Source organism: Zingiber officinale, chromosome 8A, assembly GCF_018446385.1.
Source record: "Zingiber officinale cultivar Zhangliang chromosome 8A, Zo_v1.1, whole genome shotgun sequence".
Classification (NCBI taxonomy): domain Eukaryota; kingdom Viridiplantae; phylum Streptophyta; class Magnoliopsida; order Zingiberales; family Zingiberaceae; genus Zingiber; species Zingiber officinale.
The window spans coordinates 38,633,161-38,702,163 of NC_056000.1; the positions used below are offsets into that span (position 1 = coordinate 38,633,161).

A 69,003-nucleotide genomic window follows, 5' to 3' on the forward strand; every position below is an offset into this window, starting at 1 on the left:
CAGCCTGCGGTCAGCCGGTAATATACTGAGAGTCATATATAATGTTAAATGCCTTTATGCTCGGGCGGGCTTTGTCCGGCCGAGCATATATGAGCATGTGGGTACTCGCTCGGCCTTCGGTCGACCGGTGATATGCTGCGAATCATACATAAGGCTAAATGTCTTTATGCTCAGGCGAACTTTGTCCAGCCGAGCATATATGAGTATGTGGGTGCTCGCTCGGCCTGCGATCGACCGATAATATGCTAGAAGTCATACATAAAGCTAAATACATTTATGCTCGGACGAGCTTTACCTAATCGAGCATACATGAGCACGTGGGTGCTCACTCGCCCTTTATTCGAACGACTATATATCTTTCCTATCTTTCTCAATCTAAACATTTCCTTCACTCGACATATCGATCCATCATAATCCATATCAGGAATCATTGAAGAGATACTTTTTATTATTATTATTATTATTATTATTATTATTATTATTATTATTTTATTCTATCTTACTACCCCGATATAACTATTCTTAAATATACTTTTTGATCAATTTTGATATTTTGATAGATAAGTTTAAATCTTGAATCAATAACGAGATTTTGATAGTTATTTTTAGAAACTCGCCCCTTTGGTTTATCTTTGCTACTTCGTAATTTGTCCAAAATCCCTACCCCACGCGTCCTATCTCATCATCGTTAATTCCACCGCACAGCTTGTCTACCATCCCCTCAGTTTTCTTTCCGTCCATTTATTTGGTTTTCTTCATGCACCGCCTAAGAGGTTTAAGATCTGTTTAAAATTATAAGACATATAAGAATAAAAACTTTTTATTGGTTTCTTCTTTGAGACCTTTTGATTTCTTGGTTTTTAATTTTCATTATTTTCATGATATATTTACTTTGTTGAAGTTACAATTCCGTAACTATGTGAATGTATGAGAATAATTAAGTTTGAGTTTAACAGTTTAAGAGAACTCGTTAGAACTATGAAACCGTTGAAAAAGTTATGATTTTATAACTACGATAATGTAAATATTAGGTCAATATATTAAATTTATATTATAATAATTATGAAACTATAACTATTATAAATTATAACATAAATATTAAATAAATAATTAAATCTGTATTATAGGAACTATATGGATGAATCTTGGAAGCTAGGTTGAGATGAGCTTTGAGCGTGAAAAAAATGAATTAAGAATCCAAATAAAATAAAAAATTAATTCTTTTTATGTTAAATTAATTTAGATTATAAAATGATAGTTCTTATAAAATCTAAGTCGCAAGTATTCTAAGAATCGCATAAGAATTCATATATAGGAAATACAAGAACATATGAGTATAGATCTTCGTTTCATCAATTAAACATACATAAGAAAAATAAATATATAAACATAATAGACAAGGAACTTGATTGAAGAGTCATATCCTTGTCTTTAGCGGCGTCGACATGATTTCTGTGGAAGAAGATGCAGCGGAAAGGAAGGTCTTCCAAGGGGCTTAAAAGATGACAGCACCGTAAAGCTTCTTGTCAATGGAGAACAAAAAAATTATGTCAAGATCATTCCCTAAGCTCTTGGGGACCAACCCTATATATAGTGGACATCTATTATCAGCCCATAAATAATAATAGATGCGGGACTATAAATCTATATATATACTGAACATCTATTATCAGCATATAGATGATAATATATGTGGGACTAAAGGTTCTACACATACAAGGTTTATATCCAACAACTGAACCCAATAAGGCTAAGTTAGATCACTTTAAAGGGTTCAGATCGTATTTACAAATAAACCCACCTAATAGAGATAATTATATCCAACAATCTCCCACTTGGGCTATATATGAGTTGTATATGGAATACAAGTAAAATTTTAGTTAATATCAAACTTTATGGGTACAAGATATATACCCCTGCAAACAATCTGATCCATTTACTTCATTAGTATAGAACTAAAGAGGTCATAGCTATTGTATATGATCGTAACAAGCCCCAAAAGTAATCACAATACCAATGTCATTAATGACATAGATCAAGATATAGATGTGTAGAGTGAAAATTACATGAAATATAATCAGTACATGTCAATTTTCAACTGGTCCTAAGATGACCTCAAAAGAAGTCAGATCATATTTGTAAAATACTTTATGCTAAATTGCAATAACAAATCATGATCCAAACTGTATGATTCCAAAAGGAATCTATATCTTATTTACAAACACCAAATACTAAATAGCAACAGTAAATGATATCATAGTCAGAATGTCAAACAAACATATAAATTCCCATTAATGTTTTGAATTTTAAGTGCTTACAATAATCAAAACAAATATTTGTCTTTATTAATCAGCATAGTGCAATAAATACAGACTCCTACTAGATGAGTTCTTCTTCTATAAGGACTCCCATATCCACAATATGTGCATGAAACACCTTAGGCACTAAGCCTTTGGTAAGTGAATCGGCCAACATAGAATCTGTGCTGATGTGCTCTACCATAATTTGACAACTCTGAACTCTTTCTTTAACTGCTAGAAACTTGATGTCGATGTGTTTAGACTTTGATGAACTGCGGTTGTTCTTGGCATAAAGTTCTGCGACTTTATTATCATAGTAATCCTCAATGCCCTGTCAATGCTATCAACGATCTGCAATGCTATAATGAAGTTCCACAACCAAATCTCATGATTGGATGCTTCATAGCATACTATCAACTCTGCTTCTATAGTAGAAGTGGTTATTAGCGTCTGCTTGATACTCTTCAAAGATATAACCCCTCCAGCAAGCATGAAGATATAGCTTGAAGTGGACCTCCTGCTATCCAACCATCCAGTAAAATCAGAGTCTGAATATCCAGTCACCTCCAAGTGATCTGATCTCTGATACGTGAGCATATATCCTTTAGTTCTTTACAAATACCGCATCACTCTCTTTATCGCTTTCCAGTGTAACGGTCCTAGGTTACTAACATATATGCCTAATATTCCCACTACAAATGTTATATCTGGTCGAATACAAACTTGTACATACATGAGACTTCTCACTGCTGACGCATATGGGAATTGCTCCATCTCCTTTATTTCAAGTTTAAGCCATGGACACTGCTGTAAGCTGAACTTGTCACCTCTTGACACAGGTGTGTCACTAGGTGTACAGTTCTGCATACCATACCTTATAAGTACATTTTCAATATAAGCATGTTATGAAAGTCCAAGAATGCCTCTTGAATGATCATGATAGATTTGTATGCCTAAAACAAAGGATGCTTCACTAAGATCTTTCATTTCAAAATTATCATATAGAAATGACTTGGTTTTGTTGGAATGTATACTAAAAGCCTAGTTTTTTATATAAACATTTATTTAGAAATAAGAATCACATTGGTCAAGTGTCTACATTCATGCTAAGTGTAGTTGTCCATTTAATTTATATTGTAGATAACATGGTGTGAGGAGACACACAGAAGATCATGTTATCATATCCTTATAAATTATAAATAGTAGCTCACAACCAAGATGGAATGGACAAACCATTAGAGTGGTTGTAGTGTAATTTGGTATTAGTTTATCTAGACTATAAAATTACACTAGTACACTATGAGTGTATTGAGCAGGACCATTTGAGGTAGTTTCTTTTTATACTGACTATATAAAAAAATAAAATCTCTGTTATTATAGAAGTGCGTACTCTTAATCATGATATAATAACAAACACATATATTTAATATTTATTTCTTTAATTTATCAAAGGGTGTGATTTAGCTCATTAAATCAATAGGCTCGATAAGTTGAGAAATGATATTATTTATATGGTGTGTTGTTGATTATAAAATGAAACTGTGTCCTAGTAATCTAGGTTGATGATGTCCCCTTGAGGAGCTCATAAGGATTGTCATGTAAACTCTGCAGGTGGACCTAGTCTGACATGACAATGAAGTTGAGTGGTACTACTCTTGGAGCTAGATATTAATTAAATGAGTTGTCAATAACTCATTTAATTAGTGGGCATTCTATATCTTAAACACAGGGAGATTAATGCACTCATACTAAGAAAGAGCCCATAATGTAATTTGGGATTGGTGCGGTAGTTTAATAATAACTCTTTAGTGGTATGAGTTATTATTGATGAACTTTAGTTGGGTGTTCGAGGTGAACACAGGAAGCTCAAGCTCATCGGGAGACCAAAACCAATTTCTCTTCTTGGTCCCTGTTGTAGCCTCTATAAAACCTTGTATCCACAAAGTTCACTTCTTACCCAAGTAATGGGCTGGCCACATCCTTGTTTGGTGCAAGGGGTCGGCCAAGCATGAGCTTGGAAGCCAAGAGGTGGTCGGCCATAGCTTGGTGCCCAAGCTAAGGGCCGGCCACATGGAGAATAAAAGGAAAATGAAGTTTTGTTTTGAAACAAAATTTTATCAAAATCTTTCCTTATTTGTAGTTATCTACAATGGCTAAAAGAGATATTTTATTTTATTAAAATCTTTCCTTATTTATAGTTATCTACAATGGATAAAAGAAAGATTTAAATTTCCTTTTATAGCCATCCTCATGGTTTTAAAAGAGAGTTTTAAAATTTTAAAATCTTTCCTTTTATAGTTATCTAGAAAAGATTAAAGAGAGATTTTAATTTTGTTAAAATCTTTCCTTATTTGTAGTTATCTATAATGTTTAAAAAAGATATTTTAATTTTTGATAAAACTTTCCTTTTTTGTAACCATGATTTAAAAGGAGAAGTTTTAATTAATCTTTCCTTTTTATAGTTGTTTACATGTTTTAAAAGAGAGAGATTAATTTTAAAACTTTCCTTTATTGCTATGTACAATAGGAATTTTTAAAAGAGAGATTTTAATTTTGTTTAAAATCTTTCCTTACTTGGAGCACAAGCTTGTGGCCGGCCACACCATGATAGAAAAGGAAGTTTTATTTTTTGTTATAAAACTTTCCTTTTTCGCCTTGACCAAGGATTATAAAAGAGAAGGAGATAATGCCTCATGAAGTGAGATAACCCTAATTCTATTTCTCTCTTCTATTTTCCTTGGTGTGGTCGGCTTCTCCTCTCCCTTCTCTCTTCCTAAGGCCAGCGACACAACCTTGCTTCCTCTTTCCCTTTCTTCCCTCTAGGGACGGCACTCCATATTATCTTTGTGGCCGGAGGTTGGAGAAGAAGAAGAAGATAAGAAAGAGCATAGAGGTGGTCGGTTGCTTGGAGAGGAAAAAGAAAAGAAAGAGTTTTTCCTATTTTGGCATCCCTTGGTGGCTCGAGTGTCTTGGAGGAGAAGAAGTGGTTCGAGTGGATTCCATCTTGGTAGATCGTTGCCCACACAACGTCCAAGAGGAGGAGAGGAATACAATAGAAGATCAAGAGGTCTTTAGCTACAAAGAAAGGTATAACTAGTTATTTGTTTCCGCATCATAACTAGTTCATGTTTTTTGTATAGATCTTGAAAAAACAAACACAAGAGGCTATCGGTTTTAGTTTATCATTTTGTTATCGATTTTATTTTTCGATTCCATGTTTTGATATTATGTTTCTATTGAGGTCTCTATAGTTAAACCGATTTTACTGTAAGAAGTTAAATATCCAATTTCTTTGAAACACTTTGTCTAGGAAGTGATGGATGATCTCATACCTAAGAAGGCCTAGTTGTTGGATCGAAAGCGCTAGAGGGGGGGAGGGGGTGAATAGCGCTCGCGGCTATTTCACGTTTTTCGAAAATCGTTCGAGTAATTAAACGCGGCGGAAAGTAAATGAAAAACACACAGAAAGAACAAGAGGATTTACTTCGTTCGGAGCCTAGATCGACTCCTACTCGAAGTCCCGCGATCCTTGATCGCTTTACGTGGGCAACAACTATAGAATCGATGATTACAAGATTAAATATAGTTAAGTGCAGTAAGAAAAATTATACCAACGAACAGTAAATAAAGAACTTCAGAGCTTTAAGTCGTTGGAGCAGCAGGGTCTTGTTGGAGCGTATGGAGCAGCACACAAGAGCACAGGTTCTTCTTTCTGAGAGTTGTTGTTCGAAGCTGCATCCTAAGCCTCCTTTTATAGCCTCTGCAAGTTTGATCCAGATCCCCATGTCTCGGGATCAGCTTTGACCCGAAGCGGATCGGTCGACCGACCCTCATGTTCGGTCGACCGATCAGATGATCTCCACCGCATCTGATCCGTCAATTCGTCGCTCCGCTTCGATTTGGTCAAGCTCTATCCCCAGCTTCGGTCGACCGATCCCAAATTTTGGTCGACCGATCAGTCTCCTCTGACCCGCTCACCTCGGCCTGATCCAGTCGATACTTATCCCAGGTTCGGTCGACCGATCCCAAGGTCCAGTCGACCGATCCCTGGTCGAGCCCAGTCTAACTCCTGGAAACCTGATCTGCCAGCTTGGGGGTTCGGTCGACCGATCCCAAGGTTCGGTCGACCGATCCCGGTCAGTTCTAACCCTGCACAAAAGTATTAGTTTCCTACAAAACAGAGTTAGAACACAAAAGATAATATATATAAATAAATTTGACAGTCACCGGACTGTCCGAGTCTGACTTCGGGTTTCCGACCGGAAACCCTAGGTCGACCCGACGCCTACTGTTCCCTCTACGGGGAACGCATCCTCACCTACTTCACTCAGGAGATTTACCTGTTGCCAGTGCGATCCTCCAGATTGACTGGACTTTTGCTCGGTGCTCGATGCTTCCGGACTTTCTGCTGGACGTCCGCTTCCCGGCTGGTCCAGTCTTTCACCTGGTTCGCGACACTAGGACTTTCCACCTAGGGTTACCCCCCCCCCCCCCAGGACTTTTGCCTGAAGCTCTCGACCCACTAAGACTTTCCGCATAGGGTTACCACCCCCTATGACATAGGGTTACCACCCCTAGGGTTTTTACCTTGCCTAACTACAATTAGGACTTACCTGAAACACTCAATCAAGCACGTTAGATCACAACACACCTTAACTTTGAATCCTTTTCCATTATCAAAACTCAGGTTCGATCGTTGATGCTTCCCGCACCAACACTAGTGCCTCACCATGTTTAACCTGGAAGCCTATCTTTGAAATAGATATTTGATAACTTCTGTAATATTGTTTAACTTAGGAAGATCTCATCGGTTGAACTTGGAGTAAGAATATTAAATTTCATTCCCAATCCAAGTTTAACTTCTAAAAGGGAAATTTGGATTAATGATATTAAGCATCGTTTGCAACCCAAATTTAACTTTAGTAGAGTACATGGGTAGCTAGGATAGTTCTATGCTTGTACCAATTTTTGTACAAGGAAACTAGGATTATATTTCGAGTAGCAACCAACAGGTTTGATGTAGCATACCCTTATTATTGCTCACAAGCAATATATCGTCCACATACAAAACAAGTATAACAAACTTGCTCCCACTGAACTTGGCATACATGCACTGATCAATAGGGTTCTCTTTAAATCCAAATGAGGTAACCACTTGATCAAATTTTCGGTACCACTGACGGGATGCCTGTTTTAAACCATAAATGGACTTCTTTAATCTTCATACTAGGTGCTTTGAATCTTTAGACTCAAAGTTTTCTGGTTGCATCATATATATAGACTTCTCTTTGTCTCCATTGAGGAATGCAGTCTTTATGTCCATTTGATGTAGCTCCAAATCATAATGAGCTATAAGTGTCATGATTACTCTAAGAGAGTCTTTCGTCGACACAAGTGAGAAAGTTTCCTTGTAATCAATGTCTTCTTTCTGAGTGAATCCCTTAACAACAAGATGAGTCTTATACTTTTCGACATTGCCCCTTGAATTCTGCTTGGTTTTAAATATCAATTTACAGCCAACGGACTTCTTTCCTTCAGGCAATTCAACAAGTTCCCAAATGTCATTGTCTGTCATGGACTTCAACTCTTCTTGCATGGCATTAATCCACCTTTCAGGGTTAGAGCATTATTTGATTTCTTGAAAAGATGTAGGATCACTCTCCGATCCTATGTCAAAATCATGCTCTTGGAGATAAACATAATCACGAGAATTCGTGATTCTCCGTTCCCTTATGGATCACTTTAAAGGCATTTGTGTTTGAGGTGATTGAGGTACTTGCTCATCAATATGAGGCAATACTTCAATTTCAGTGGTAGGTTCCTCTAATTGCATTGGAGATGTCATGCGAATATCTTGGTTCACTACGTTCACTGGATGTGTGATACCCATAATGTGCGGTATGATAACCATACCGCTACTTATCGCACTAGTAGTAACCATAGGAGGATCGCCAATGTTTTCCTCAAAAGATACTTCCTTGATTTTATTACTCCCACTGTCCTTAATAACTTGGCATTTTCCGTTTCGAAGAAGGATCTATTAGAGGGATCATAAAATTTATACCCTCTTGACTTCTCAGAGTATCCTACAAAATTATAACTAACCGTTCTTGAGTCCAATTTCCTTTCATTAGGCTTGTAAGGCCTAGCTTCAGCTGAATAACCCCAGACGTGTAAGTACCTAATCTAGATTTCTTACCCGTCCATATCTCGAATGGGGTTTTAGTTACTGTCTTTCTAGATACTCTATTGACTAGGTAAACTGCAGTCTTGAGTGCTTCACCCCACAAGGACCCTGGTAGAGAAGTGAAAGTCATCATACTTCTTACCATGTCTTTTAGGGTTCGATTGCGACGCTCAGCTACACCATTCTGACTAGGTGTATCAAGCATGGTATATTGAGGCACAATTCGCAAAAGGTCCTGGACTTTGTTCACCTGATCCATCATATCGACCATAATATTCACCTCCACGATCGGATCGGAGAGCTTTAATTTTCTTACCTAGTTGAAGTTCAACTTCGGCTTTGAAAATTTTAAACATGTCCAAAGATTGCAATTTCTCATGAATAAGGTACAGATAGACAAATCTAGAATAGTCGTCTATGAAACTAATAAAATATGTGTGTCCATTCCAAGATACCTTAGGGAATAGTCCACAAATATCCGTATGGATTAGCTCCAAAACATCACTACAACGACTAGCCCTCTTATTCCTTTTGTTAGTGGTCTTCCCCTTGATACTCTATGTAGACATCAAAGTTTGACATGTCAAGGGAATCAAAAATTCCATGTGACATTAACCTTTCTAGGCATTGTTTGGATATATGTCCTAAACGCCTATGTCACAACATGGAAGAATTCTCATCGATCAATTTACGTTTTGTACCTATACTATGCATTATTACGTTGTCAACCATAGGAGTAAAAGTATTTAATTTATAAAGCTTATCAATCAAGGAATCATTGCCAACCAACACTAAATTAAAGAAAATACTGAAATTTTCATTTCTAAATGAACAAGAATAACCTGATTTGTCCAAACAATAAATTAAAATTAAATTCTATCGAAAAGACGGTATAATAAATGTATTTTCTAAATCCAAAAAAACATTGGTTCTTAAACAAAGTCTAAAAACACCAATCGACTCGACTTTAGCCTTCTTTCCATTTCCTGTATAGATGTATCTTTCACCATCAAGCGAAAGTCAGCTCCTGAGACAACCCTGAATAGTGACACTTATGTGAGTAATAGCACCAGTATCTATCCACCAAGTGTCAGTGGGTACAATAGCTAAATTGATTTCCGAATAACAAAGTTGAGAAAACTCCCAGAATCTGCAATTTGTTTTCCTTTTCCTTTGTTATTGATCCTCTTTTATTTCTTGCTCGCACTTTGAGAACTAGATGCTAAGTGAGCACTCAGATGTACAGACAGGAGACCCCCTTTTGAGAGGAGTCAACGCCACGTGGAGGTCAAAAGTCAAACGGCTGATCGGAGAAGAGTAGGGTCAACTGGCCGAACGGGTCCAAGCGGAATCAAAGACAACCCGACTAGGAGTCGGGTTTCCGACGCTCATGGTGAACAGGATCTCCGGACCGAGCGGCCGGCCCGCTCGGCCGAGGTGAATGCTGTGAAGGAACAGTCTCAGCCGAGCACCCGGTCGGACCGATACCTACGCTCGGTCGGACCGATGCCTGCCGAGCGGAGGGACACTCGGCTCGGGGAAAAAGGAGACAAGGACAAGGGGACATTGGGAGACATCTTCTGACAACATGCATGTTCAATGACCAAGCCATACACAGAATCTCACGACAGAAGGTTCTACCGTCCCATCAGAGAGGTGCTCGAACTGTAGCAGTATGGTGTCAGGCATGTTCCTCTGGCAAGCCCATACTAAGGTATGGTAAAGGACACGTGTACGCCTCGGTAGGTGTGCATACTCCTCCCCACAACTCTATATAAGAGCCCTCAGACTTCGGCGAAGGTACGCAATCACGCGATCTCACATCTTCGGAGCCACTATCATTTTTCTCTTGTCTGACTTGAGTGTCGGAGGGTCGTCGTCGGGAACCCCTTCCCGGCCCGACTTCTTTGCAGGTTCGCCGGAGATCCATACGACCGGTCAGAGATCCACGTCATCGGTTGGAAGAGCGCCACGTGCCCAGTGTCCATCGATTCAGCATTCGGACAGGATCACTTATCAACCAAGGAATCATTGCCAACCAACACTAAATTAAAGAAAATACTGAAATTTTCATTTCTAAATGAACAAGAATAACCTGATTTGTCCAAACAATAAATTAAAATTAAATTCTATCGAAAAGACGATACAATAAATGTATTTTCTAAATCCAGAAAAACATTGGTTCTTAAACAAAGCCTAAAAACACCAATCGACTCGACTTTAGCCTTCTTTCCATTTCCTGTATAGATGTATCTTTCACCATCAAGCGAAAGTCGGCTCCTGAGACAACCCTGAATAGTGACACTTATGTGAGTAATAGCACCAATATCTATCCACCAAGTGTCAGTGGGTACAATAGCTAAATTGATTTCCGAATAACAAAGTTGAGAAAACTCCCAGAATCTACAATTTGTTTTCCTTTTCCTTTGTTATTGATCCTCTTTTATTTCTTGCTCGCACTTTGAGAACTAGATGCTAAGTAAGCACTCTCAGATGTCTCAATCTTTAGTCTCCCTTCCTCTTGCATGCATTGAGCTATGAGCTCATTCAATGTCCAATTTTTCTTTTGAATATTATACAATATCTTAAAAGGAGTGAACTGTGCAGGCAGAAACATCAAGATGAAATGCACGAATATACCCTCAGGCATATCGAGTTTTAGTGCTTTCAGACTTGTCACCATATTGGGCATCTCCATAAATGTACTCCCTTATGTTTCCTTTACTATTATACAGCATGGTTACCAACTTCGTAAGAAGTGTGGTAGTCTTGACATTTTCATTTAAGGTGAATCGGTCTGGTAATTGGTCCAGAAACTCCTAACATCTCATCCCTCTGTTATTGAGCCCTTTATTAGTGTCGGTATGGAAAGCTTCATGATACTCAGAAACATATGATTTGATTTCTCCCACAGCTAAATTCAATCCTCTGCTCCATAGTGCTAGCACTGGTCAGAGGTGCGGGACGATCATTCCTTAATGCATAGTCTAAGTCTATGCAACCTAAGACTATAGTCATGTATTCTTTCCATTCAGCAAAATTCGAACCAATTAGTGTTGGGATGTTATTAATACTAGCAATTACATATTGCATTGAAATTAAAGAGAGAAATTTATTTAAGCTCGTGGTTTAATTAAAACCAATAACATATAAGTAATATATAAATTTATGCAAATAAAATAAAATTTTAAATGCATATAAATAGACTCTTTATGAGATACCAAGTACAACATAATATGTCTTTTTTTGGGCCAACATATTATTTGTTAGCAATACTCTCTAATATAACTCAAACTTTAATTGGTCATACAATGTGCTTTCCTTTGGGTTGACCCATTGTGCGCATAATATGATATTTTATATGATTTATATTTTGATCCATAGCTCACAATAATCTTAATCGGTCATATAATATGTCTTCATTTGGGCCAACATATTTTGTGCATTATCTGAATAAAATAATATTTTGTTCCATAGTTGTAAGCTACCTTATGCATATATCTGGCATAAAAGTAATCTTCCTTTGGACCGATTACTTTTAGCATAGATATACGTCTACTAAAACAAAATGTACTAAATCTACCTAAGGTGTCTTCCTTTGGGTCAACATATTAGTTTAACTTAGTAACACGTTATGTAGATAAACTCAAGAAAATCTTAAGAATTTTATTCGAACAAAAATTATTTAATCAGTTTTAACAATATAAAATTAAACTTATTAATTGATTGGTATAATTCAATCGATTATCTCAATCAATTTAGAAGCATATATATATATATATATATATATATATATATATATATATATATATATATATATATAAAATCTTTTATTAAGAAGTTAAATTTTTCTTTAAATTATTTAATTAAATATATATATATACAATCTTTTATTAAGAAGTTAAATTTTTCTTTAGATTATTTAATTAAATAGTACTAATTAATACTATTTTACCTCTGCATGAACACTTTTAAATAAAAAAAAAACTTTTAATACTCTTTGAACATTAAAAAAAAACTAATGCTTTCTTTTTTTTAATCATAATACCGTTTTTTTTAAAGAAAAACTTTCATACTGTTTCAATTTTTTTTATTCGTCAGGTTGAAATAGTAGTTTATTAATTTATTTTTTATGTGACAGTAATATTATTTTACGAAATCATGCAATCGATTAAAACTAAAACTCAATCGATTAAAAAAATAACATTCAATCGATTATAAAAAAATATAATAGATTAAAAACAAACTTAATCAATTACTAATGGATTCCGTCGCGAGTTTAGATTGAAAATTGATTAAGAAAAAATTCTTAATCGATTCCTATTAATTCTGTTCGATATTTCAGCTTGGTAATTAATTGATAAACGATTAGCTGATCAAATCAATTGATTAAACTATCGTTAACATGGAAGATTAAGTCTTTCTTAAATTTTCTATACAAAAGATTTCGACTATCAAATACTTTTTATACTAGTAAAACATAAGCCAACATAAAACCCAAAAGATCGATAAAAAATTAAACTTTAAACCATGAAATCAATGAAACAAAGTCGTGACTCTAATATCAATTGATAGTTCTTGTAAAACCTAAGTCACATCTATTTTAAGAATCGTATAAGTATTCACATATAGAAAATACAAGAATATATGAGCATGGATTTTCGTTTCATCAATTTAACTTGGCATAAGAAAAATAAATACATAAACATAATAGACAAGGAACCTGGTTGAAGAGTCATATACTTGTCTTTAGTGTCGTCAGCTTAATTTCTATGGAAGAAGATGCAGCGGAAAGGAAGGTCTTTCAAGGGGCTTAAGAGATGACGACGCCATAAAACTTCTTGTCAATATGGAACAAGAAACTATGTCAAGATCATTTCCTAAACCCTTGGAGGTATCTATTATCAGCTCATAGATAATAATAGATGCGGGACTATAAGTCTATATATATACTGAATATCTATTATCAACATATAGATGATAATAAATGCGGGACTAAAAGTTCTACACATATAAGGTTTACATCCAACAATCAAACCTAATAAACCTAAGTTAGATTAATAAAAAGTTAGATTAATAAACTCACTTAATAAAGATAATTATATCCAACATAAAATACTTATCTAATTTTTTTTAAAATTAGATTAGAGTCCAAAACAACTCTATCTTATGCACCGTAATGAGTTTTTTTTTTTTTTTTTTTTTTAAGTAGATTGACACATACTCTCTTTCACACCTAATGGGTTAATAAATTTAATTGAGATTGATTGTACAAATGTAATGGACAATTATTGGGATTATAATATATGATTATCTCAAAAGATTAATTTATTTATATATTAAGATTTCTGAAAATAAAATTTTCTATTAATATAATAAAAAAAAATTATAAAAAAAAATAGTAACAAAATTTTTTTGAATTAAATAATAATAATAATAATAATAATAATAATAATAATAATAATATAACACACTTGGAATCTGACACGAAAATAAAATTTAAAAAAAAAAAGATAATATTAAAAATGCTCGATTAAATTTAAGTAATATATTGACAACTTGAGATAGGAATAAGTAATGGATGATCTTTCTCCTGATTTGACAAGGGATAAATGAATGTAATATTTTTCCAATGGCACGTTTGGTTCGGTGTGGGATTTGAAGTGGGTGATTTAACCTGAATGTTTTTTTTTTAGACCGGGCTATGGTTCAAAACAAGCCTAATGTAAATCTGTCTAGTAACTATAGAATTTGTAGTAACATATATGTTATGTGAAAATTAACAACCAAGAATAAAGTTTTATATTTGTGTATGATAGCTTTAGGTAAATCCTAAAGCTCTAGAGATGACAAGTTGAGATTGTACATGAGCATGGGAGGATTTTAAGTTTAGGGGTTGCATACTAAATGACGAGTACTATTAAATAAATGATACATATTTATTTTTGGGGGGTCATTAAGAATCAAAGGGCTTCAACTTGTAAGTGGACAACTTCTGCATTTAAAGCTTTATTTTATATTTTGGCAGCGTTAGATGTGGTTTCGGTTTGAGAAATCGAGAGAAGGAAAAGTTTTTGTAAACTTTTTTCATTTTCTCTGTCCGATGTGTCATCAAAATTAAAGAAGCTGGGTTCGGAAAATCAAACCCAGCTTCTTATTCTCTGTCTTCATTTTCAGTGGGGGCCATCAAAAAAAGCTAACAACCTATATCACCGTTGGAGATGCCCTAAGGTCTCGGTCGCATAGGTTTAATGACCTCAGCCCTTGATGGCTTGAACAAACCAGACCCACTATGCTGCTCAAGCCGACTAGGAGGCTTAATTGTTGTCTGAATTAAGCCCAATGGTGAGCTTGAGACCAAGTTCCCCAATCGTACCCTATGATTGTTATAAATGCTACAATTTCTTGCTACAATTCTATGAGATCAAATCTTCTGTCCTTAAATTTTTCTATCTTCGTATCTTCTTGTCGATCGAACGGATCAGATTACATCTCAAGGATGCCTTGCACATCATGAAGATACTGTACACATCTTAAAGATGTCATGATACCTTAAGATATAATCTGATCTGTCCGATTAACAAAGGACACGGAAACAGAAAAATTTAGGGACAGAAAATTTGATCTACAATTCCATAGCTACGTAACTTTATTCAATTTTTGACGGATACATATCTTGAGAAAAAAAATTTCTCTGATCCCTTGACCACTTAAACGTCAGTTATATGGATGGATTACGAGGGACGTATAGAATAAATATAATCACTTTTGCTATAATATAATAGCTATATAATAATTTATTTACTTTATCTCATTCTGGAATCAGTAATGAGGAGCGTTTCGGCAGACAAGTCACATTTTTTTCCCACATACAGTAACTATATAACAGCCACAATTCATAATTATATATTTTTTTATTTTTTCTATATTATAACAACCATGTGATAAAAAAGTAATTCGTTCGCCCCCAACGCCCCCGCCAATCAGTCCTTAGGTCAACACGGAGGAGCTATATTATAACAACCATTGTGCAAAAGGCGGGTCCCGCCGCCCAGCAGCCCCCTAGGCCTGGCCCCACAGGGATCCTAGGAGGAGGTAAATCAACAGTGAATGCTGGTCCGGGTAAAGCGTGGTGTCTCCGAAATTTAACACAGTCAGTCCAGATTATATTATAACAACCATGAACCTTATGTAGGGGTGAAATTTTTTTTACAAAAACTCAATATATTACATATCCCCTCTTGAACTATACCGAATCATACCAATTTAATAATATACTAAAAATTATGATACAATATTATATCATACTAAATTTTTAAATATCAATATTAAATTTATATCAAAATTTTTGATATCTTACTGATACCATAGTTTTACTATAAACAAAAGAGAATTTATACCATTCTAAAATTTTAATATACTAAATTTTTAGTATACCAAAATTTTAATACAATATTGGTATAAATTTTTTTTACATTGAACTTTTTAATACAGTATAAAATATGTGATTTATAATTTGATATATCGCACCGATCCATCCATGTTCTTTTTGTAGATTAAGCGCATATTTAATTAGCATTACAGTAGTAATAACATTGGATGTCTAAACTTTTGATGTCTAAAAGAAACGAATTGTGAAGACATAGATAACTGCTGATCCAAAATGCAGCCAGTGTATCAATTAAAACTAGATTAATTAAAAACATACTTATGTACAGTAGGTTCTTGGATACAATAAACAAAACTCAACCAGAACCCACCAATCCAAATAAAAAAGGCATTGATGCTGGTCTTTGTTTCACTTCAGCTGATCTGTAAATTGTTTTGAGATAGGCCTACTGATAACATTCAACTAAGAGATTTTTTGTAAGCCAATAATCTCCATCTTGACGCAACAAAATCAATCAAAAATTTCTTGAGCTTCAATAATGCTGTGTTGACTGGAACAAAACCGTTTAAATGAGCAGAGGAAGAACACCAAAGCAAAAGCCTGAAAAGAAAAAGCAACTATTTAAGCTTACTGTTCGTCCTTTGTGACCCGATAATATTTCTCAGCATGCTGGCGCTGACCGATCAGCTGAGCAAATCTTTCATCATGTGTAATGACTATCAACTGAAAGTTCTCTTGACCCTTCCGATCTTCCATGATTCTGAGAATCAAGCAATGATTGAATTTAATAGTGTGGCAACTTATCATTGGTATAACTACTATCGCTTCCGTGATGATAAATTACCTTACGAGAGCAGCGGCTAGACTTTCTGCGTTTGGCCCATCCAAGTTGGTGGTTGGCTCATCCAGTGCAAGTATTCCACAATTTAGACAAAATGTTTCAGCGAGCGCCAATCTTATGATAAGAGAAGCAAGAACCTGAAAAATCAACATAAGATGCACAAAATTATCCTAATTGTCAAATTAGACAAAATGAAACATAGTTATGCAATTGATGAATACTAGTATATTTCTTTCCCAAACTTATCAATCAGTGATCAAATTTGACATCTATAAAACAATATACAAAAACAGAAATAACAAAGCAAAATAAAAGAAATCACCTTTTGACCAGCACTGCACCTTCCCCTCATCTCAAGCTCGGTTTCACCAGTCTGCATCAGGACCTGAATAATCACCACAGATTAGAATTGTTGCTTAATCTTTTAATTAATATTATTGTCCTTACTCTGTAGCTGTATGACCGACTCCCAGCACCTTCCGAATCAGAGTGGATACTAATGTAATCTATATCCTGGCCCCTATATGTTTGCTGCCATAATTCTTTTATGATCTTATTTATTTCCTCCATTTTCATTGTATGAAAACGCATGAGTGCCCTGGTGACAGAAAATAATTTATCAAGAAGGAAGCCAGCGCTACAGGAAAAAAAAAATACAGGCACAGCAATAGGAGGGAACTAAAATTCTAATTTCTTTCATTGTGCAAAACATTTGGCACAGAGAGGCGTGGCATGCAACTGCAGTTTAACAAATGTATCATAGAGAACGAGAAAATAGTCAAAGATCAAACTGTCAAGAGGAGATGCATTGCATGTCGTTAAACATTACAAAAGGGAAAACATCCAAGGCATTGCAAATGATAAGCCTGAGTTGGATTATCGCATTAACATCTGTCTTCTTTACATAGAATGACAAGTTCATTGAGTATTTTCTGATGGGCAGGTGTCATGTTAAGCCATCCATGTAGCTGCATATCCATATCCAGTGGTGCAAACCTCAAAAGGGTGATATGCTTTGTTGATGTTATTAGGTAATTGGATTAATATGCACTTTATAAAAGATTAAACAGCCATAAAGAGCACAAGCAAATTCTTTATTGCTTCAATCATCATTTGGCTCAGCCAGTCTATATAAATCTATTAGACTTGACCATACTTTCAAAAAGTCCATGCAGTTGTGCATACCAACATATATATGAGCTTCAGTGCATCATATATCCATGTGCAATCAAATATTTCTTTCATCTTCAATTTGGCAGCCCAAAGTCCAATCCAACAGTTTACAACATAGTTTATGAATACTGAAAGAAGAAAGTCAGATGACAGGTTTAATTTATCTTTAATGCTGTCTTTACTTAGGAAGGGAACCAAATAAATGGATGGGAGGAGGAAAGGCAGTCTTATCTACTTCGGTGGTAGAAGAACAAAAAGGGGAGAAAAGGAACAATTTGAAACTTCTTTCCTTACCTTTCTTTCCTTCCAAAAGTGGGTGGAAGAGGAAAGGAAAAAAAGGAAAGCACTGAAAAGACCTGCTTAACCCTGCATGTTTTGGGAATGACAAAAATTTAAAGGTTTAACCAATATTCTAAGTTTAGAACCTTGGCTACTATACAAGGAATTGATTAAGTTTATGATTCCATTCCTCTCTTTTCAAGGAGACAAAACAAAGGAAATTTCTCCCCTCCCTTCCTTCCTCTCTTCCCTTCCAACACTCTTTTCTTTCTTTCCCTTCTTCCTCCTCTCCAACAGACACAAGCTAATTATAAACTATTCATGAGTGCAAACGAATGACATTAAGTGATTCAGAACAAACGGATGTTGCATCTAGGTGAAGTTTTACATAAAATTTAGTAGCAAAAGTTTTGAATGCTAATGAACAGCCGAGGAAAAACAACAAATCATTTATAATATATCATATAAACTAATAATGCAAAAGTTAGTTTAGAGAGGGAGTAAGTGGGATAACTGAACTTTATTACCATGTTCATAAATATCAGAATTGTATGATTCACAATTCAAATGGCACAATTTAATTGGACTTGCACCCAAAACGATTCAAACCATATAGGTGAATCATTTGTGTCAAAAATCTGTCTCACTCAATACAATTCCAACTTGATTCAATGTCAATCAACTGATTCTTGAACTTATCCATTAATTAAATGTAATTGGGTAAATAATTTGTTCCGCACAATTAATTAGGCTTTGAAAAATATCATGGGTTACTCTATTTGATGATTCATCTTTTGATCCTTCACACATCGTATTGTCTTAAACTCTTTGCTTAACATGGAAAAGAGAAAATCTCTCTATCTTATCATTAACATGTTTACATGTAGGTATTTATATACATAAGGAGAGAAGAAAAATCAATCTCAATCCCTACCGTCAAGGGAATACAATCAAAATCAATCTCAATTCCAATAATGAAGGGAATCCAAATCAAGCATAATTCCTACAATCAAGGGAATCTTCAGAAGTATTCAACACTCCCCCTCAAACTGGAGAATATAGATCATATGCACCAAGATGGTTACATATATAGTCAATTCGGGGACCTCTTAGTGACTTAGTGAATATATCTACTAGTTGATCATGTGAATTGACAAAGCTAGTAGATATTTCTCCATATATGACACTTTCTCACAAAGTGATAGTCAACTTCAATATGCTTTGTCCTGTCATGAAAAACTGAATTCGAGGCGATATGCATGACCGCCTAGTTGTCACATATAAGTGATACTTGTGTAACCTCTCCAAACCTTAGTTCCTAAAGTAACTATTTTAGCCATGTAAGCTCTTGACTAGCTATGGTCATAGCTCGATTCTCTGCCTCTGCACTGGATCTTGTCATAACATTCTGCTTTTTGCTTTTTCAAAAAATAAGATTATCTCTGACAAATATACAAAATCTATAAGTGGATCTTCTATCAGTGGGAGATCCTACCCAATCTACATCAGAATATCCTACAACTCAAGTATGTCCTTTGTCTTCATACAAAAGACTCTTTCCTGATGCACCTCTGATATATCGAATAATGCGAGTCACAACATCCCAATGTTCCTTGGATGGAGAGTTAAGAAACTGACTTACTACACTTACTGCAAACGAGATATCCGGATGAGGGACAATAAAATAGCTTAGTTTCCCTACTAATCGTCTGCACTGTTCAGGATCTGGAAGAAGCTCCCCCGATTTAGTAAGAGCTTGACATTAGGATCCATGGGGTTGTTGACTGTCTTTGATTTTAACATTTCTGTTCCTTCCAGAATACCCATTGCATACTTCCTTTGGGATATGATGATCCCATCTTTAGACTGTGCTACTTCTATCCCCAAGAAATATTTAAATTTGTCGAGATCCTTTGCCTGAAAATGTTTGAAAGATGTTTTACTGTGAAATCCCGAGATGATCACTACCTGTGATGACGATATCATTAACATAAACCACTAAGTATATGTAACTAGTAGATGAGTGGTGATAAAAGACAGAATGGTCAGCCTCGCTCCGAGTCATGTCAAACTGTTGAATTACAGTACTAAATCTACCGAACCATGCCCTGAGTGACCGCTGAGGCCGTATAAAGATTTTCACGGCGACATACAAGACCAGAAGACTCCCCCTGAGCAACAAAACACGAAGGTTGCTCCATGTAGACCTCCTCGAGAAGGTCACCGTGCAAGAATGCATTTTTGATGTCCAACTGATAAAGAGACCAATGTCGAATCGCAGCAATGGACAGGAAAAGGCGCACAGAAGACATCTTGACAACAGGAGAAAAAGTGTCCCCATAATCCAATCCAAAGATCTGAGTATAGCCTTGAGTGACGAGGCAAGCCTTAAGTCGGTCAACCATGCTGTCTGGACCAACTTTCACAGTTTGCACCCATCGACAGCCAACAACTGACTTCCCAGGTGGTAGAGGAATGAGGTCCCAAGTCCCACTGCGCTGCAAGACACACATTTCATCAAGCATAGCCTGTTTCCATCCTGGATGGGCAAAGGCATCACCTGCAGTCTTTGGAAGAGAAACAGACGACAAGGAAGAAAGACAAGAAAAGTAGGAACCAGAAAGACGATGATAACTCAAGGAAATATAATGAGAAGGATTACGAGTGGAACGCATACATTTCCGTAGTGCAATGGAAATATTAGACTCAGGAGATGGGACTGGAGGAAGAGGCAAAGGAGTCAGCTCCAAAGGTGTCTATGCCAGTGTCAATGATGGGCGATGGCAAAGCAGGGCAAGGACGACGCCAATAAACCTGCAAAGGAGGAGATGGGGCTGGAGGTGATAGAGACGCCCCCGGAGATAAAAGACAGTCACTAGTGCAGGAGGAGGAGAGAACTCGGATGGAGATGCGTGAGGCTCAAAAAAAAAAAAGGGAACCGAATCAAAGAGATAAAGTACTGACGGAGAGTAGAAGAATAACACTTATACCCTTTCTGAGATCGGAGGCATCCAAGGAAGACACTTATAATACCGGGGAGAGAGTTTGTCAATGCCAGGATCAAGAGCATGAGCAAAACATATAGAACCAAAGACCCTAGGTGGTAAAGGATGAAGAGACTGATGAGGATAAATTACATGATGAGGTATCTTACCCTGGAGAGTTGAGGAAGGCATGCGATTGATGAGATAACACGCAGTAAGTACAGCGTCGCCACAAAACTGATGAGGAACGTGAGAGTGGAGAAGAAGAGTCCAGGTGGTCTCGAGGAGATGACGATTCTTACGTTCTGCAACCCCATTCTGTTGAGGGATATGAAGGCAAGACGTGGGATGCAACACACTGTGAAATGCCAAGAAGATACGAAACGAGTAGATAGATACTCACGTGCATTATCATTTTGCAAAGTTCGAAGAGAAATACCAAATTGAGTTTTGATTTCATGGAAAAAAAATTAAAAAATAGAAAACAATTCTAAACGATTCTTCATCAGGTATAACCAAATGCAACGGGAAAAATCGTCTATAAAAGTAACAAAATATCGTGATCTCAATGTAGAAGAAATATGACTTGAATCCCAAACATCAGAATGAACCAAAGAAAAAAGGGGCGTAGCCCGACTCACAGTACAAGGAAAAAAAGAACTATAAACATGCTTTCCTAATTGACATGACTCACAAGACAAAGACTCTAAGTGAGAAAGACTAGGATGTAATTGTTTCAACTTATCCAGATCTGGATGTCCCAATTGAGCATGAATAAGAAGTGGATATGTCCAACAAGAGAGGGTTGTTGAAGCCTGTATAGGCCATGAGACTCACATCCAAAGTCAATCATCCTCTCCGTACTCCGGTCCTGTAAGGAAACAAAAGCTTTAGTAAAAAAGATGACACAATCAAAGGCCCGAGTAACTGAGTTGGCTTATAGACAATAAATTAAAGGAAGCTCCGGAGGCATAAAGAACATTATGGATAGAAAGAGACGGGGAAGAATGAGCAATGCCAACACCTGGGACTGAGTTTGGGAACCATTGGCCATGGTGACAAAGGGTGAATAACCGGAAGTAGAGAAAGAAGGAAAAAAGGATTTATTACCAGTGATATAATCGTGGCCGTCAAGAACCCAAGGACCTGAAGAGCGAGATATGCGAACAAAGGAATTACCAGTGTGTGCGATGGCAGCAATGGAATCTGAAGCCTGACGATTCTCATACCATTTCAGAAAGTCATCATAGGAAGGTGATGGGGTCAGATCCGATGGCAATTGTGCAGCGGAAGCTGAAGAAGTGACAGAACTCTGAGCGATCTGAGCAATGCGAGGAGGTCAACCATGGAGACTCTAACACTTATCAATCGTGTGTCCTGGTCGATGACAGTGATCACACCAAGGACATCCTTTGCCACCCTTACGAGGTGGAGGTCTGTTGTTGTTTCGAGAGACCAAAGTTGACGAGTTAACAGGAATAGAAGAAGGCAACGACAAGACTTTGGCAAAGACACGGAGCAGAGTTGCTCAGGTACTGTCCATGGTAGCTTCTATGGAGCTGCCCAAGATCTGATCACGAACATGAGAATAATCTGTGGGCAGAGCATATAAAGCCAAAGACATAAAAAATTTCTTCCGATTTTCAAGCTCCGCAACAGAAGTGGTCGCAGGTGGAAGTAGTTCATTAAAGTCACAAAGAAGGCTAGAGATTGAACCTAGATAGATAGACATTGAATCCTTAACCTGATAGGCATTGAGGATGGTCATGAGATCTTCACAAACCTAATAGAGTCGCCGAGAGGTATTTGTAAAGAGTTGTTGAGCCTGTGTCTAAACAGAGTTCAGGTTTTGTGAGTGCGGAAGACATCCCTAAGAGATGAATGGATGTGGCTCGGATAATGCAACACAACTGGGTGTCAATCTTTTTCCATAAAGGACGATCAGCGACTTGGACATCCTCTTCGATGTGAGTGAGATGTGTCTCATAACCCTGTCCAACAAGTCAAAGCTCAATGTGAGTAGCCCAAGAAGAGTAGTTCTTACTATCCAACTGCTCGGAAGAGAGTGGTGCAGTGATATGGTTGGTAAATATTGAAATATCCGATTTTGGAGTGTCGGAGAAAGTCATTGATCAGCTCGGTGAAAGAGGGTACACGGCGAAAAAAGGATTGAGCGTTGCAAGAAGATAGGTGAGGACGGTGGAATTACAGGAAGAATAATCCCTACCGTCGCCAAACTGTTGATCTCTCGAGCTTCTCTCTATCGCTGGACAGTAAGAGAGGACAAAGGACGGTGTGCTCATGACATAGGAAAATACCGACATCAGTTCGCGAAGAGGAGAGGAGGGCGACAACGTCGAGCGATGCTGCAACATAAGGAACGGCGGTGCAGAAAAAAAATAGGGTTTATCTTTCAACCTCGCTCTGATATCATGTGGAAAAGAGAAAATCTCTCTATGTTATCATTAATATGTTTACATGTAGTATTTATATACACAAGGAGAGAAGAAAAATCCATCTCAATCCCTATAGTCAAGGGAATACAATCAAGATCAATCTCAATCCCAATAATCAAGGGAATCTAAATCAATCATCATCCACGAGCCACAGTTGAAGAAACAACATTTGATTAACAAAGGGTCATAGACTTTGGTAAGTGTGGAATACTTCTGAAGATTCCCTTGATTGTAGGGATGGGGAATCTTCAGAAGTATTCCACACTTACCAAAGGTTACTTCTTCGATGGCGGCTTATTGTCTATGACCCTTTGTTAATCAAATGTTGTTTCTTCAACTGTGGCTCGTTACCCTGAACCATCAATGAACATCTCTCAAACGATCAGAGTTGTTTGAAGCTTTAGTGGCTTCTTCCTGATGCATCTTGAACCAAAGGACATATTTGAACACCTGTCCTCAATAATCAATCATTAACAAGAGGATGCCGACACTGGCGTTTGTATTCCTTGAGCTCCCTTAGTAATCAACGTTGATTAGAGGAAGTCTCTTGGCTCTCATGCTCAGCAACATTAATCGATGTCTATATTCCACGAGCATCTTCCACCATAGAATGCCACCCCTCCATAGACAACAACCCTCCCTTATTCTTCAAGCCTCTTCAACAATAAGATGTCCATATCTCCCAGCCCTCATCCTTAGCAACTGACGTTGATGACTAGCTAACCTGTTACCCAAGACATTAAGGTCTCTTTCCTTGGTAAGTACAACTATTAAGAAAAAAGTTGAAGATGAAAAAGAAAAAAATTGCTATGCCTTCAACACGAGGATGATGACATCTCAAATGGGAATATAGAATGATTACGACATTTCTTTTTAACGATTTTTTTTGTATATTTCAATTGTTTGTAAAGATAGATGAAAGTTTTAATCAATTATTCTAACGATATGACCTTTAGGATCTTTAATTCTATAATAAATTTTATTATTTGTTACAATGTGCTTTATTAATCATATTATCTTATATCCAACACTTTTATAAATTTTAGAAAGGTAATTTTTTACTTAAAATATAGATGAATGTTACTATTCACAATTCGATACAATATTCACAAAATCAACAAGACAATACAATATTCACAAAATCAACAAGACAATTCACACTTTGAAGCTCAATTCAACAACCTTGATTATATTTCCTAAAAAAGATTATTAATTTTGCATATAAATTGTTGGAACTTCTTGTATAGATCACACTATAAGTACCTCGGGTGGTTGATAGTTCTGATGTGAGTTCAACACAGATTAAGTTAGACCTTGTACAGGGACTTAGGGAAACACACAAGCATCCAAAACCGCAAAAGACGCAAGCGGTCGTGAAGGATTGCAAGGAAAGGAGTTGACATGTTTAGTACATCTGATAGACGATAATCTACAGAAGAGTACTCCAGTGGAACGAGAAGGATGCACGAGATGCATCTGAGAGACAGAAGCTAGAAGACTGCTCGAGAAGAATGGAATTGAGTTGAGATAAGCTCAATTCCAAGATGCAATCACCTATTGGAAAAAAAATCCAGGCGCCTGGAACGTTTCCAAGTGCTCGAAAAGCGCTCGGATGTCGTGGCCACATCAGCAGAGCCGTTGCGAAAATGGATCAAGACGACGTCCACATCAGCAGACTCCAAGTGCCCAAATCACTTCCAAGCATCCAAAATACGTGAAGTCAACTAGAGCCGTTAGAAAACCGTTGCCAAAGTGGATTGAGTTCAACGAGTCCAGGCGCCCGAACTACTTCTAGGCGCCCGGAAGGTGACACATTATTAAATGGTCGGATCGAAAACGATGGCTATAATTGAAGGACAGGAGCTCAAAGTTAAATAGACACTAAAATTTATTGTTTAAGTTCTTTATTTTTTCGTTACGATCTATGGTGCTCAACTACTATAAGGGGCTTCTCCGCTTCCAACTTGTGAGATTCTAGTGGAGTTTTTCATAGTCTAGGCCTAACAACCCGAGGGTTGTAATCAAATAAATTTCGTGTCCTCTTTTCATTTTATATGATTGCTTTTTACAATTAATGTGTGAGTCCTTGTTAGCTCGTTAGGAAGAGAAATAAATTAACTTTAAATGTTGGTCGGTATTTACCCCTCCCCTCTAACAATCCAAATCATAATTTGTAGAATCGCGATCCTAGGCAGAATCGATTTAGGATCAGGATCGGATCGGTTGGGATCGGATCGTAAAATCATACGATCCTACCAAAAACCCTTAACATCTTATCATACATGATTAATAATTAGAAAAAATATCTAAAAAACTCATTTACACATAAATAGATAACTAATTTGCATATATATGCAATTATTTACACTCAGCGCCTCATATTACATTACTATATGTACAAATTTAAATTAACTAGTAATTTAACTATCATTCTCGCATAGTAATAATATTTATATTTTCATATCATAAAATGAAAGAATATAAAATTTTTATTAACACAATAATAATAACACATTCAACCTCAAAAATATTTCCTTAGTTTATAAGATGATCAAATTTAAAGGTCAACAAAGCACCTAACGTTCATAACAGAAGTTATTGAATCCTTTGATTCAAATATGAACGCTGGAAATAATCTTCTAAAGACTAGTTGATGCCACACAATACTAGATAATAGACATCCAAAAACTCATCATTTTGGGGAAAAGAAATGACAGAATATTATTGATAAAAACTAATTCAAAAATAATTAAAAATATGCTTAAATAATTTAAAACCCTAATAAGACAAAAAAAATAATAAAAAAAAGATAAAATCTTCTGGACATCCAAAAAGAATTTAAATGATATTTTTTGGGTTTGAAATAGAGTAGCTAAGTATAAACTTTGAAATTTATTAAAGATCTCTGAACGAGATTTGATTTGATATATTATAGGCCCCGTGGTTCAATCCGAGTCAAAAGTTATGATCTCTCAAAGCTTCCACCGATCTTACCGATTCTACCAATCCTACTACGATCCTACTGCAAAAATCGATTATGCGCGATCCTACGATCTAGATTGGGATTTTGCAAACCATGATCCAAACTGCTTCCACTACGCCAACAATTGATATCAGAGCCCGAACCGCTAGAAGGACTAATCGTCGATTGTGCAATAAGAGGGGATCAAGAAAATAGCTAGATCAAACATCCATCCACCTAAATTCGAGGGCGAGTTCACAATATGAAAAAAAAAATGAAGGTATTTTTTAAAACTATTTTTGATATTATACTTTGTATAAAGCATGGTTTCAAAGTGCCCAAGAACAAGGATGGTGAAGAAATCGAGGAAAAACTATGGACCAAAAAGCAACGAGACGAGTTCATGGCTAATGGTAAGGCTGAGTTTCACTTGCTAAGTGTACCACTAGCGCAAGAACTCAACCAGATTGACACCTACGACTCTGCCAAAGTTCTTTGGAAAAAGTTTATGGAACTCCATGAAGGCAAGTTAAAAGAGATCCTCACTAGTCTCAGCAACCTCGGAGAAATAATCACAAATCAAGATCTGCACTCAATGCATTTACAAGAACTCGAGAATGGATATTGATAGTAGACTCCTCCTATATTTCAAAAAATCTCGAGATAAGTAGTTTAAACAAATTCTTTTCCACTATGGAATTACACGAATCTAGATGTGCAGGTATGAAAAAAATAGGAATGACGAACCACAATATCGCTATAAACGCAAAGAAGAGCGAATCAGAATCAGACACATCTTTGGACAAAGATGATGAAGCTTATCAGGTAAGGAAGATGAACAAATTTTTTAATCTAACAAGTCTGATAAGAAACATGCCTCAAGACTACTAAGAAGAAAGGAGAAAAGGAAAGTAAGGTGCTTCAATTGTGACAAGGAAGGTCACATCAAGGACAATTGCCCCAAGGTCAAGAAAAAGAACAAAGAAAAGGCCAAGGACAAGAAGCCTCCAAGACAAATACAAGAATTTAAAAGCAACTTGAGACGATTCCTTAAAAGATTTAGAGTCAGAATAAATAGCGGGGCTTGCAAAAAAAGATGACTACTCATCAACCGCATAAAGCAACAGTGCAGGGGCGCCTCAATCAACGAATCTAACAAGGTAAGTGAGGCAAGACTTCTACCCTTAGATCAGCTTTATGATGCGATTAAAATGTTTCCTAGTTCATTGTGTAAATTAAGAACTAAGCATAAAGAATTGAAGAAAGTTAAATTAGACAATTCAAGCTCAAAAGAAGAATATGAGATTATCAAATGAAAACTTAAGATTAATGGATCAGATTGATTCAAATAATTTGAATTTATTAAAGAATCAAAGTAAAAAAAGTTGGAAGGGAAGAACCAAAATATAATTTCCAGAATTCTAGGGGCTGAAGTAGAAAAGTATCAAAATATTTTATCCTTCAAAAATATTTGATAAATCAAGTAATTTATTTTGCTTTGCTACTTTCAACTATTTGTTGCTTCTTTTTATTTTATCTCTAACTTAATCTGTGTTGATTCACATCAAAAAGGGGAGATTGTAAATACCTCAAGTGGTTAAGCCACAGTTCTGATATGAGTTCAACACAGATTAAGTTAGACCCTGTGAATTTAAGTTGTATGTCCAAGTGTATAGGGACCTAGGGGAACACATAAGCATCCGAGATGGCAGAAGACGCAAGCGGTCGTGAAGGGTTGCAAGGAAAGGAGTCGACAGGCTTAGTGCATCCGATAGACGAGAAGCTACGGAAGAGTACTCTGATGGAACGAGGACGCACGAGATGCATATGAGAGAATTGAGTTGGGGTGAGCTTAATTCTACGATGCAATCACCCAGACAATTGGAAAAGAAAATGATCAACTCCACAAGTTGACCATTCCAACGCCTAGAATGTTTCCAAGCGCCAGGGACAAATTCAGGCACTCGGATGTCGTGGCCACGTCAACAGAGCCGCTACCGAAACATATCAGGACGACGTACACGTCAGCCAACTCTAGGCGCCCAAATCACTTCCAAGCACCCAGAATGCGTGAAGTTATAGCAAACCATTGCCAGACTAGATCGAGTTAGACGATTCTAGGCGCCCGAAAGGTGCCACGTCAGTAAACGATCAAATCAAAGACGAAGGCTATAAATAAAGGAATAGAGCTTGAAGTTAAATAGACACACTCGAATTCACTGTTCAAGTTATTTATTTTTCGTTACAATCTACGTTTGTGCTCAACTGCTATAAGGGGCTTCTTCGCCTCTAACTTGTGTTCGAAAAAGAAAATTCTAGTGAAGCTTTTCATAGTCTTGGATAATAACCTAAGGGTGCGTTTGGTTCAAGTTATCATGTATAATCTTGGTTATGTGATTACCAGATAATCACATAACCAAGGTTATGGGGAATAAAGCATAACCAAATGTTGTTTGGTTCAACGTAGGTAATGCAACAAAAACTTGTTTGTTTGAAGGTTTTAATGAATACCCTAATTTAATATTTTATTGTATTACCCTCAGTTACAAAACCAACTATACATATTATTATTATTATTATTTATGTTTTTTTTACTTTTCTTTTTCCTGTATATTTTTTTACTTTTTTATGTGTTTTTTTTTATTTTTTAATGTTTTTATTTTTTTTATATTATTTATATTTATATTTTTTATTTTTTTACATTTTTAAAATTTAAATTTTTATTTATTTATTTTATTTTTAAAATTTTTTGAAAAAAATTAAAATTTTTTATTTTTATTTTTAAAATTTATATTTTTTTAAAAAAAAAATTTTATTATTTATTTTTTAAAAAAAATAAATTTTAAAATTTTTTAAACATTTTTTTATTTTTTTTACATTTTGTCTCTTTTTTTTCATGTTTTTTCTTATCGGAGGGTATTTTTGGTAATGACCCTTTTGCTGACGTGTCGGGCATGTAATATTACTCGGGAATTATCGAATACCTAAACCAAACAAGGTTTTTGTTGATAACCTTGGATGGATAACCAAGGTTATCAAGAATAACTTCGAACCAAACGCACCCTAAGAGTTGTAATCAAGTAAACTTCGTGTCCTTTTTCCATTTTGTATGATTGCTTTTTACAATTAATGTGTGTGTCCTTGCTAGTTCGTTAGCAAGAGAAATAGATTAACTTTAATTACAAGTATGTTATTCACCCCTCCCCTCTAACGATTCAAACTTCTTCTGCTACACCAACACACACTACATGCTTTGTAGAAAAATGTTAGAAACTTAAATTTTGTTATAGGTGTCGCCTAGGTGGTGTTGGGGTCTTTGCATATTGTATTCTTATGAAGTAGGTTTAAAAAAAATTGTGATTAAAATGCATTTTTATGCATAAATTTAATGTTAAATAATCTGCCGGCAAAAATGAATTCATATACATTGTGGATGCCCTTAAATATTTCATATACACTACGCAGCGACTCAATTACAAGCAACTTGCATACTTGTTCTAAAACCTTTCTTACCTCCCTAAAGAAAGGCAAACAAATTTGTGCATCAATGTTTAGTTTATATGTTCCATTCATCAGTTGTCTTAAAAGATTATATCTTATTGCCATTTGAATATTCATTATGTGATAGATATGAATTATCTTATTAGCATGTGTTGACATTGTTAACAAGAAAAATATAACTAGTTTACAGTCCAATTTAAAACTTAATAAGGGTCACATATATGTTTGCTTGCCAAAACTGCCAATGAGTCCTAAGTCCAGATGGTAAAAGATAAAGGGTTCTGTTAGGCCTAGATAGCCAACATCATATTTGTCAAAACCCATGAACATGAAACTAAATCTTATTATATGGGCCAATGGAAATAGAAAATTTATGTAGCCAAGTTCAAATAGTTGGGACAAACACAGTTTGATAATGATGAAACCAAAAGCCGTATAGGTTTTAGAGCCTCAGCTATATACAACGAAAGCATAAACTGCTTGACAGAAGTGGCACACATAATGCCAAAGCTTATTTTGGGGAAAAAAAATAGCTTCACTGACGCATGGTAAATGCACAATATGTCAGGCAAGACAAAATGCTTGTAGTTGTGATAAATTAAACATTGCCTCTACCAAAATTCTGGCGTTTGTTGGTGCATCTCACATAGTTTTGTACTTTCATTCTCATGAACTTCTGATTTAGGTAAGGCATCTCTTGTCTACAGGACACAATAACACAAGTTGTGTACATGCAATGCTAACCATGAATATCCAAGTAATTAAGTCATAAAGTTTGATAGAATTTCATTGGTTAAGATTATGATGCTCCCAGAGATCCCCCATGAATTATCCACCAGAAAATTTCCAAAAAGATAAAACAAAGGTAGTTTGAGGCTTTATATCACAATATTCAAGTCCATGACAATTGGTTATATTGTCAAACACGAAGTACAAAGGAAACTAACTTATGGTGAGATCAAAGTGCTTACTTATCAAGTGCGTTGTAGTATCTGTCAAGGTCCTTGTTTGCCATTTCCGTTGTCTGCAAGTAAACTGATTAGTAATGATTATAATGCACTTGAAGAATGTCAACTGAAATAACAACATCAAGAGAAATGCATACCTTAAGTTGAATCAGCTGATTGAAATATCTCTTATCAATATCATTGTATTGAGCATGTTTAAGGTCGATCTTGTACTTTGATATGTTACTTTGATAGACAGATAGGGTTCCATGACACCTGTTCATCTGTCATGTAACAGCAGAAATTTAGGATACTTGATTACTGTCATGATAAACAATTACATATAGAATTACCATTTATTTCAAGACCAATGATTTTCCTATTTGATTAAGAAGATAAAACATGATTAGCAGGAGAAATTGCACAATAAGTGAAAATACAGCCATTAAAAGCAATGTTGTAGTAGTAACCACCATTCTTTCTTTTTTTTTATACCATTCACAAGGTCTTATATATTCTAACGAGTCTATTACTTCAATAAACACTACCTTAATTTCATCAACTACAATCTGTAAAATATTGCTCATAGGAATATAGAACACATAATTATCATCAGTCTCACATCCTACTAAGCATTGATTAAAAATATTCTATAGAGAATTATATCAGCAGTATAAGAAATTTGCTTAACCATTTTCGGGAATCAATAAGGATTCATCCTTATGTATTTCTAATTCTTCCATTCTACAGTTCCGTACTGGTACTTGTAAATGCACATGATTCAGGGCGTTCTAGTTCAGTTTTACATATTGCCCAGTTCGTAGCCTGCTCATGGATGATACTTATTCTCATTCAACTATTTTCTCTCACAGTACCTGCATTATGAAATGTTATTCTAGATACAATATATATTATATATTTTTAGAAGCTATTCTGTTTAATTGGAAGACTCTTTTGCATGCTTCACACTATTTTCTCACAGTGCTTGTATTATGAAATGTGATTATAAATATAATACTTTTTATCTTTGTTATAAGTTTTTCTTTTCATTTGAAAGACTATTTTGCATGCTTTACACTAGAAGCAATAGATGCATTAGAGGATTGCTATACACTGCCCATTAGTGCATTACGCACCCATTTTCAGACCAGGAGCAAAACCTACCATGATGAGATACTAGAAAAATAGTACACACACACACAAACAAGAACAAAAAAAGAAAAAAAATATCCTAAAGTAATTTTAATACCGGAGCAAGTCAATGACCAGTGTGTTGCACACTAAGTGTAAAAATGAATAATTTTTTAACTTTAGATTTAAATTTTTAATATGATTTTATTGTCATCAATAAATTTATTGGATTTAATAACTCTACTATATTTATCTCTCATAATTTTAACATTTTAAAAAAATCTTAATTTTTTTTTTTTCATTTTTCTTCTCAACTGGTCAACCTTGAAATTGCATGGGCTCTAAGTGGCACAAAATTAATTAACCAATTGCAAAAAACACTATATGTAAAAGCTACATAACTAAATTATAAACATAGAGAATATTTTAGTTAGGATTGAATTCATGGGAACAATTTACTCAAAAGCAAACAAATAAAATACAAAATAAGAACTAATCAATTTTAATAATTAAAATAATTACTTATTTGAAATAAATAAATAAATAGTTGAACATAATTATATATGAAAATTAAATCTGAATGGCAAAATATTAAAAAGAATAAAGATATTTTAAATTAAAATAAAATAAAGAGGAAATCAAATGCACATACAAAATGTCTGTATATGGATAAATATGAGGATTAAGTTAATGAGGTGGGAATTACATGAATAAATGATAACGAGAATAACAATTGCTAGAAGTACGCAAAGTCGCCCATTTAATAGTTAGCAATAATATTGACATTTTGCATGCGTAATGGGATGGTAAAGATAGATGGGCAATTAATTTGATGATAATAATACGTGGATATTTTTCAATTGGTAATTGATTCTTGAAGCTTAAATACTTAATTAGCAACAAAGCAGGAAACTAATTTGTACACATATTACCTCTGAAAGAAGTCTCTCCTTTGTCTGCAGATGTTTTTTAAGATCCGCTTCTAGACTGGACATACTGCCAATAGATAGTACCTTCTCCTCTAGGCTCTCAATTTCATGAGTAAGTTCATCTACATCAGCTTTTGTCTTCCTATAGTTCAAATTATCATCAATGTTTCTTTTTAGCTGATCTTGATTTCTCATTAACTCTTTACTCTTGTTCAAATCAGTTGAAATTTCCTGCTTCCTTGTGTCACATCTTTGCAGTTGTGATTCAGATAATCCGTGCCTTTCTTGCAAGTCCTTTAATTTCTCAACTTTCTTTGAGTCAAGGTATCTAAGATTAAGTATTAGACCATAGCTTATTAGTTAAAGAAACAACATAGGAAATAAAAAATGTAGATGCAAGAAAATCAAACACACTCTTTGATCCGATTATTGAGTGTCATAAGCATTTCAATGTCCTGCTGGAAACCTCTTTTATTTTCTGCATGCTCATCATATTCTCGATCAAGTTTCAATTTGAGATCTTCATAATCCTGCAATAACTTCTCTTTTTCCTTCATCAATGGAACAACGGCTTCTAACAAATGCTGAAATTTCACATAATTCAATGAAGCAGAAAGTGTCAGATAAGAGAACATACCAAACATTTATCGCTCTTTATAATTTAGATTCAGAAAACAGGAAAACAGAAATGGATAACAAAATCACTTTGTTTGTAGTTTTCAACATATACTTAAATAAAGGGAAAAGAAAACTACCGACAAGATACAAACTATATCTGACAATAGTTTATAATTGCATTTTGATGTTATACTCTTCAGCACAAGCTTTTGAGTCTCACATGTCTAACATTTCACCATCAAGGCATCAACAAGATGATTGTAATCCAGCCAATGGCGCATCTCTGCATTATATCTAGTTATTATCTTTAGTTTCCCTTGCATGAGGATCATAAGCCACATGCTATTTCTCAAAATTCCCTGTCGAATATCCATTTCAATTGAGGTAAACCGTAAATGAGAGTTTACACTATGCAGTCATGCCAAGTTAGTCTTGAGCATTTTATGACAGTATCATTCACTGGATACCCAAGTCTGCACCAGATTTCTTATCTTATTAGAAGTTTAGAACCTATTAACTCATCCAGATCATGAGAAGATGTGATCCTCAATCAGAACAAAAAACAAAATGTTACTAATTTGAGCAGTATAATTGTTAGAAAACTAAGGACTAGAAAAGTAGTATATGTAAAAGCAGGAGAATTAAACTGCAAAATATGGAATTGTGTATAAAAGAGTTGCTTCCGTTTCTCTTCTTGAGATGTTTCTGGTTTCAAATTTTTTTTGTTGCCTTACAAGTGATGCATGGGGTCCAACTTATAAGACTTCAAGAGTGGTAAGCAGTAAATTATTGTTAGTGCATGAATTTTATGGAACTGAATTATTCAACAACAATAACAGAAAGTTACACAAAATTTGCATATCTATAACCTTATTCAAGGTCTTGGAAGCATTCAGAATTCCTCAGTTATTAGTTACAGAGATGTGAATAAATTGTCTTAAGGTAAGGTTGTCAAATTGAAGTTTCTATCAAGGATCATTCAGTTTTAGAATTGCAAATTCTATCAAATCATGAAACGTAATGTTCAAATAAAAATCATATACTATGTTTAAAAGGAATTTATTTTATTCAGCTTAGTTTTGATTTCCAAAAATTTGTAAAAATAATATAATTTTCCATTTAATCACATAACAGTATAGATGAAGTTGTTTTTGACACATAACAAGAATATATCGGTCCATATCCTACATTGATGACAATGTATAAATTATAATTTATTTTATTCCATTAGGATATGAAAAGAAATACACAATAAAAAAATTTCATCAATTGCTTTTCATATAAAAGTCATTGTCTTCATATGAAAGGCAAAAATCTCTAAGTCACTATCGATTTCACACTCACTGTCATTGTATATTAATAGGACAAGATTTGTTCTTCTTAATTCTTATTTCATGTCATAACCATCTTGGCCATCCTTGGCTTTATATCATTGTTAACTTTGATATTCCACTTCCACTTTCTCCGAGCTTTATACTTTTATCATATAACATAAGATTTATCCAATATCAAGGTTTAAAATTTCGACCCGTGCCGAGATTTTGGTCTCAACCCGGAATGATAAGGTTTTGGTATCGTATCGTACCGTACTGATACAGTTTCGGTATTTTTTTATTTATATATAGTAATTATAAGATAAATATGTTTATGATGTATATAAAAATAAGTTGTATATTGATTTATTATAAGTTCTCAATTATTGAATAATTTAATATTATTAGAAAAAATAATTAAAAATCATTTTATTTAAACAGAATTAATATATCAATAATTCAAATTAAAATGGAACTATCTAAATAATAATAATAAGAAGAATATAAATTAATACAAGATATTACTTTATATATAATAATAATTATATAAATTAATTATTTATTCATTTAATTAATTATTAATTAAATAATATATATTTTAAATAGTAAAAAAATATTAACTAAAAAAATTTAAAATAAAAAAGAATATCAGAATATAAATATAATTTATTAGAATTTTTTAAAAAAAATTTAGAATTTTTTAAAAAATATATAATTTTTAAAGATTTTTTAAAAAATTTAAATGAAATTTAAAATAATAAAAATATATATTAGAATATAAATAAGAATTATTATATTTTTTAAAATTTTTAAATGAAATTTAAAACATGATTTTTTCAGAATATTAATTAATAAAATTTATTAAATTTATTTTAATTTTAAATATATTTTTTATATATATTATTAGGATAATTTAATTAGGGTTTATCAAAGTCTCTTCGAAATATCACACATCCTCCTTAGGAATTATTTAAATTAATTAAATAAAATAATTAATTATTGAAAAAGAAAAAGCTTGCGGATGCGAGATCGCCCGCGATCATCGCCCACGATCCTCACGGGGGTGTCCGACGGCACCAAAAGCGTTCGACGATGCCGGCAAGGTCGTCGAACGCTTTCAGCGACGCCTTCGGTGCCGAAGGCATTGCAGGACACCGTCGGAGGCGTCCACCGTCTCCTCCATCGCCTCCTGTGCCGATTTCGGCCGCCCGACAGAACGGTAAAAATCGTCGCAGCACAAAACGGCATTTCAACCGATGTCCAATATATTTGGTTTAATTTATTTTCTTAATCCCTTCCCCGGGACCCCGCATGGCGAAAGCTTCGTGCACCGGGGACGGGCTGCCCTTTTTTTTGTATTATTTTCTTAATTGGTTAGAATTTACAATCAATTGATTAGATTCTACCCTTACAATCATTGTGTATTGAAGTGACAATATTTATTTTTCTTAATTATTCTTAGAAGTCAAGTTGAAGGGGAGCCTTGGTGCAACGGTAAAATTATCATCATATGACCTTGTGGACACAGATCTAAGTCGTGGAAACAACCTCTTGTAATACAAAGTTGCATACAATTGGCCAAAATGCATTAATGCATGAACCAATTGGCCAAAATGTTGTTTCATTTGAAAACCCAAATTCATTTTCTGAAACCAGCCAGAGACTAGCAAACTGAATAAAGAACACAAAGCAATCTTATTTACAACAATAATAATATTCTACGTCAAGAATGAGTCTAGCGCAACCATCGATGATTTGATGTTTATAGTTTATACAGATTGAAAATATGAACTAGGAATCTAGGACAACCGCCTAGACTATTGCTTAACATGGAAGAGTCGCAGACAACTAAACTGAAAGTCCACAGAGAAATATAACACATGAGAAAGTAACCCTAGAAGCATCAAATAAGCTAAAAGATACCTTCTCATCAAGTTCAATTTGATCTTTTTCTTCAACTAAGATAACTAAATCTTCTTCAGCCTTTTTGACTTTGTGCAATATACTGGAAGCTTTAAGCTTCTCCTCTCTCAGGGCATGCCACCTCATTTGAATATTTGATAAATCAGAATTGAGGAATTTTTGTTCTTCTCTCAGATTCTCTACGTCAGCACTTAGTGACTCCCTAATAACAAGAAACATAAGAACCTCAAAATTAAAGGGAGTCAAATTTCAGTTTGTAACTAATTTAACATTCATTTCGACAATCATCATCAGCAGCAGCAGCATTATCATCATCAGAATGAACAGTTGAAAAAATAGTCTAATGTGCATTATTCTCACAGGACCACTCCCTAAAGATAAGCAACACAAAATGGCATGGGATTAAAATGTTTGTATTCTTGGTATACTGTATAGTAGATGTCTAGATCTTATAGAACTTAAATTCAATTTGCTTGTATAACTAATATATTGAACAAATAGTGCAGTCTACTACATGTAAATGGACAACATAAACCAATCTGCAACAGCATTTAAAGACATGGTCATCTAAATAGACTCAGAAATACATTACCTTTTATTTTGCAAAGAATTTATCTGTAACTGAATTTCCTCCATAGATCTGACACCTTGCCCTCGAGAATCTAGCTTATATTCTAGATCTTCAATTTGAGGTTTCAAATTTTCCATTTCCTGCCAAATTCGGTTAATTGTCTCTACTGGTTGAAGTAAAACATCAATAGCATCCTTCTCTGCTTTAACATGAGCCAGAACACCTACAAGCTGCATTTTGAGAATGATAACAACCTTAGAGTGGCAAATATTTTATGATACATTTTGCAATAGCCCAGACAAAGTTGGTAATAGTTTCACATATCAAACAAAAAGGCAGAATTTAACAATTAAAATATCAATTCACAGCTGCAATAAAAACCTGAATGTTCACATTTGCATTTCCGAATTTGGCATATTTCAATACTTAAAATATTAGTTTGAAGAAAGACAACAAAATTCAATCACACTGAGAACATGTATAACTGAGAACCACAAGTATATAACATAGATCATATTAATAACATGAATTTAGCATGACTTGAAACTCAAAATTTTGCTTCTAACCAAATCAGCATACTTTTAGTTGTGGTTAAAGGAATACAGACAGGCTGTACTGAAGAGAAGTGTGTGAAGATAAACAATAAAAGCACTAGCTCCAAAAATGCCATATGAAACATGATGTATAGAAACATCTAAATTAACAATAAATAGTAAACAAAAACAGCTGGTGTATGATTGAACAAATTTGTGAAGGTATGATGGGAGAACGATGAATAATCTAAGAAGGCTCGAAGTAACTTACGATAGCTGAGAAAAAAATACGTTATACAAAAGGGGCTACAGGAAAACTCGTAAATTCAAAGTTAAGATGATTCCAGTTGATCAGTAACAAAATCATACAGACAACCAACAGCAAAATCCAGGCTCTAACCTGAATTTTACTAGATTGAAAAGATGAGTTATATTACATCATCAAATGCCTGAGACTTCTGAGTGACATCTTCCATCAGTTCTTCAAGGTTTTTCTCTGCTAAAGGTGTTGTTTCCTTTTTAAGCTTAACATATTCCTCGTAAATCATTCGGAGTTTGTCCAACTGCTGGAAATTTGTATCAGCATTTGAAGACTCAACAGCCAATAGTTTCATGTGCTCAGCAGAGCTTGCACTTTTAACTCTTTGCTGGTATCAAAAAGGCACATCAAAAAATACTTCAGGAACATCAGAAGCACAAATTAATATCTGCCTAGTTCTATGTTTTAACCCACTGACCTTCTTAACAAATTCATCCTCTTCATAGGGAGAGAAAGGCCGTTCACAACATGGGCAGATATGATGTGCACGTGCAACTCTTTCGAAAGGATCAAACATTTGGCGCATACCATCTGCAATGTTATATTTGCTGCATGGAGAATCAGAGCCAAACAAAATGCTAACGTCATCCCAGATGAAATATGATACATGAATATCAAAACAATATGCAGTTTAAACCTCTTCTGCACGTCTCTTTTCTCCATAGACTCAAGAAGAACATTAGGAAATGAATCAATATCTCCTGGTGTTTGGAGAAGAGCCTGGAGCTTTGAGACAAGAAACCTCCTCTTTGCTGCATGAGGTTAACATTCAAAGTAATACTCAACAAATTTAGTTAACAATGAGAAAATATTACCAGAAGAAAAACAAGATAATGGCCACCAAGATAATATTTCACAATTCAGAGTGATCTTGTGAATAGTTTGATGCACACACAGTCCAGATCTACATATACAGGAGGAAATTTTTTGTAGTTGCTAGAATTCAATACATCAAATGCAAGAAATATATTCTAAACATTCAAAGTTGATGAAAGTATCTAAGAAGTAACACGACAAACATCCACAAATCCAGAAAAGAAAATTATGTTTGACTTTCTGCATGCTGTACTCTGCACAAACTAACATTCTGAAGTTACACCCAAACCCTCAGTATATAGGTAAATGCTAAGCCTAACAAAAGTTCTAATTTACTGCATCCTGGAATTTTGAGCAAACCAAGAAATTAGTTAAATGACAAAGTTACATTGTCCCCTAACATCCCAGATATGAAATTTTCCTCCCTGTTCAATTTTTCAACCATATGGCTAGTAGGCTATTGTATAATGCATGCTTATTGTGTGCATAAACAAAATTTTAACAAACATGAAGGAATATGAGAGATTTTTTTGTCTCTTTGCATAACAGGCCAATTTAATCACTCACTAATCTGATTATTAATCTTCATTCTAGAAATAATCAGATGCATTTCATATTCCAGCAAAATAAGAAAATGGGCGGGAAATGTAAGCTTGACATAAGTATTTCAGATGTTTGGGCATTCGTACTTGGCTGATGATTTAGAGAGTAGCAAAAAGATAGAGAAAAGTTCAATTTTGACTTATCAGATCTTTAGAGAGAAGAGTACTGAAAATCAAATCTGCAAAAACATAAATTATAAATTACCATCCACATCCTTTTGAAGCTTCACAATGTGACTTTTAGAATCTTGTATTTTCATCTGCAATAGTTTCATCTCTTTTTCTGCTTCCATAGTTTTTGAGTTCAAGTCATTATACTCTTTCGTTAGAGACCTTAATTAGAATAAACAAATTTAAGTGGCAACCAAGTGACCAACATAGAAGAACAAAATCAATTAGACCATCAAGTAGAAGATTTTGCTTCATTAAAATGAATAATCGATGAGACAATTAATCACATTGTAGCAAAAGGTGATTACTACTGAATGTCTGCATTAGCAGGAATTTGCCTAATTTTAATTAGATTGCGCTTTAGAGCTCCCTCTACCCTATTTTCAGCTATTTTTGCTACAAGCAACACAAACTAGCCCAAGAAACCACTGAGATCGACACAATGCACAAGCAAAAAAAAATTTGGTGATACTGAGAGATATGAATCTGATACAAGTGACACAAAGCTCAAAGTCATAGTGAAGAACAGCTAGAAATGGGATGCACAAAGACCTTCATTAGTTGATTAGGAATGTTGAATCACTTCTCTTCATCCTTCATTGTTAGTAAAAGCTTCAATAGTTCTCCTGCTATGGAATATGATTAAAACATTTTAGACAAGGTCATCCTTCATTTACTTTTAATAAAAAAAACTTTATTTCCATCATTGTTTAGGAATTTTGGGTCACTTCTTTTCATTGTGAAACTTTTCAGTTTGTTAAGCAACATAGTGTTGGTTTCATTAAGTAATAGAAACTCTTCTGCCCATATTTTTACACATACATATTGACGTGTGGAGCCCTTCAAAATTCCCAAGCATATATGGAACTCGTTGGTTCATATTTTGTAGTCATTATAGTTGACAGCTCACAATAAATGAAGTTGCAAACTGCAAAACTGTCATCTCCTTAACATGATTTGTGTTAGACCCCGTGGTTGTTTTGATGTAATCAACCAAGTTAGTTAGGTGTTGTTTGTATTTGATCCATGTGTCTAAGTGTGCAGGAACTTAGGAGCGCAGGAAGTCGAGCGGAAGACGCAGCTAGCGAGAAGGACGGCATGAGAAGGGAGCCGACGGGCCCAGTGCGTCCGAAGGACGAGAGAGCTGCGGAAGAGTACACCGGTGGACGAGAAGAACATGCGCGACGTTCGAGGGACGTAAAGCCGGGACGGAAGCCTGCTCGAGGAGAAAGCCGAAAATTGGGTTTGGATGAGCCCTATTTCGGTTGGCCGAAATCACCCAAGCGATCGGAGCTTCCGAAGAAGAAAAGAAGACGAAGTGAGCTGACCTCCTTGAGGCGCCTCCAACAAGTGTTGAAGGCGCCTTCAATAATGGAGGCGCCTCCAACACTATTTGAGACGCCTCCAAGCTGGTCAACCCGACAGTTTGTGCGCGGATAGAGTTTTATCCGCTTGACTTGGTCGGAGGCGCGAACCTTGTTGGAGGCGCCTTGGACCCTCAGGATAAACTTTCCAGGAGCTATATAAAAGTCCCTGTAGCTAGTAAATAAACATCAATTCAAGCATTCAATTCCTAGCAACTTGTGAACTCGTTTAATGTGTAAAAAGACTTCTCCACCTACAGTGAAGGAGACATTCTAGTAGAGCTGTTCAACCGCCTTGGATTAACAACCGTCTTGGTTGTAACCAAGTTAATTTCTTGTCTTATTTTTATTCTGCCTTTACTTTAATAGTTGCTATTTATTTTGAGTTGAAAATCCATGGAGGGTATACTTTTATTTTGACAGGCAATTCACCCCCCTCTTGCCGGCCCCGCTGCACCAACAATTTGATCACTTCTCTTTGAGATGAGTGTTACAAAAAAACAAAAGAGGGGGGGGGGGGGGAGTCCTTAGAGCTTCTTACCTCATTGGGCCCACCTTTTGAGCCCACTGTGGGGCCCACAAATGAAATTATTGCCTAGACAAAAACTAGGCAGAAAGATCAGCCTCAACTGCAAAATCAATTATCTGATCAGAGTTCAGGAACTGAGTTGAAACCAAGTTTCAAAATTTCGACCTATGCCGATATTTCAATCCCAGATCGGAACAATACGGTTTCGGTATCGTATCGTGCCGATACAGTTTCGGTATTTTTTTATTTATATATAGTAATTATTAGATAAATATATTTATTGTATACAATTTAAAAAAAGTTATATATTGATTTTATATAGGTTCTCCATTATTGAACAATTTAATATTGTTATAAAAAATAATTAAATATAGACTTCTTTAAAAAAACAATTGATGTACAAATAACTTGAATTAAAATTCATACATCATAATATTATAATATGTTTCCTTACTAAAAGGAGTGGCGTGAATCAAATGGAAGCAATGGTTCTTGTAATATGTTACTTAGATAACTTTTATAGTTCTCCAATGTCCAGATTAAATAATCATAATTATATAAATTAATACAAAATACTATTTTATATATAATCATCATATAAATTAACTATTTATTTATTTATTTAATAATTTAAATAAGATATATATTTAAAATAGTAAAAAAATATAATATCAATTAAACATTAAAATAGTAAAAAAATATAAAATAATTAAAATTATATATAAGAATATAAATTTGATTTATTAAAATTTTTAAAATAGTAAAAATAATTTCAGAATATTATTTAATAAAATTTATTAATTTTTTAAAAATTTTAAATATATTTTTATATTTTATTGAGATAATTTAATTAGGATTTATGAAAGCTTCTTTAAAATATCACAATTTCACCTTTCAAACAAAGGTGAAATTGCTTGGCCTATGTTGATGAAATAATTGTAACAGACTTGAGCTAAGTCCCAAGCGTACTTGACTCAAAAAACAAATAGCTCATGAGTTTGAAATCAACAATCTAGTGAAGTCAAATCACTTCCTAGGTATTGACTTTGTCTACTCCAAAGAAGGTATCTTTCTTTCTAAAGGAAGGGCAGTAACAGATCTTATTTGCCTTTTGTTATTCATAATGGTAGATTTATACTATTTATTATGATTGCTAATGTTAAAAGAATCTTAGATGGGCTCCTCAGATGCATCTCCATAGTCAAATCACATATATAGCTCATATGCACTATGCAGTTATCTGACTCTGCATACACTTTTTAAAACCTTAATAAGACAGACATATAATGAGTAAAACAGGTAATGTGGAAAAGTTAATAGCCAACCCAAGTGCATTAGTTATCTCCTTTTTGAGATCCTTATCAGAAGGAACTCTTCCTTTCAGCACACCTCTGATTCTTTCCTTGTTATCTTCCAATCTGAAAGAACATGATTACATCATAGAGAATACGCATGACTGATACAGTAAACAATAAATTAAAACAAATAAGAAAGAGGAAAGAACTCACAGTTTTTTCAGTTTCCTCTTGCAACTCTCAAACTCTTCTTTCTTCATATCCAGCTTAACCCTATCCTCTGAGTCACTGGCCAATATATCTTTTTCACGATATAGAGATTTAATCTTTTGGTCCAAACTAAATATTTCTGTGCGCTTTTGACTGATGATGGATTCGTAGTCCTTTTCTCCCAGTAGAACAGTCTTTCTCTCAACCTCAATTTGCTATCAATAAAAAATTCATTAGTGTTTTAAGTTCCACTTATTTCATAAGAAAAAGAATCAGGATTATTGTAGTAAAAATACAGTGAGTGCATACCAAGTTTCTCTCTCGTTCATCTATGTGAGACAGATTAAGGCTTGACAACTCACGTTCTGCAAGATCTCGTTCATTCTCTTTCTCTTTCATTCGTCTCAAAATGCCTGACTGATAAATGCTTGCAGCAAAGAAATTATTTAATTTCAGCAAGAAAATAAAGACTTCAACAAGATGAAACCATATTCTTCATAACAAACCTTAGCCTCATATTTGGCCTGTTTCTGGCTATCAACTTCACTACAACGAGCATTTGCAGTAACATAACGATCCCACAAAAATTTAAGCTCCATCTCATTTGAATTCTATATAAGCACAAATAGTCTTATGGTCAAAAATAGTTGAATTGAATCTAAATGCATACTTGGACTGCAACAATTAAGGGGAAAAGTTCGATTTTAGATGCAGCAGTACAAGGACCTTAATACCCTGCTATTTGATGATGTTGCAAGAATGCCACAACTTTGCCAAAATCATAGGGCGCATAAGCCTAACTTATAGGTTAGTGCATGCCCAGTATGCGCAGATTAGTGAACTCATGGGAATCATTATCCACATATCAACTTGAATTGCAATATGCAGCTACACTGTGGTATTATGGTGTCACTTGCTATCTATTTCAAAAACACAGCTAAGCATGGGTTTTCTTCAGCTCACAAACACCTCTATGAATGCTTTCTTCAACGTGCGAAGACCACTGAAAGGGCCAAAGTCTCAATTAACATCGATTGAGGAAGAGGCCACAAAATAGCTCCTCCAGTTACCTAGTTGCCTCCTCTTCTTCGAATAAAACTCCAAATAAAATTAAGTGTACTATATAGCATGGTTGAAAATTTTGTTCCGTACAGGTCAGAACGGATGAAATTTACTATTCCGCCCATGCACCGAAACCGCCACCATTTTAGCGACAATTTCATCATGATGTCATCACGTGCACGCGGCAGAGAAATCGCGCACGCAACAATCGCGCGCGCTCGTTGTCGCGCGACAATCGCACGCACAACAGAAGGCGTGTCGCAATTCCATCACGACCAATAGGGGTGATCGTGGATCGGGTTGGTTTGGTTATTAGGATAAAAAATTATCCGGCCCTACTAGATCAGATAATACAATATCAGGACTTACATCCGGCCCTATATCCGGCGGTGATTATGTATCAGATATCCGACGGATTGTCAGTTATTTGGATATCCGACCTTATATCCAATGAAATATAAAATATAAATATAAAACAATAAAAAATAAAATATTTTAAAATGATAATAGGCATTACTCATTACACGTTGTAGTTGCTAATCGTCAATAGCTGCTACAACGTGTAGCAACTTATCTGCAGTAGCTACTACAACGTGTAACAGCTTATCCGCAGTAACTACTATAACGTGTAGCAACTTATTGACAGTAGTTGCTACAAGTAGGGGTGATCGCGGATCGGGTTGGTTCGATTATTGGGATAAAAAACTATCCGACCCTACTAGATCGGATAATGTAATATCAGGACCCTACATCCGGCCCTATATCCGGCGGATTTTTTTTTTCGATTCGGTTCGGGTCGGTATAAGCGGGTTGGTCGGTTTGGCGGGTTTAGTGCTCACCCCTAGCGACCAACGTCGCCGGAGGAGCCACGGGCGCCGGAGGCGTCCCCCACGACTCTCCGGCACTGTGCCACACGCGAAGATCATGAATTTAGGTTTTACTGTTAAAATCAAATATTTTGATTTAATTAATTCAAATATTTCCTAACTTAAGTGTGATATTTCAAAGAGCCTTTTATAAAGCCTAATTAAATTATCTCAATAAAATACAAATATATTTAAAGAACTTTAAAAAATAATAAATTTTTTAATTAATATTTTGAAAATTAATTTTACTAATTTAAATTTTATTTAAAAATTCTAAAAATTTCTAAAAAAAATTCTAATAAATCAGATTAATATTTCTGATATTTTATAATTATTTTATATTTTTTCTGTTTTACTATTTAATTAATTTTCTAATTTTTTATCATTTTAAATACATATTATTTAAATAATAATTAATTTAAATAAATAAATAGTTAATTTATATAACTATTATACATAATGTAGCATTTTTTAATTAATTTTTATATTTATTATAGAAAAAATATAGAATTAATTTAAAATTCAGATCCATGAATATTAAGATATTTAGCTTATTTACTTTTAGAATTCTTATTTTCTGAACATATGAAACATATATTTTTATTTTAGAATGTCTCTACCAATCTGCGTAGGAAATATTATATGTCCTTTATTTAAGAAATTTTGATAAAGGCCTGTCAAGTTTATGATTCCTAATAAAACATTTATAATCTTGTAAGCCTTTGATCATTCTAAATTGAGATAGTTGAATTATTATTATTATTAGAAGATTATTTCAAATTTAAATAAAAAAATACCGAAACCGTATCGGCACAATACGATATGATACTGAAGCCGTATTGTTCCGATCTGGGACCGAAACCTTAGCAAGGGTCGAGATTTTAAACCTTGCTATATAATGCCCCAATTACATAGCAAAGCACATAATATGAAGACATCTGTTTTATAAAAGCATTAATTTAGAGAATGTGTGTTGACTGCAATAGATAAATATAAACATGTTTTGTCAAAACAGAAGTCACATATAGAACACAAAAGTGATGCACCTTTCTCTCTTGTAATTCCATCTCAACATCTGACAGTCTTGTCTTCATTCGGTTTGTCAGGTTCAGAGCAACATCAATGCTAAAAGGAGCATCAGGAAGTGAACCAAAATTGTACTTTGTGAATATCCTCTGTATTGCCAAATCACGTTCATGCCGCAAAGACATATGAGCCTAAAAAATGTATCAATCTGTAAACTGAAGCGATTAGAAAGAATATGTATGAAGAAAGCTTAAAGTGAATCTTGGTAACATACATCCGCTTCAGCCTGAAGTTTTCCTATCTCACGTGTAGTGTCATTTATTGTTTGCAAAAGCAAGGAACTTTTGGTCTCTTCATCATTCATCTCCCTTTCCAGTTTATTAATTTTAGTTTCAAGCAAAGTGATTCTTTCCTCAAATTTTGATTGCCATTCTTTCAGTTCCTCATCAGTATCTAATTGGACAAATGACAGACATTAGAAGTTTATCAAAAAAAAGACCTCAAAGCTGAATAAGCCTGCCAGGCAGTGTATAGCCGTTGAGCAAAATATTAAACCAGATAATTAGTTAGCCCATATAATCAAGAAAAATAAAAAAGGGAGAAAAGAATAACTAAGCATTACTAACTGACCCAAGGACTTCAAATTCGATGATTACCAACCCATATCAGCCAGTATTGTCTTGCCAGTTCAAGGTTTCAACTCATTATGAAATGTATGTAACTAATGTAATATGATCATATAGGAACATGAGAAAAATTATTGAGCATCCATGATTACTACATTTAGTTCAAAGAAATGCACCATTGACCAGTAACGGCAGTATCGTTTAAAGAAATGCATCGTTGTTGTGACCAAAAGGTCATCGGTTTGAATCTTGAAACAGCCTCTTGCAAAAAACAAGGTAAGGCTGCGTACAATGGATCCTTCCCCAGGACCCCGCATGGCGGGAGCTTCGTGCACCAGGCTGCCCTTTACCGTTGACCAATAACGGCAGTATAGTTTAAATTTAAAATGGTGCCTTTTCTTATTAAACCCAAACAATTACACTTGAATGATCTGTCCCATTCAAAATATATTTTTTTAACATTTATATACCAACAACCCACTTACTGGAACAAGACAAAGTGACTAAATTTTAAAAGTACCTTTGCCGCTGCAACATTTATACTTTTTATGCATACCGCTTCTGATCAATAATATATGCTAGAATGTTAAAGAGGTATATTGATTCAACAAGCTAAGAGCGTCAAACTAAACATGTGAGTCAATACTTTACAAGGGATCTTTCGGCATTCAGCATACCAACATCCCATATGAGTCAATAAAGTTGCATGCACCTATAGGGAAAAAAAATTCAAACAGTTTATCAAGTTTATATTAATGGATTAATGAACCTTCATTCTCCTCAGCAAGGGCAGCATATTGTGTCTGCTGAAGTTTATATAATGTGCTTCTAGCAGAAGTTTTCATTGAAATTTGATCTTGCAACTTGCGCAATTCCTTCACAGTGGTTTCAGCATGTAGTATATTGTTCTCAACACCTTCAATAGTCCTCTCCAACTCCTTTATTTGAGCTTTCAGGGATTCAGATTTCTCTTGATCTTGAGCAATATTCTCACGAAGCTGCAATTAATGATATAAAACACCATGGAATAAGGATATTGCATCAGCAATATGCTTGAACTGCATGAAAGAATGGGAATATCAATAATTCTCACAATGAAACTGTGCAACTACATCCAGAAAGAAAGTGTCTGTACTCTTAAAACTTATATGGTAACAACAATTTGCCCATTCGGCATCAAATTTGTATGAAATGCTAAGATCAAGTAATTAAGAAGTACCTGGTGAAGAATTTATTCAGTTTCAGGATCAGATGTTCAAATTCAAGTTAGATCATTTTAGGATCTCTTGTGCTAATTAGTCTAGTTATCCAAAGAGGATATTCCTCTCTCAGTTGAGCTAGACACAAATTTCTGGTACATAAAAATAAATGTTCAAATTCAAGGGACCATTTTAGGATCTCTTGTGCCAACTAGTTTAGTCATGCAAAAAGGATTTTCTGGTCTTAGTTAAGCTACACTAAGATCTCTGGAACATAAAAATTGAACAATGGCATACTGCACCACTGCAAACAGCATGAGTAGTTCATGGGATCAAAAATGCATCATCTATTTTAGTTCATGTCAAATAATGATTAGCTATTAATCCCTTTAGTTGTATATTTGTATGTGATTTTTTGGTGATCCAGATGACCTCACGAGCTTATTCCATAATCCCGGCTACTACCATATTTGAACATGAGATAAAAGTTTATGCTAATCATCATTCAGAATATTCCAAAAACTATGAGCCAGCACCGAAATGTCATTTCAAGTTCAAACAAAAATGAGAAAATACCAAATTTAGCCATTTAAGACTTCTTCAAACTAAAGATTCAAAATCTGAGATTATAGCTACTATTTTCTGGAACAGGTTTGCCACTGTAGTCCATGAAATAGAAGCACTTATTTTGTACAATGGAAAGATCACATATATATTCCTTGAGGTATATGATGCAAAAGGAGATAGGATAGTTATAGAACCTTATATGCTGCATCTTTCAGAGTTTGTAAGTTCTCCAACTTCAATTTGTAGGTTTTTATCTCCTGTGCTTGATCCTTGTGAAGTTTCTTTATTGCCTCTAAAGCCTTGGTGTAGCTAGGATGAAATGATAAACAAGGTCAGAGATGTTGTGATACAGCATACAAGGTAACAACATGAATAGAACAGCAGTGCCATGTATCATGAAGCTATAATAATACAGTGAGGTCGAGTGAAAACTCAACTCCATTTCAATTTAAAAAACATAAGTTGGGAAAGATAAAAGGGGGGAAATTATTGACTGGTTTCATATTTAAACCTCTCAACTATTGCAATAGAAATAATTTCATGATTTGGAAATTTAAAAAATTGAAACACCTGGTGGTTGCTACATTTTCTACATTATCTCTTGAGAAGCAAATCAATATCCACTCAGAATTAAGTGAGGAAATTAAAAATTAGTTATATGATTAATTTGAAAATTATGTGCCATAAGTTAAATTTTTATGAATTATTCCACAAGGCTGGCACAGTTGAGTAGATGCCTCAACAAAGATTCATAGGAAGTTCTTTAATAGGATGTGATCAATGAAAAGCTAACAAAAACATTATCTCTTTCATAATATAGCTCCCAGAGTGAATGGATAAATTAGTCTCTGCATTAGACACAGAATCTCACTCAGCATCAGCAACCTTGAAGCTTAAGAGGCATTTAGATAAGAAGCAGGAAAGTACCGAGTGGCAGAGAATATGTCATCAAACTTCTTTTTAAGAGTCGAAGGATCCTGCAGAGGCCAACTGGACTCGTCCTGGTGTACAAATATCACATTCTCTAGAACCGCCTTGGAGACGCCCATCAATGCTGGGATCTCCCTATCCATATCAGCGCATCGATAGCTAAGGCAGACCTTCTGCGTTATAGCAGGTAAGGAGGGATAAACATGAATAAGGATCGCAAACAACGGGCGTCTGTATGACAGGAGACAGGAGGAACCTCTCCAGTATGAGGATTGATGGTCTGCAGGACGCTCTCGATGGCCTTGAACTCCATCTTGGAGGTCTTCTGGGTGAGCTGGAAGGAGCGGATACAAACAACGTCCTTGGCGGCGGCTGTCTTGAATCGAAGCTTGATCTGCCCCTTGGTCTCAGTCTCGCCCGCCACCTTCACGTCGAGGAATGACAAAAGATATAGCAGATGAAGAATGAAGTTGGAAAGAGGGGAACGGACCTTGGGGTCGTGGATGAAGCTGTGTCCGGAGCGGGAGTTGGGGGGCAGCTCGCCGGTGCAGGAGAGCTTGAGGCACTCGATGATGGTGGTCTTGCCGGCCCCATTTGGGCCGACGATGAGGGTGAGCGGCTTGAAGAAGGTGATGACGTGCTTGTTCTCCGGGCTGAAGCTCCGGATGCCCTTGATAAGCATCTTGTCCACCGTACTCATCCTTGCTCTCGCTCTCTTCCCTCTGCTCGCGCCGCCCTACACTCCTCTCGTCGCCGATCAGTTTCCAAAGTCTTGGTCCGCTTCGCTGCTTTCTCGTCCTCCCCCAACGAGGGTTTTGGTTTCGGGGTTCGGCTTAGGTTAGCGAGCGCATTTTTACTGAGGCATAGAAGTTGAGACTCCTGAGAAATTGAGGCGTCGGCCGCTGCACATTGCTCGGACAAACATTTTCGTTTTAAAATAACCAAATCATGCACCACTTGTAAAATAATCTTCCTTCCCTGTTCTGCCGGTTGTTACAATAAAATATTCAGATTATTACTTAAATATTTATAATTTGAATTTTAATTATGATAAAATTATAAAAAAAAATTCTTCAAATATGGTACGCAATCAACGAATATTGAGCTCCTGAATTGTCCGCTACGAGCGCTTCTCGATTTATCCTGATGGTTAGTGAGAAACTTCCGTAAGACCTGACCGATCATCTCAGACTCGATATTACCCAACCTGATTAATCATTGCTTCCCCTATTCTGTGCCATGGGTGAGGCTCTCTCATTTCTAGTATTTTTTTTTACCGGATGGAAATTAAGCTATATTTGATTGTGAGCCCCTACTCGCCTCTTTTGGAGGAGACCTCCTTGTTGGTGCAATAATGTCTTTAAATTATGGAGTCTAAAATTTTTTTTTTTTATGTTGTTGGAAAAGAATTTGAGTTAGGAATATCTTATATTTCTACTATGTATATCAAGTAAGTAAAAAATTAAATAAATTACACGTAAATAGGATGACAATCAAATGAACGAAACGAAAATAGATTTATCATTTTCATCCCTGTTTCTAAATTTTTTTCTCCACCCTTATTCTCGCCTCCATCCCCACTCTCATCTAATCAGGGAATGTCCATTTCCACCCCCGCATAAATTAAATTTTCATCCCTGCTCTCATCTTTGCTTTCCATCCGGGAACAAATATAAAAGAATAGCAGATAATCTCTTTTCCCATCCCCATGCTCATCCCCGTCTCCGTCCCTTTACCCCATCATGTCATATCGAGACGGGTTCAAGGATGGAGATAGCATCCCCATATCCTCCTCGACCCGAACCCAAAAAAAATCCTCAAATCCAAACTCAAAAAATTTTCCAAACTCACCCCGTTACAAGTTTTCCCCAAGTGGCCCCTAATTCGGGAAAAAACTACCATCCCTACCAATAAAGTTTGAAATGCTCATACTCGTTGAGCAACCGAGTCAAATTGTAATGATTATTTAAAAGAGATTATTAGTACAAATATACCTAATATAGTCAAGTTCAATTAGAAATTTAGCAAATTATTTATGAAAAAAATCTCTCTCATCCTATTTAACTTGACGGTCGACTATAAATTGATCTTATGATTTACCTCCCATTATAAAACCTGGGACGGACTATGAAAAACGTCTAAAATGAACATAATCACTTTTATTGCTACAATTAAAAAGCTTATAAATCCTGACTAATCATTCCCATAACAACCTAATTCATCTTACCTCTTCCCCTCTACTAGTCGGAGGTGATCAAGGATCCGGCGACAGTGCTAGTGCACGAGTGCTGGCGGTGAATCGGCAGTGGCATGTCAGCAGCGCTAGGGCACAGGGGAGGGTCAGCGACATTGCTGATCAGAGAATAAGAGGAAGAAGCGGTGGCGGCGACGCTAGGGCAGAGGCGTCGTGGACCAAATTCAGGGCAAACTGAAGAGATAGTGGTCGACACTGCTCCGTTCGACCTTAGGTGGTGGCGCCGCCTGGTGCGGCTCGGGAAGGAGGAGAAGGAGAGGCCGACGCTAGGCTGAGGAGAAACGACGTCAGCTATGGAATCTCCACGCCGAGGGGCTCTGATACCAATTGTAATGACCCAGCCCTCGGCCCCTTGGGCGGTCCAACTGGAGGCTCATTTGGCGGCCCCTTGGCGGTCCCTTGGATGGCCCAAATGACGACCCCTTATGTCGTCGACCGATGACCCTCGAGCATGTCGTTACTCACTAGGTCTTCCCACCCCTGACCTGTAAATTTTTGCCTTCCCTAGGATTCGAACTCTAGACCTCCAGGCTAAGCACTAGAGTTTATGAATCCTGGTAGTCTTAGCCTGGAGGTCTAAAGTTCAAATCATGGGGAAGGCAAAAATCCACTGGCAAAGGTAGGGATGGCAACGGGGCGGGGCGGGGCCGGGTTTGCCATTCCCATCCCCGCCCCGTTTTCATTTTTTCGGGTTTGAGGATTCCCCGAACCCGAACCCACGGGTTCGGGGATTCCCCATCCCCGCCCCATTTATAAATTAATTTATATTATTATTATTATTATTATTATTTAATAATAATTATTAATAATAATATTAATATTAATATCAATATCAATAATATTATTATTAATAATATTTTCAAAAAATTTAATATTAATATTAACACTATTATTAATATTTTTTTAAAAATCATATTAGTATTTATTAATATTAATAATAATAATATTCGAGGCGGGTTCGGGGATGAGGATAGTATTCTCATACCCGCCCCATCCCCGAAAAATCGGGGATCCCCATCCCCATTTCAGGTTTTCCCGCGGGGCCCCAAACCCGCGGGGAAAATTGCCATCCCTAAGCAAAGGGTGGGAAGACCTAGTGAGTAACGGCACGGCCGAGGGTCGTCAGTCGACGACATAAGGGGTCGCCAGTTGGACCGCCAGTTGAGCCACCCAAGGGACCGCCAAATGAGCAACCAGTTGGACCGCCCAAGGGCCCGAGGGGTCGGGTCGTTACAATAAAAAAATTGTAATGACCCGACCCCTCGACCCCTTGGGCGGCCCATTTGGCGACCCCTTGACGGTCACTTGGCTACCAGGATTCATAAACTCTAGTACTTAGCCTGGAGGTCTAGAGTTCGAATCCTGGGGAAGATAAAAATCCACTGACCAGGGGTGGGAAGACCTAGTGAGTAACGGCATGGCCGAAGGGTCGTCAGTCGACGACATAAGGGGTCGCCAGTTGGGTCGCTCGACCCGGCCCCTCGGCCCTCGGCCCCTTGGGCGGCTCAATTGGCGGCCCATTTGGCGACCTCTTGGGTGGCTCAACTGGCGACCCATTTTGGCGAGTCCTTATGTCGTCGATCGACGACCCTCGACCGTGCTTTCCTCAGGATTCGAATTCTAAACCTTCAAACTAAATACTAGAATTTATGAATTCTGATAGTCAAGCGAGCGACACTGTAAGAGACTTCTAAAATAAGCATAATCTTTTTTTCTTTTTCTTTTTTTTAACAATCTTATAAATCTATATGGTCTGTAAACTATTTTAATAACAAAATATTTTGGATAGGACTATTAGGATTGATAAATGGTGTAACCACGTAGTTAGAAGAGAGGGGGCGACAGCGGGGTTGAATAACATCTTACCATGCAAATAGCATGTTCTTGCAAGGCCAAACGCTTGAAAGCAATTTAAGGTAGCAAATTAGGAGGGTGCCAGCATTTACACAATAATAATAATAATAATAATAATAATAATCATTTCCCATGGTTCGAAACTTAGTCCTACTCCACAACCTAACAATCCATTTGGTTAATTTAAGCCCACAACCTATGATGAAAATCTCTTTCAAAGGTGGAGAAATGTCGTAAAACAGAAACAATTTTATACACATAAAATACAAAGACAAATGAAAGATATAAGAGTCTTTAAAGATTCAACCTAGATGGAGATCTAAACTTTACATGCTTATGCCTCCCTATGCCTTTGTTAATCTTTGAGATCGAATTGCTCATAGAATACATCTACTAATCTTTGTTCCTAATTTGAAGGTTCTTTACAACGGCTATTTTATTGCTTGCCCAAAATACATGAACCTAAAGATTATAAGAAATATGATCTGTCATACATCATTGTCTTTAGATCTTCACAAGTTTGCCAAAGGCTTTATATTTTCAAGAGATCATATCCGAAAGTTGTGCTTCTAGGTTTTTTTTTTTTTTTTTTTTCTTTTTTTCTGAAAAACAAGCAACTAATTCATTACGTTCCTAGGAAACTTACAATAATAAAAACTACCTCATTCAAAGTGACCTTGACAGCCATGTCTCCTTGTTCTCACTAGGGGTGAGTATTTAGTTAAAATCGAACCGAATCGAACCGAACCAAATAAACCGAATCCGAATAAACCGAATTTTTAAAAAAAAAAACCGAACCGACCGAATTCCTCGTTAAAATCCGAACAAACCGAACCGATTAAAAATCGGTTAATTCAGTTTTCAACCGAATTAACCGAATAGGCCGGATTTCTCACAAACTGTGAGAAATTGTCAATTTCTCACAGGTTTAGGCATTTAGGCAGTTTAGCCTGGCTAACTAGGCATAGTTATTCAGAAAAAAAGGCACATCAACGGCATACAAAAGCTGAGTTGGTTATTTAAAAGACACGCTGATACATGATGGATAGTATGGCTGATTTTATTTTAGCATAACATAATTGTATAATGAAGTACAAGACAATCAAAACATATTAAATCTCACTTGCCACAAATATAGCTAAAAATTAACAATAAATAGAAAGAAAAAAAAAAGGAAACCTCATTTTAAATCAACCCATAATCCTCATGCTTGATTGGCTGCAATTAATTCATACCAAATAACAAGGTCTCTCAAAATATTTGTCCTAATACAGTCTGACATTTGGCACAAAAGGAAATTTGAAGGCATGATAAGACGAGAGAAATTCTTTTTTTAAAAATGGAGTCTAGGACTTTGATTTCATTGATAAGCCTGTTTCAACTTTCTTAATTTCAAAAATCAGCATCCTCCACGTTTTGAGGACAAACATTTCTGCCTCATCATCTAATATAGACTGAAGCATTTCTAGTATTGTGGATGCTTGTACGTGATCTTTAATACAGGAAACAATATAGTCCACCAAAGTGACCTCCTCTTCTCCAAGGTACTCAGTTATGTTCTTTGAGATCCAAGGTCTCATCCTCTCATGCAAGTGATGCTGCAAAGGACAAGGTATACATTTATCAATAGCAGAGAGCATAGTACAAGAAAAAAGAGCAACTTTATGCCAGCAAAAATGTAACCCTTTTTATGAATCTTCAGGGAACTATATCTCATTTAGCAGAATAGCATTCAAACAAATTCAACAACTTAGTACACTAAGCTATGGCATTCAATACTAAAAAAACATTTGAATCCATAACACTATCATATATTAAAATTCATAAAAGAAAGCATAGCCACTAGCCCACTAGAACGTCTGCTCCTTCCCCTATCTATATCAGCCTTCACATCTTTTGGGTTGGCACCAGATATGCGCTTGGCAAATTCAGCAGCCGCCGCCAAATTTGATTGTGATCCAGATGCATTTGCTTGGACAGCCTATAATTCTTCAGTTGAATAATCAATTGGCACAAGAGGTCTCATTTTTTTCTCATCCAAATCCTCATTATCCTCTTCATGGAAAACTGAAGGGACAATAGTACGTTTTCCTGAGCCAATTAACCCAAATCCAAGCTTCCGAGCTGGAGCATTATTGTTCTGCTTTTTGTCTGAAACTTGACGCCATCATATTCAGATCATCACCACTGCTGTTTCCAGAAATGGTATCAACTGTGGTAGTAAAAATAAAACATTTGTTATAAATAGCATGCTTACGCTTAAAATGAATCCATAGTAAACAAAGGAAGTAAAAGTTTACCATCATTAAGACCATTTCTAGAAACATCATTAGCATGACTGGACTCAATATGCTTTCGTTCAAAACTTCATTATTGCTAGTCTCAAACAGAACATAAAAAAAAGTAAGAACTTTGCTAGTATCAAGAACAAAAATAGCATAGCCAAAGTAAGAGCTTTGCAATACTATACTCTTTCATAAGGAATTGGATTGCACCTTTCCTTGTCCTTTAGAAAATGATGGATCCAGCACAGTGCACTTCTCGGCATCTTTAAAACCTTCAAGCAAAGCACCTAACTTCTTGGCATCTTTAAAATCTTCAAGCAAAGCACCTAACTTTGTGTAGCATGCTGCCTTAGCAATAAACTTTTAAAAGCTTGAGTCATCAAATAAAAAAATGCTATGAAAAAGGCTAAGTAGGAGTTAGAATTACTATTAACAAGTGGGTGTTTTTGATTGCACAAGACAATCTAGGCAAAATTACAATGAGCACAAAAGGTTCTAGGCTAATAGATCATCTACTTGTTTGAGATATACAAAAAACTTCATACAATGTTTTGATTACATCAAGATAAAAATTCATCATTCAGAGAGCAGTTTCAATACATAAAGCAACAAGGTCAGCCCCAACATGCAACATAGTCATGTGCCTGCAGTCCTTTCCAAATCAACCTACATTATATAAATCAAATTGCATAAAATCTACATGTACTACAACATGTTTATTGAACAAGATAACAACAATTGAAAATGATCACTTACATCATTAGATAGCTTCAAGGTCAATTTAAATAAAAATATAATATTTAAACATACCATTGTTTATCACCGGTGTTGTCGAAGAAGATGAGTTCACTATAATTTTTGAGAATTCTGATAAAAAAATGCAAGTTATCACAATATTCTTTATAAGTTTATAATTATAAATAAAAATCTAATTATCTTTTTCTTAAAAAGAAAAACTTACCACTTTCAAGTTTTTCCACATCCTCTAAAATTTCTTCGATGTTGAGTGGTTTCAAATTTAACCGAAGCCAATCTTGAGTGCAAATAAGACTTTCTACCACCTTCGGAGTCAATGAACTCCTAAAACAATCAAGTACCCGACCACTAGTACTAAAAGCAGATTCTGAAGCAACTGTTGATATTAGAATGACTAGCAATTTGAGCAAGTATAGGAAATCTGTGACAATTTTGCTTCCACCATCCCAAAATGTCAAAATTATCACAATACTCTTCAACTATTTCATTCAGATACTTGTCTAATTCTGACATATTGTCATCACCAAAAACTTGTGACTTTTGTTTCTTATACTTGGCTATAATTGTTTGTCTTTTCAAATCACTCATATTGTTTGAAGTATTGTCCTTGTCAACTGATTCTGAAATAGATGAAACTCTTGAAGTATTACATTGAGGCTCCATTTTTTCCTTATAATTCTTGTACAAAGCAAATAAAGTATCCTTTATTATCTTTCCTACTCTTTCACCCTTCTCATCTTCATATAATTCAATCAACATAAATTTTATGAAACCCAATTTATGCCTTGGATCAAGCACCACCGCAATATAAAGCAACTTATTCATTTTCTCAAGATCTCCCCAATACTTGTCAAATTTATTTTTCATTTTAATTCCCATTGAATACACATCAAGGTCATCACTTTCTTGCCACTCATTCAAGATGGTAAAAATATAACTAATCTCATGTGCAAAAGTATTGGATGTGACATACAAAGATCCTGAAACTTTTAATGTTAGCTCATAAAAAACTTGCAGTAGAGATGCAAAATGTCTAACATTAGCTCAATCTATACTTGTTGGCTTCCCATCAAAAGTCTTTAGTTCTCTTTTAGGTTTACCATCTGAATCAAATATCATCTCTCCATTCTCATTCAAAATGGTATGCCATTCTACATATTGAAGATCTAATTTAAAACATGGATCTTGTTCATCAAACCTATCAAAAGCTCTTTCAAATTTTTGAGTTGTATTCAACATCAAGAAAGTTGAGTTCCATCTAGTTGGTACATCTAAACATAATGAGTTCTTGATTTCAATTTTTTCAATCTCAACATATTCTTTGAACTTGCTTAATCTAGAGGGGGATTGCTTAACATATTTAATTGCATTCCTAACCTTCATCACAGATTGATTTATATCTTTTAAACCATCAGCAACAATCAAATTGATTATATGAGCTACACATCTCATATGAACATATTCTCCCTTCAAAATAGTAGAATCCCAATTAGTCATCTTTTTTCTGAAACTATTGATAGCAACATCATTTGAACTTGCATTATCAACTGTAATTGTGAAAATTCTATCAATTCCCCAACCTCTCAAGCAATTTTCAATGGCTAAACTAATAGCCTCTCCTTTATGACTTGTAATTGGACAAAAATTGAGAATTCTTTTCTGTAAATTCCAATTTGTATCAATAAAATGAGCTGTTAGACACATATAGTTGATTTTTTGAATCGATGTCCATGTATCAGTGGTCAAACAAACTCTTTGTGTTAAATCATGCAACAATTTTTTCAATTTTTCCCTTTCTACTGTATATAATTCAACACAATCATGTGCAATCGTTCATCTTGAAGGAATTGGAAATTTTGGACATACCATAGCCATAAATGTTTTAAATCCTTCTCTTTCTACAAATTTGAAAGGAAGTTCATCGATCATGATCATTCCAACTAATGCTTTTCTAGATGCATCTTGATCAAATTTCCAAGAAGTTAGAGACACCTCACCCTCTCTTGAACTTTGTAAACTTAATTGTGCTTGAATTGTTTCAACAACATCAGGGTGTTTTTTACATGAGGTAATATGAGATCTCAAACTTGTTGTTCCATTCCTGTATGGATCACAAAAAAAATTCTTTATCACAATATTTGCATTTGGCTTTTATCTCTGATGCATCATTAGTAAACTTTATGAAATGATCCCATACTTCACTTCTTGGTTTCATTGTTTTTCTTTTGGTTGCCTTTCTTTTGGAATTTATAGTAGTTTTTGTTCCCACAGTAGGACCACTTTCAGATTGTGGTGTTGAACAACTATTAGTAACATCCATATTTGATAAATCTCCTTGCTTGATATCAGACAAATACTGATCAGTGATCACAGTTCAATGATTCACAAACACTGTTTATAAAATATTATATGGTGTGATAACACTGTTTAAAATAGAAATAACTAAAATTGAAAGATAAATATGAATTCAACTTATGACTAAGCATGATGTTAATCTAGCTACTGTTAAATACTTGAGTTCAACAAAGAATTCATATGCCATACAAAATCAATGATTACTAATTTCAAAATATTGAGTAAGTTAAAAGTAGGTATTACCGTATTACTTACCCACACCGTAGCCCGTAGGGCAGTTGTTGGCTACTGTGGTGTGAGGATGAGAGAGCTCTGGAGTTTGGAGGAATGAGCCGACGGTGAGACTTGAGAGTGTCAGGAAAGGGGAGGGCTGAGCAGTGAGCAGGGAGGAACACAGAGAGAGCGATGGGAGGATGGAGGGCTGCTGAGCAGTGAGCAGGAAGGACCGGCGGAGAGAGCGGCGAAAGGAGGAAGGGCTGAGCAGTGAGCAAGAAGGGCCGAGGAGATGCTCGGAGAAGGAAGGAGGGATGGTTGGAGAACTGGCGGAGATGTGGACTCGCTCGGCAACAAGAGGAAGGAGGACTGAGCAAGGCAGACCAGAGGTGATGGGCGGCGAGAGCAGTCGACAACGAGAGCGTGAGTTGCGTGACTGCCGACTACGTGAGCGGTGAAGGAGGGAGTCGTGCAACTCGTGCGGAGATGGGAGACGAGAATAGGATTAGGGATTTTAGGGTTTATCGGTTTACTTGTGATTTAAGCCCGGTTCAAGTTCGATTTTTTCGGTTTAACTGAATAACAAAGATGAAAACCGAACTCGAACCGATTAACCCGAAATAACCGATTTATAAAACCGAATTAACCGAAATTCTGAATTAACCGAACCGAAATTAAAATATCGGTCGATTTGTTCGGTTCGTTCGGTTTAATCGAGATTTTTCTCACCCCTATAAACATCAATCCCTCCTCTGCCGGTTCTCTCCTTCCTCATCTGCTCCTTCCAACAGCCCTCTCCCTTCCCAGCATTGCCCCTCCCCTCTCCATCTTGCATCTCTCTCTGCAAGTGGGGCATATCATCTTGGTATATTTTCTTGTTAATAAATTGTAACAGTCCACTCGGAAACGGTCTAGCAGCTAACACATGAGGTACTGTCAACTTGAGATCTAAAGTTTGAATCTTGACATAGTCAAGATAAATACCTCCATCATACGTCAATCACTATTCCAAGGACTAGTAGCCATACATAATTTACTTTCTCTACTTTCTCACAAATAGTTCATCCGAAATAGAGGGTCAGAGCGGATTTTATCTTAAATTTGGGATAGAGTAGCTAAAAAACCTTTGCATCAGCTACATTATCAATTTCCTAAATTATGCATTTATGAACAGTACTTCTCTAAATTTAGGAAATGAATTTCATTCCCTAAACATTATAGAAGAGAGAGAAGAAATAGGGAATCTAATATATGGTATATTAAAAAGTAGATATCCAAATTTAATAAAATAACTTTTTTACCCTAAATTATATATTTTAGATAGAAAAGTTGATGTGGACGAGCTCGAGTTTAGTTTGGCTCGAGCTCGGCTCGACCATTTAATTATGGGCTCGAGCTCGGCTCAAAACAGTGAATTTAAACGAAAAAACAAACTGCATAGGCTGAGATTCAAACCTTCAACCTCTACTTACCTAATGAAATAGGTTAACCACAAACACCTCCTTATCTTATTATTTAATTTTAAAGTATAAACTATTTTAAATATTAAAATACTGAATTAGCTTGGCTGGAACAGGCTTGACGAGCCATCGAGTCAGTATTAAATGGGCTCGAGTTCGGATCGAATATTAAACAAGCCGGCTTGAGTTCAACTCGAGCTCGGTCAACTCCGAAATCGAGTCAAGCTTTGATCGAGCTGCTCGAGAGCGGTTTGACTCATTTGCACCCCTATCCTAGATAATCCACTTAAGCTTGACTCTTTATAGCCAATGCTCGGCTTTGGCTTTCACTAATGTATTATGTCCTGTAAGTAGTTTTGTTTTTTTTTACCTCCAAGGATTCTCGTTAAGTCAAAGGTATCCTAAACCAAGTTGAAAATTGATTATGTCTAAAAGTGGGGAAACAACGCGTTGGTTAGGAGTGGCGTCAACGTGGCTTGTATATTCAATGGGAGAGGACTCTGAATTGGAAGAAGATGGCACTACGCGATCATATATCTAGGAGCTACGGACCTACACGCACCACAGACAGAGCCGATGGGAATATTAGAGCAAGAACAAGGGAAGAGGTCATTGGCGCAGGCACTCTGACGCTCAAATCATAATAGTAGCCAAGTGGCATAGAGAAGATGAACAGTAGTAACAACTGATGAACTGTAGTAGCGAGACCTTGCATATCAGAGCATACCTGACTAACAAAGAGGACCCCTTTTATACCACCTCTCATAACCTCCGCAATTAATGGGGTTGTAGAGAATGTTTGGTGTCAAAGTATATTGGGTAGTGGAGACTGTAATGTCAGAGGAGCAGAATATTCCCTGATGAGTATCTGTTACTTTCTGACAGATTGTTATGATTCTCTGACAATATTGTCTCCTAAAAGGAGTCCGTTAGGCGCTTGGGTCAATCGGGAACATACTGGGAGCCGCGCTCCAAAAAAATAGGGAGCTGAGCCCCTAAGGTCTGACTGGCGCTTGGGTCGAACGGATATAGGATGGCAGTTGCGCCCAGGAGAACTGAGTCTGGAGGTCCGACCGACTTTAGAGCCGGAAGGATGTAAGCTGGGAGCTGCATCGAGGAGAACCAAGTCTGGAGGTCTGACCGGCTCTGGGCCTGACTGGGCATGTAGTCCGATCGACCTTGGTTCTGAATTGAACTAAAATGACCCAGGATTTCATTAGGCTAGGGAGGGGACTTGGTATCTGATCAGACAAAATATCCCACTCAACTTACTATTTGGTTGAATCGTGTGATAGTACTAGCCCTGAGTGTCCACCCCTCCTTGACTTGGACTAACGCGCTAACCGACTTTCTTGACTTTGAACCCAACTTCGATGGTCCCACCTTACTCATCATATTACTATCCTCCTCTTCAAGTCTAGTCGAAGGAGGCTGCAGCTCGACTGACTAGACATTGTGTTCTTTAGTGTCATTGGCTTGGACACTCATTCCTAGTTTTGCCGTTCGAGTTTTATGTTGGGAGTGTTTCCCTTTCACGGTTGTGGTAAGAGTTGAGAACATACGCGAGAGCAAGCCCACTTATAACTCGTCTGAGCAACACGAGAGTTTGAAACAAGCGCAAAGGTAGACTCACTTATAACTTGATCGAGCGACACGAAAGTTTGGGACAAATGTGAGGGCAGGCTAACTGATAGCCCAGCCAAGCGACATGAGAGTTTGGGACAGGCGCGAGGGCAAGTGCGCTTATAACTCAGCCGAACGACACAAGAGTCTGGGATAATTGCAAGGACATGCTCACTTATAACTCGATCGAGCAACACAAGACTATGGAACTTGGGTGTAAGAACATGCTCGCTTATAACTCGACCTGTCGGTAGGAGAGTCTGGGACTAGGGCACGAGGTATGCTCGCTTATAACTCAATCGGTTGACGCGAGAGTCTAGAACATACGCGAGAGCATACTACTTATAACTCGGTCGGGTTGCTGGAGAGTCTAAGATTGGGGTGCGAATATGCTCGCATATAACTGGGTCGGTCGACCAAGAGTCTAGTGTTGGGGTTGCAAGGTTGCAAATATAGTCCCACATTGAAAACACATGAGAAGGATCATAGGTTTATAAGAGAAAATATATCTGCATGAGACCTTCTGGGTAGAGCTCAAGAGCAAAACCACGAGGGCTTAGGCCCAAAGTAGACAATATCATACCATTGTGGAGATATCTAAATTCTTTTCGATCCTACAATTGGTATCAGAGCTCAGACTACTAGAAGGTTTAACCGCCGACTATGCACAAGAGCTATGGTCTGATTGACTCATGTGGGTATAATATTGACCTTGAACAAAGAAAGTGGGGGCTCCTATGTTCGGATCAAGAGGACCAGACACCAGGCAGGAAGTCCTAGTTGCGGCTAGGCAAGGAAGTCTTAGTAGGTCAGGTGGATCGAGGGGCAAGGAGACCTGGTGGGTCGAGGATCGGATGTGGGAAGCCTGTGATCCTTTGTTTGAGGGGAGATTGTTAGGGTTGTAAGATTGCAACATAGTCCCACATTGAAAATACATGGGAATGATCATAGGTTTATAAGAGAAAATATATCTTCATTGGTATAAGGCCTTTTGGGTAAAGCCCAAGAGCAAAACCATGAGAGCTTATGCCCAAAATGGATAATATCATACCATTGTGGAGATATTTAAATTCTTTTCGATCCTATATCTAAAATAGGCATGAGGGCGGACTCGCTTATAACTCAACCGGATGACTCGAGAGTCTGGAATAAGCGCGAGGGCAGACTCACTTATAACTCCACTGAACAGCTCGAGAGTCTAGAATAGGTATGAGGGAAGACTCACTTATAACTCTGCCGAGCGACAAAAGAGTCTAGGACAGACGCGAGGGTAAGCTCGCTTATAACTCGGCCAAGCGATACGAGAGTCTGGGACATGCATGAAGAAAGATTCACTTATAAATCGATCAAGCGGCACGAGAGTCTAGGGCAGGCACGATAGCAGACTCACTTATAACTCGATCGAGCGGTAGAGAGTCTGGACAGACGCGAGGGAAAACTCACTTATAACTCGGTCGAGTGGCACGAGAGTCTGGGACAAGTGTAATCGCATAAAGATAGGTTCACTTATAACTCAACCGAGAGACATGAGAGTTTGGGACAAGCGCGAAAGCAGGCTCGCTTATAACTCAGCCGAGCGGTACGAGAGTCTAGATAGGTGCGAGGGCAGACTCACTTATAACTCGATTGGGCGACATGATAGTCTGGGACAGGCGCAAGGGTATGCTTGCTTATAACTCGATCGAGCGACATGAAAGTATGAGATAGGTGCAAGGGCAAACTCACTTATAACTAGGCCGAGCGGCATGAAAGTCTGGGACAGGTGTAAGGGCAGACTCTCTTATAACTCGCCCGAGTGGCACGAGAGTTTGGGACATGCGCGAGAGCATACTCACTTATAACTCGGTCGAGTGACACGATAGTCTAGGACAGGCGCAAGAGCATACTCGCTTATAACTAGGTCAAGTGGCACGAGAGTCTAGAACTTGGGCGCGAGAGCATGCTCGCTTATAACTTAGTTGGTCGGCACAAGAGTCTGGGACTAGGGCACGAGGGTATGCTCATTTATAGCTCAATCAATCGGCACGAGAGTCTGGAATATGCACAAGGGCAGATTCGCTTATAACTCAGTCGGACAACTTGAGAGTCTATAATAGGCACGAGAGCAGGCTCGCTTATAACGCGACCGAGCAGCTCGAGAGTCTGGAACATGCGCGAGGGCAGACTCACTTATCACTCGGTCAGACGGTTTGAGAGTCTAGAACAGGCACGAGAGCAGGTTCGCTTATAACTCGACCGGGCAGCTCGAGAGTCTAGAACAGGCAAGGGCAGGTTTGCTTATAACTCGATCGAGCGATATGAGAGTCTGGGACAGGCGTGAGAACAACTCGCTTATAACTCGGTCGAGCGGCACAAGTGTTTGGGACAGCCGCGAGGGCAGACTCGCTTATAACTCGGTTGAGCGGCACGAGAGTCTAGGATAGGCACAAGGGCAGACTTGTTTATAACTCGGTCAAGCAGCATGAGAGTCTGGATAGGCGCGAGGGCAGACTCGTTTATAACTCGATCGAGTGGCATGAGAGTCTAGAATAGGTGTGAGGGCAAACTTGCTTATAACTCGACCGAGCGGCATGAGAGTCTGGGGCAAGCGCGAGGACAAGCTTACTTATAAATCAACCGAGCGGCATGAGAGTCTGGAACAGGCATAAGGGAAGACTCGCTTATAACTCGACCGAGCGACACAAGAGTCTAGGATAGGTGCGCGAGGGCAGACTCGCTTATAACTCAGCCGAGTGGCACGAGAGTCTGGCATAAGCGCGAGGTCAAACCCACTTCTAATTCAGTCGAGTGGCATGAGAGTCTAGAACAGGCATAAGGGCAGACTTGCTTATAACTTGGTCAAGCAGCATGAGAATCTGGGATAAGCATGAGGGCAGACTCACTTATAACTCGATCGAGCGACACAAGAGACTAGAACAGGCATGAGGGCAATCTCACTTTTAACTTGGCCAAGTGGGACGAGAGTCTGGGACAGGTGTGAGGACATACTCGCTTATAACTTGGCCGAGAGGCAGGAGAGTCTAGAATAGGCGCGCGGGCAGGCTCTCTTATAACTCGACCTAGCAGCACGAGAGTTTGGAACATAGGCGTGAGGGCAGACTTGCTTATAACTTGGTCGATCGGTGCGAGGGTCTTGGACTTGATGTTGTAGGCATAATGTATGACCCGAATGGCTTGGAGTTTTGAGTAGGCATGGTGTATAACCCAAATGCCTTGGAGAGCTAAGGAGGCACGATGTATGACTCGAATGTCTTAGAGAACTGAGGAGAACGATGTATGACTTGAATATCTTAGAGAGCTGAGGAGGCATAGTATATGACTCGAATGTCTTGGAGAACTGCGGAGGCACGACGTATGACCCGAATGTCTTGGAGAAATACGGTGGCATGGTATATAACTCAAATACCTTAGAGAGCTACGGAGGCACGATATATAACCCGAATGCCTTGGAGAGTTGCGGAGGTATAGTATGACTCGAATGCCTTGGAGAACTGCAAAGGTACAATGTATGACTCGATTGCCTTGGAGAACAAGGGGGGCATGGTGTATGACCTGAATGTCTTGGAGAGCTACGGAAGTACAGTGTATGACTTGAATGCCTTGGAGAACTGTGGAGGCACGGTGTATGAACAGAATGCCTTGGAGAACTGGGAAGGCACGGTGTATGACCCGAATGCCCTGGAGAACTGGGGAGGCACAATGATGACCCGAATGCCTTGGAGAGATCCAGATTTCCTGTTTAATAAAGAGATATTTTAGAATTTGAATTCAAAATTTTAAGTTCATACTTATCTTCAGATAACTTGAGCTGATAATCTCAAACCACTGAGCGAGGATATGAGAGACGGTCGAGGCATTCCTACAACTAGAGCTGTTTTGGCGCTACTGATTGACTTGAAATTTTGGTCCTTTGAGTTTTCCACTCAGGCACTGATTTTGCCTTTTATCGATCGGATTTGATTTTCTAATTGGATGCCCATTTTGATTAATGTCGATCAACGTTTGTTTAAGGAAGTCGGTCGGACTTCACGTGAAGATGCCGCTTGGATGTTTTAATCCTCGAATTTACAGATCCACTATTTGCTTTGAGCGTCTACACAACTTTTCCTACTATTTGATGTGATAAAATCTAGGGGTGTTAATTCGGGTGGGTCGGATCGGGTTGAGTTTTTTTTTTAACCCAACCCGAACCCGACCCGAACCCGAGTTCAACCCAAAACACCTAAACCCGAACCCGACCAACCCGATCAACCCGAACCCGACCCATATAACCCGAAAATCCGATTCAAAATGACTTTTTTGGGCTATTTTCCCTATAATTCTTCACTTTTATCTCAATACTCCATCATTATCATACAAACATAATATTAATATACATAAAAATATCTAAATTTTTAAAATAAAATTTGATTTAACCTCAAAAAACCCCACAAAATCCTATATTTAAGTCAACCCGGGGCAACCCGGGTCAACCCGAACCCGCCCCGACCAACCCAAAAATATTTAACTCTCCAACCCTCCAACCCGAACCCGACCCGAACCCGAAAATGCCCAACCCGAACCTGATTTTTTTCGGGTCAACTCGGGTTGGGTCGTCAGGTCGGGTTCATTTTTGACACCCCAAATAAAATCCATAAGTGCAAGGAGATGTCGTCAATTAATAAAAGATATCGTTCCATGAGGGCTGTAAATCAACTACTAATCGGATTGACAAAATAAATTATCTAAATAATCACAGGTGTGTGGTCACAAGAACAAGTGAGAAAGAGAGAAGGGGAGTTGAGAGAGAGAGAGCAAGAGAGCTAAGCACAAGAGAATTGAGGGAGGGGCAGAGAAGAAAGTCGAGTCAAAGGAGTGAGTGAAGGGTGAAGTGATTTTAGGACTCCAGGTTCACCCAATTGATCGTAAACACTTAATCTATGTTTAGTTTCATATCCTCAATGTGTATTTATGTAAGTAGACCATCCTATGATATCCGATGTAAACTTTTACTTCTACAATGGTGTATCAACCCTAATCATTGTCTACAACGAAATATATTTGATCTATTAAGCTCTGTCAGCCTAGGGCTCCTCGCGACAAATCGAGTTGCACTTTCGTATCCAACTCTCCTCGTTTCATTTTTCTATGAGTTAGAGGGTCGGGTTCTCCTTTTGATTCATCCCTAAACTCTCATGGGATGTGAATCTCGTGCTTTTGGCACAAAAATTGTGTTGATATAGTAGATCCAGACCATAAATGCAAATATATAGATTAACCGAAAAGATGTTCATATAACAAAATGACTCTTGGAACCCCAAGGTTGTTTTGATATGATCAAACAAGTTAAGTTAGGTCATGTTTCGTTTATCCCTTGTGTTTAAGTGTGCAGGAGCTTAAGAGCACAAGAAGTCGAGCAGAAGACGCGGCTAGCGAGAAGGACGACACGGGGAGAGAGCCGACGGGCTTGGTGCGTCTGAGGGACGAGGTGTCGCGGAAGAGTACACCGGTGGATGAGAAGAACGTACGCGACGTTCGAGGGACGAGAAACCGGGGAGGAAGGTTGCTCGAGGAGAAGGCCGGAACTTGGGTTCGGGTGAGCCCTTTTCTGGATGACCGAGATCACCCAAGCAAGCGGAGCCGGAGCGGAAGATCTAGATCGAGGCGAGCTGAACTGGAGTAGAGGGCCTGGACTGAAAAAGTCAACACTGTTGACTTTCTTGGTCTGGGTGCTCGGACCAGTCCGGGGTGCTCGGAACCCTTCCAGGCGCCCAGACTTGGATTTTATCCAGATCGCGGTTAAATGCGATCTATGCAAAAAGGGATAAAGTTTTATCCCCTCCCAGCCACCTGGAACCCTTCCAGGCGCTCCGACCAAGGCTATAAATATAGCCTTGGTCCAATAAGCTAAACAACAACTTGTAATCCATTTCTGTTTGTTCTACCTTTCTTTGTGTGTTGTTAACGTTATAAGAGGCTACTCCGCCCGAAGGAGATCTTCAGATAGTGCGCTTCATTCTCCTTGGATTAGCAATCTTCTAATTGCAAACCAAGTAACTCCTTTGTGTCTATTTCCTGTTTAATTAGTCTCTTTATTTTTAATTACAAGTATTCTTAATTTAGTTATAAGTCGAGAAAAGGTTGATTTATTTTTTCAAGGCAATCCACCTCTCGCCTCTTACTGGCCTCCAAACGGACCAACAAGTGGTATCAGAGCAAGGACGCTTCAGAGGGACTAACCACCGACCGAAGCAAAGCAATCAATGGCTGGACCAAGCATCGTTCCACCAAAATTCAAGGGAGACTTCTCACACTGGAAACGTCGTATGGAGGTATTTTTGAAAGCAGACTTTGAAATTCATTTAATAATAAAATATGATTTTGTAGCTCCTACAAATCAAAATGGAGAAGAAAAATAAGAAAGCCTTTGGACGAAGAAAGAACAAAATGATTCCGTAGCAAATAACCAGTCGAAATATCACTTGCTGAGCATGTTGTCGCCTCAAGAAGTCAACCGCATCAGAAGCTACTCGTTGGCCAAAGAATTCTGGGAAAAATTCATGGAACTCCATGAAGGCACATCCGAAGCCAAACTTGCAAGAAG

At 36.7% G+C, this 69,003-nt stretch overlaps 1 protein-coding gene across 2 annotated transcripts; it reads right to left on the reverse strand.

Moving 5' to 3' along the window:
* Positions 1–16,160: 16,160 nt before the first annotated feature.
* On the reverse strand, positions 16,161–50,541 carry LOC122008558 (DNA repair protein RAD50). Of its 2 annotated transcripts, XM_042564319.1 has the most exons (26): positions 50,111–50,540; positions 49,877–50,044; positions 49,618–49,793; positions 48,885–48,999; positions 47,694–47,922; positions 46,573–46,751; positions 46,319–46,489; positions 43,851–43,955; positions 43,654–43,761; positions 43,348–43,559; positions 43,165–43,257; positions 39,981–40,108; positions 38,995–39,109; positions 38,776–38,905; positions 38,476–38,685; positions 37,527–37,735; positions 36,935–37,136; positions 33,495–33,664; positions 33,084–33,408; positions 31,179–31,304; positions 31,045–31,097; positions 17,166–17,316; positions 17,041–17,103; positions 16,722–16,855; positions 16,509–16,637; positions 16,161–16,427 (listed from the first exon to the last, which is right to left on the reverse strand). In XM_042564319.1, exons 1-26 carry the CDS (start codon positions 50,318–50,320, stop codon positions 16,388–16,390), a joined length of 3,951 nt encoding a protein of 1,316 aa, XP_042420253.1. In that variant the 5' UTR covers positions 50,321–50,540; the 3' UTR covers positions 16,161–16,387. The 2 variants fall into 2 exon arrangements, with proteins under 2 accessions (XP_042420253.1, XP_042420254.1); XM_042564320.1 differs by lacking the exons at positions 16,161–16,427; positions 16,509–16,637; positions 16,722–16,855; positions 17,041–17,103 and having other exon boundaries at positions 17,279–17,316; positions 31,045–31,108; positions 50,111–50,541.
* Between the last annotated feature and the right edge of the window lie 18,462 nt (positions 50,542–69,003).

Excerpts from the sequence above, each read along its gene's own strand:
- LOC122008558 (XM_042564319.1), bottom strand. The coding sequence starts at position 50,320 with ATGAGTACGGTGGACAAGATGCTTATCAAGGGCATCCGGAGCTTCAGC. Across the intron at positions 50,045-50,110 it reads GCTTCATCCACGACCCCAAG|GTGGCGGGCGAGACTGAGAC; the intron begins GTCCGTTCCCCT and ends CTCGACGTGAAG. Across the intron at positions 33,409-33,494 it reads CTCAATAATCGGATCAAAGA|ATACCTTGACTCAAAGAAAG; the intron begins GTGTGTTTGATT and ends ACTTAATCTTAG.